General features: G+C 44.4%; 1 protein-coding gene across 1 annotated transcript; it reads right to left on the reverse strand.

The window, feature by feature from the left end:
- Positions 1 to 14693: 14693 nt before the first annotated feature.
- Positions 14694 to 48305, reverse strand: LOC144754404 (CCN family member 1-like). Its single transcript, XM_078642132.1, has 5 exons — positions 47993 to 48305; positions 29566 to 29779; positions 25212 to 25580; positions 23285 to 23478; positions 14694 to 20058 (listed from the first exon to the last, which is right to left on the reverse strand). Exons 1-5 carry the CDS (start codon positions 48050 to 48052, stop codon positions 19756 to 19758), a joined length of 1140 nt encoding a protein of 379 aa, XP_078498258.1. The 5' UTR covers positions 48053 to 48305; the 3' UTR covers positions 14694 to 19755.
- Positions 48306 to 72089: the final 23784 nt, after the last annotated feature.

A 72089-nucleotide genomic window follows, 5' to 3' on the forward strand; every position in this document is an offset into this window, starting at 1 on the left:
GTTGTGGTCTTGGCTCCTTGCTTGCTGTTGTTGTTTGACCATGTTGTCGGTGGCCATTTTGTGTAGCCAGCAGGTGTGCTTTTGCCATATGCCTGCATGTGTTCTTTGTTGTGGCAATGCCTTCTTTCTTGCTGTTGTTGGTTCACCATGTGGATGTGGCCATTGTGTGCCGCCACCCTTATTTTCCAATTTTCAAAGGGAGATTTATAGGAGAGGGCTACGCTTTTTGTATTTATTAATGTTTTTCCTTTTCCCTGATATCAGTTTAAAATTATGCTTGAGGATCATTGTAGTATTTGTTTATTAACAGTTTTATAATTATATGCTTTAATTGCATTTTTTCTACCTGCAACCCCTTGTCTGCCAATGAAGTTCTCATAATTTCCTAGCATCCCCTTTTTATTTTTTCCATTTTAATTTTCTTTCTTTTTTAAAATTTTGTTTACTTTTTAATTTTATTTTTCAATAACTTTTTTTAATCTTAATGTTTTTTTTATCTGCCTGCCATAAGCGCACAAAATTATTTGTTGTTTAGGTTGAGCATAGGCAGCGCTTGTGCTGTCCCTCCAAATGCTGTAATCTGCTCTAGCGGCTTTGACCAAGCCCATCACTTTTGATCGGTTCATTTGTGTGCGGTGCAAAAATCAGGGCTTGTAATAGATGCATCTGTTTTATTTGTCCCTCCTTGGGGTGTTCTGCTCCCTCCCTTAGCGACTGCACAGATTGGATGTGGTCCTCCCCTTATCAGCCTTTATGGGGTTTGGTGCACTATTTTTCTCTATTCACCTTCCTCTCCCTTGCTGCCTCTCGGACTCTGTGGGCACAGATAATTTTTCTGCCATTACCACTATGGAAAAGTGTCCTTTTCGTAGCCACAGTAGGGATAGGCGTGACAGAGAAAAGCATACCGGCTCCCGGGACGAAGACATCACAGGTATGAGAGCCACTGCTTTATGTTTCTTTTAAAAACGTTTTTTAGAAACATCACACATCTTCACAGTGATGTGCTTTAACAGCCACACACTTACTGCACCCTCCAATGCTCATGACTGCAGCGATTCATCTGTTAAACACTGCACAGTGAAACATTAGCCCCCAGAAGATACATAATTGTTTATGTTTCCGGTTGGCCATCGCATCCTGTTCACGTTCCCCCTGGTCGGCCATAGTTTCACAGATGTGTGGTTCAAGTTTTTTGAGCCCACAAAACAACTGCAGTGATATGACCATCCATGTCGTTATTTCAAAGAGGGGGAATATTCAGGCCCTTTTCTACAGGCCAATCACCACGGCCTAACCAGTTAAAAAAAATGCATTCCTGTGCATGTTTCAAGTCACCTTATGCTCATACTTCCTCCTGTCGTTCTGGGACAAAGTGTCATGCCATCCCTTGAGAATATCAGCGTTTCCACCGGTAACTCTAAACTGGGCGGTGAGCTCCGCTCTGCTCCAGAGTTTGTTGGACTTTTCCGCAATCTGCAATACGCGGAGCTCGTGTAGTTCTGAAAAACTCTGCTTCGTGGAGCGGAGTTTTTTCCTCACTTGCGTTCGTCAATGTCAAGTTGGCGAGCGCGAGCCTGAGCGAGGAAAATCCACCTCCAGGCGAGATTTTTCCTTGTTCACGATCGTCAACATCAAGTTGGTGATCACGAGCATGGAAAATCAACCTGCCGGCGAGATTTCTCAATGCAAGCAGTCAGATTTCTCATTGCCAGTGGTCGTGTATGCTCGCGACTGCTCTCGTTGGGAAACAGTTTGTTCACGTTGAGAAAGCTGCCGCTCGAGTAAAAATATACTCGAGCATTGGAAAGGAAGCAGCGCCCGCTTTTGCTGTGTATGGTGCCGTTCATGATGATTGCACAGTGGGGACAAGCATCTGGCACTGAAAATTATCGTGAACAGCATTTATCCAATTCATTCCGCTGCTTGCGGAGCTTCCCGTAGTGCAGCAGAGGTTTTTTTTGGACTTCGCAGAGATCCGAGTAGCAGAACTCCGTGAACTCGGCCCAGGCTTACTCTCAACCTCTAACTTCTAGTGACCTCTTCTCCTTGTGGATTTTTCGTTGTAGTAAAATACATCTGTGGTTATAAATGCACAAGATACCTCTTCTCTGCAAAAGGTGAACGCAGGGCTTTAAGTGGGATAAAAAAACTGGGGGGGGGGGCGGTTCTCACATGGACGTGGCCGATGCAATTAAGGGCGTGGCATAAACAGTTCCGGTTAAATCTGTGCTTAGCATAGTGTGCTGCCGACTGGTATTTTGCTGCTTCTGCCATTGTATCCAGATATACAATATAGCAACTAACATTACATGTACAACAAGCCAGGACTATTGGCTTTGTCAGTAGCATAAGATAAATAGGCAACACTGTAACCCAACTATCCATAGCACCTGATCATACCATCCAGTTCGAACATTAGATTTGATTTAAGACCTGCAAAATGCTTCTCTTGCTGTATGGTGATTCTGTTCTTCCATGAGGGGATTCTGTCCTTCTATGAGCTGTGACCATACATTCTCTGGGCAATGTATATACCGTTATACCGATATGTATACCGTTGTCTCTGCAGAGAGACCTATCATATCGGTGCAATTTGGTGGCATATAGCTATGTAGATAAATGGTTAAGCAGTTTCTTCTCTAGAGTGGAACCTGCCACTTCGCATGGCCCTCTGGGAAATGTATGTCGGGCATTGATCCTCACCTCTAATATGAAGGTGAACCTTTTTTAATGCAAAATATGATTTTGTGTGGCCCTTTATGGTCTGTGGGTAAAAGTGTTTGTAGACACCTTCATCGGCGAGAGTTAAAGTACCCTCTGTGTGGAAAAAAACCCAGTACAGAACATTGTTTTCTCTTCCCTGAAGGTTACTTACAATCACCAAGAAAATGTAGTCTACTGTATTATTGCAGTCCAATTGAGAGATGCTTACCAGACCTATAAGAGCACCTTTCTTTAAAGTGAATCAGTCTCACTGGCCAGAATAAGGCAGCTCATTTTCTGTAGTTATGACAACGCCTCGGCTGCTCAGGGCTGGTCTGTGCTCCTTGTTCTAGACTAGACTGGCCACATGTGGACAAGCAGCAGAAACTTGTCACTGAGCTTCGGCGATTTGCAGCTTGTCCAGTGACCGACACACGCCTTGTACAGCATGTATTCACGACAAGGAGTATACTTCAGCGGTATGTGTGTACAACACATCTACTACTGAGTCTTTATGATGTCCGAGCCTTATAGTAGTAGAGCATGCAAAGTACACAGGTGTGCAACGTATAGAAACTAATTATGTGTGCAAAATAAATAAAAGAAAACAAAAACAACACCAAAATCTTCATTAATCATTGTAAAACTACTAAGCACCACTGCAACGTACACCACTGTACTCTAATCTATACCATTGCACACTACCCCACCATACTGTACACCATTTCACTCTAAAAACACTTCACTCAGCCCCACTGTATTCCACTACATTCTTCACTAATGCACTAGATGGCACTTTACTCCACAACACTGCACACAACAACACATGAAACTAAAATGCTATATACAGCAGCATTGTACACCACTACACAATAAAGCCATATTCATCACCACCCCACGCCACACTATACGCCTCTACACTATATACCACTGTACTCTACATCTCTCCATCATTTACCACTGCACTCTACGCTACACCACTCTACTGACAAAACACTATGCTCTACAACACTTCACTCTACACCCCTTTACTCAAAACAAATGTACTCTACCCCACTATACATATGCCAACTACTTTGCACCGCTACACTTTACACCAACATACACTTCAACATACTTCTATACACCACATCAACCTACATCACTATAAACCGTTGCACTCAACATCACTACACTTTACACCACTTCACTATACTGTAAAACAATCTTCTATACATTACTGCACTCTATACCACTACAAAACATGCAACTCCATGCTACTACACAATACTCTATGTCACTCAAGGCCTCTACAGACTATGCTATGCCGCTGCTGTCTAATACTTCTCTCTATACCATTACACTGAACACCACCTTACTATAAACTAATATGCTCTACATTACACCTACTTTATTCCACTGCACTTTGCACTACTATAAACAACTGCATTATACTCTATACCACAGCACTCTATAGTACTACACACTACATTACTCTACGATATTGCACCATGTCACTACACTTTAACAAACTCCACTACATGCTACTCTATTCTACTGTGCACCACAGTACTCTACCTCACTCCTCTCTGCATCATTATACGTTACACCATTATGCAACACAGCACCATACAACCATACACTATAATGCTCAAATGTGAATAACTACACTGTCTACCACTACATTCTATATTACTGCACTCTGCTCCTCTCAGCTCTATTGCTATCTATGCCACTACACTCTACAGCACTTCAATGTAACCAACACTACTCCACTCTACCCTGCACCACTGCAATATAATAACACCGTAATTCACTACACCACACTTCACAATACACCATTGCACTATATACAACGACAATATAATCTACACCACTACTATACTCTATACCACAGCACTCTACTCTACCTCACTACACAAAAACACCAATACACTATGCACTGCTTTACTCAAACCAAATGCTCTCTACACCAATACACTGTATAGCAATATATTCTGCACCATTGTACTTTTAAGCCACTTAATTCTAAGCCACACTACTACAATCTACTGCACTACACTATGCAACCTACACTCTACAAACCAAACTCTATAATATTGTACTATATTACACTATACTTCAGTAACATGCTAATCCACTATATACCATTACACTTTATTGCACTTTTATCCACTATCTGCCATTCAACAACATTACTTCACTATTATACAATATACAAGACTCTATACAACCGATCTTTACACTACATATCATTTTACTCCACCATATTATAAAGCAATATACACCTACACTATATAACAATATACTCTGCTCTGCGCCACTGTACCCAACACCACTAAACAATACTATAAAAACACTCCACTCTACAACATTATACTAAATAATAATACTATAGTCCACAATACTGTACTCCCCCCCCCAACATTTCACAACATGTTAAACTACTTCATAAAACTAATCTTCACCAGCCACGGCCGGTGGTAGGTGTAACTGCAGGGCGGTGACGTAGGGAGGGGGAGGGGCAGGGTGGGGGGTTGTAATGTATGGATTACGGACTTTAACAGGTAAGTAAATATATAAATAAATAAAACGAATTTTGTTGTGTGCACTGCATCACCAAATGCGATGCAGTGCACGCAACGATATTCGTTTTATTTATTTATATGTTTACTTACCTGTTAATGTCCGTTATCCATACATTACAACCCTCCACCCTGCCCCTCCCCCTCCCTACGTCACTGCCCTGCAGTAACACCTACCACCGGCCGTGGCTGCTCTTCACTCCTATCCACACCACTAAACTCCATTATATGGTGAGACCTATTGGCATTGGTTTTTCTCACTCATTCCTTGTGCCTCAGGCTGCACTTCTACTCACTCTCCTTCCTTGTGCCTCACACTGCTCTTCTCCTCACTCACCTTCATTATGCCTCACACTGCTCTTCTCCTCCTCACTCTCCATCCTTGTGCCTCATGCTGCTCTTCTCCTCCTCACGCTCTGTCCTTGTGTCTCAGGCTGCTCTTCTCCTAACTCTCTGTCCGTGTGCCTCACGTTGCTCTTCTCCTGACTCAACTTCCTTGTGCCTCACACTGCTCTCCTCTTCAATCTCCTTCTGTGTGCCTCATGCTGCTCTTCTCTTCAATCTCTGTCCTTGTGCCTCACACTGCTCTTCTCCTCACTCTGTCTTTGTACCTCCTGCTGCCCTTCTCCTCACTCTCCATCCTTGTACCTCCTGCTGCTCTTCTCCTTACTCGCTTTCCTTGTGCCAAATACTGCTCGTCTCACTCTCCTTCCCTGTGCCTCCTGCTGCTCTTCTCCTCACTCTTCCTCCTTGTGCCTCACGTTGCTCTTCTCCTCACTTTCTGTCCTTGTGCCTTACACTGCTCTTCTCCTCACTCTCGGTACTTGTGCCTTACACTGCTCTTCTCCTCACTCTCCTTCCTTGTGGCTCTCGCTGCTCGTCTCCTAACTCTCTGTCCTTGTGCCTAACGCTGCTCTTCTCCTCACTCTCCTTCCTTGTGCTTCACCCTGCTCTTATCCTTACTTTCCTTTGTTGTGCCTCACACTGATCTTCTCCTCACTCTCCTTCCTGTGGCTCTCGCTGCTCTTCTCCTCAGTCTCCTTCCTTGTACCTCACGCTGCTCTTCTCCTCACTCTCTGTCCTAGTGCCTCACACTGCTCTTCTCACTCTCCTTCCTTGTGCCTAATGCACGCTTTATCTTTAAGTATAGAGGCTGCGCTTTTCTTTTGTTCAGTGCTGCACCAGCGCATCACCTCAACATCATTACAGCTCGACCTCAGCACCAGAGCAGACCCACCTCAGCGACTGTGCAGCCCACCTCAGCAACAATGCAGCACCACCGCGACATCAGTGCAACATCAACTCAGCACTGCACTAGCTCAGGATCACTCAGCACCACATTCAGCACCAGTGCAGCACCACCACCTCAGCATCACTCAGCATCACCTCCCCATCATCACACCACCACCTGAGCATCGCTTAGTATCACCTTTGCACCAGCACACCACCACCTCAGCAACACTCAGCACCACCTCATTATACCCTCGGAATCTGGCATCTATTGATTCTCCTCTAGTGTCCGTCCACTGCTTGTAATTCAGGTACAATTTCCCAACCTCCAATCTCCTGTTGTTTTCTTGGTTATATTTTAGGCAACAAAAATGCTTATAACACCTTTTTATTATAACTTTTCAACACGATGCACAGCAGCCACAATGCTCTACAACATAGCTTAAAAACATTGGTAAAGCCAATACCTCTGGCTAAACACTTATAAGGTCCCAAATGTGAGACCGATTGGCTATGACAATGCTTCTTAAGTATTATTCAATTTTTTCCTGGACCCTCTGCCTGCCATAGGGGCACAATACACATCAGCATGATTTATTTAAGGATTAATCCATTTCCCCTGGACGCCCTGCACGCAATAGGTGCACAATAGCCACCAACATTATTTTTTAATGTTTATTCCATTTCCCCCTGGAACACTTTGCCAAAAATAGGTGCAAACCAGCATCCATTTTTTCAAGCATTATTCAATTTTCCCCTGCACATCCCTGACAGCCACAGGTGTCTCACTTAGATGCACACAAAGCAAACAGTTTCATCTGTTTGTTGTTATCCTGATTGTAAACTAAATAGTATGTTCTGGTGGTGTGGTTTGACTTTGAAATGCACTGTTGTTGGTAATTATTTAAGATACAAATAGTAACCATATTAAATTATATTGTCTGTAATAATTCAAACTGCAAAAATGCCACATTTCACTAAATATTGTTCTTGCTTGTTTGCTTTTAGGTGCTCAAGAGACATCACCCACAGTACTGCCTGCCAGTCGCGTGAGTTCTCCAATCTCTTCCACTTGTGCAGTTGATGGCCCCAAAGAAAGGTGGTGCCAAGAAAGTGGAGAATGGGGAGATATAAGAAGATTCAGATTTCCATCACGGGCTTGCCAGCCAAGAGCATTTTTCAGCATACTTGTGGGCACAGGGGGCTCCCAGGGGGCACACCAGCCCCCTGGGAGCAACGGCACCACCCCACCCTAAGCCCAAGGCCATGTCTCTCAGCGAGGCATCCACTGCAATCATGTCTATGCCGACGAGCAGTGACATTGAATTGGATTTGTCTCTTTTGCAAAGTAGTACCCAATTGTTGCAGGAAAATGAATAACAGCTGCAGCAAGCAATAGATCTTACAGTAGAAGCAGAACAGGAGATTAAACTTCCTGCTGAGCAAAACCTTCTCTTTTACAACCTTTGGCTTCCAGATCTCAAGCAAGAAAAAGATAAGTACTTCACCATCTTCTCCAAGCCCCCCATCTGATGATGTGGACAGAGATTGGCCCCCGGCTGAGTCGAAGACACGCTAGAAGAGGCTCAGGAATCTGAAAGTTCCTGAAAGCCTTACAATTATGGAAGGGGAAGCCAGTCATTGTGGAAGCTGTCCACACAAGATCAACATTACTCCTGCTAGTATTCAACCTACTTAGAGAGATGTGGCACCACCACCAGCGCCTGCGTCCATATTTGTTATCTCAAAGAGACCTTCATCCACCACAAGCTCAGAAGAGGTACGTACTGCAGAGATCCAATCATCAGCACACCTGCCTACCTCCAGTTTTTCAGGCATTGGCACCAGTGGCCCACTGAAAAGGTACACCTCTCCAGTTTGGGACTTCTTTTTGGTTAGCAAGCAGAAGGACAACACTGCAATATGCTCCAGTTGGAACGGTAGTGTTTGCCGAGGTAAGCTTAGTATTTATTGATTTTTATTTATTTAAAGTTTTGAATAGCACAAACATGACCCAAGTGGGTATCAGAGCGCTTTACATGAGGGTTGAGGATGACACAGGTTGATAGCTGCGAAAGAAAAATTAGGCAATTAAGGCAATATACATTAGAAGAAACAATTACATGATGACGGGCGAAAATGGTCCGGGACAGAGGCCAGGTAGCAGTTACGACAGGATACATTAGGAGCAGCAATAACACAGTAGCGGGTGATACAGGGCGGTAGCAGAGGCGAGTTGGTAACACATCAAGCTAAAACAGGCAGGGCGACAAGGGAGAGAAGCTAATGATTCAACTTATTGTTCATCAGTAGAGCTTTCACTTCCCCTTTGAAGGCAAAAGTTGATGGAATCAGTCTTGTTTCAACAGGTAGGGATTTCCAGATTCCCTGGGCAATGCCGGAGAAAGTACGTTTGTAGGTTTTCAGTTTTTTAAATTTCTTTGGCTTAAGGAGCAGAGTGCTGATGCTCCTTGAGATCCGGACGCTACCCAATAGTTACCGCTTATTTTCCAGGTAGAGAGGGGTATTGAACTCTATGGGTCATACAGGCAATTTTTAACTGGATCCTTGCCTCAAATGGGAGCCAGTTGAGCAATTTCAGGTCCGGCGAGATGTGGTTGGATTTCTTGGAACCAGTGGCAAGTCTAGTCGCAGCATTCAGAGATGGAGACACTACAGCAATGGCATACAGTGACTGACCCAAGACGCACATTGAGTATACCACTTTCTAATTCTCTCTGGAAGTCGCCTGCGTCACCATAAAATGAAAAGAATCCAGGCAACAATTATGAGCATTTTTAGTCGGGAGGGGCTGTACGGACGTAACCAACCAATGGCATGTTTGTACAACAGGAAGCTGGCTAAATTGATAGTGCTGGATCTCCTCCCTTTTTCTATTTTAGAAGGAGTATTTTTTGGGGGAGTTTATGGCATTAATTTTCCCGAAATGGAAGGTTCTCAGCAAGACCTACTTTGCCAGAGTGTCTGTTCCTGTGCTCCACCACGATGTGCTGAAATTGGTTGTAAATGTTTTGCAGCACAATGGTATTCAAACTATCCCCCTGACTACAAACATGTACACCAGTTGTCAAGCCACTGATTATATGTGTATCACTGCACACTGGATTGCTTTTGTGGGAATTAAGCAACGGATATCCTTTGGTCTCAGCACTGAAAATACTTTGAAGTGTGTTAGGTGGCGTGCAACATCCTGGAAGACTTTAACAGCAAGGTGTTTGAATGGCTTAAACCCATAGGTCTCAGAATTGGGTTTGTTGTCATAGACAATAGCAATATTATAGTTAAGGTCATGGCACATGGTGGCTATTACAGGGCCTCGTGTTTACACATTGCATCAACTTCATTGTCAAAACGAAGACCTAGTCAGAAGAATCTGCACTCATTTCAGCCATTCTTTTAAAGCCTGGCAGCAGATGAGGATCATTCAGCGTGCTAATAGAGTACCAGTTAAAGTCCTCATACAGGAGGCGCCAACAAGTTGGAACTCAACTGTCTGTTTGAGCTGTACAAACTGATCAATTAATCATGTCATGCAAAGAGGAAGTGCTGTAACTAAAAGCATGACCATTGGGATGGATAAATGGAAAGTAGTCAAATGCCTAAAAGAGATGCTAATTCCTTTTGAGGTTTTTACATGGGAAGTCAGAAAGGAGGACAGAACGTGGGCCAAACTATTCCATTGTTGTATCTGCTAAAGGATCAGTTAAAAAGCATGTCTGACAATTTCTGAGCTGTGGGCGATGAAAATGAAGATGCGTATACCTTGGTTCAGAGCTTAATTCTTCGCTTGGATGAGAATACAACATTACAAAAAAGTACTGCCCACTTTTATTCCTTTTACAGAAGGAGATGTTTCAGAATAAAAGACGTGGATTGTTGAGTGAGCCAGAGTCCTGGAAGAAAAATGGCTGGAACATAGAGTCCCACTCATGGAAAGAAGTTCTGGGATATCACCTTCAATTTCTAAGAGGGCAGTCCTGTTGTCCCACAACAGCCAACACCAGCAACAAGAACACTGGCATCAAATACAACAGGAACACAAGAATGGTCCACAGCCTCTGAATTGACTTCATGTCAAAGGGCAGGGCCTACGTCCAGTGCAGAGTTGAAGGCAAAAGAGGTTGAGCAAGTGGCAGCACCAATGACTATTGAGAGGGTGTTCCTTGAGTATCTGGATGACCCAAGAGAGATCTATGTCGATCAAAACCCATTGGTGTTTTGGTATGCGAAGATGCACCAATGGCCACAGCTTAGCAGACTGGCAACAAAGTATGTGGCCTGCCGTGTGAGTGCTGAGCAAACATTCAGTGCAGCTGGGCAGTCATCACAGTGAGAAGGACCAGTCTCTTGCCTCAAAGTGTGGAAAATGAACCAACTTTTTATACCACTGAATTACACCGTTCCTGAAATACTACAGGAGGAGGAAGAGATTGACTGGTCAGACTCAGATCAGAGATGTTAGCTGACCAACTTCTGGCCGAGTTTGATGATGAACTCATTAACATTTTGTACTTACCCAAACCTTACCTTGCGAAGACTTTCAGTCCTCTCATTGTTAACACACCGACAGCTCTTATAATCATTTATGTTATCCAGTATTGTAAACCATACCTCATTCCTTCTCAGAAACCATGTACAAGCACATTATGTTTTTCTACTTTTCTTTATTTCTTTGTTAATATAAATGAATAAACCTTATTTGAAATCAAAATATTCTGTTAGCATGGACTTTGTCTCTCAATTACTATAAATATTGGAAACATCTTACCACCTAGAAGGAAACTATTAGCTTTTCTTTCCAGCTTAATACTGCAAATTCCATTGAGTGTGACTGATACCAAACAGCATATGCGGACCACATGGCTTCAGAACTCCATGAAATGTCATATACAGATTTTTAAATGGCCTCCTATGATCTGAGCCTTTACATGGGACAGATTACAAGAATAACCATTTGTTTATGGAGAATGGTTATTTAATACATTTGAGATGTACCCCGCATCCCTATATGGTGACTTTGGGATATTAATTCTGCAGTAGTGCCTGATAGAAAATTTGCTGTTTTAATGATTAAACTCTAACCAGACATGAGTAGTAGCTCTTAGTTAATATTCCCAAACCATGAATGGCTTAATTTTGAAGAACTTCATGAATCGCGGGTGAGACATTCTGCTAAACCTGGGATTTTAGGTGCACCAGAGACTTGGCACCTATGCTAGGCAAAATAAATTTCCAGACCTTCATCGTGGAAAGTTGTGATACATTGTGCATGAAAATATTATCGATCAGAAAATATATGGGATACAGGATCTTCCCTCACCGATTATAATTGTATTGCAAAAGATTTTGGAGTTCAAAGACCAGAGGCAAAAGGATGACAGATGATTTCAAGTACAATGTCACAGCTTTGAGAACTTAGTAATATCCTTATATATGACCGGATATTTTATTCCTCATAATAAATGTGAGCACCATTACTAACACTCTTAAATTACTATTTTCTTGCTCCTTTTATGAAAAAGATACAGTTACATATCAAATAAATGTGCAATGTATATTCAGAAAGTTAGAACCTGCTGCAAACCATATGTTAAGCAACTGAAGGTAAGCAATTAACAAAACTGCTGTTCTGAAATTAATATTCAAATAGAATCCTCCCTTTGTGTCATGAACTATGGCAGTGCAATGGACTGCATACCTTTGCTACAGTGACTGAATTTTCAGGCAAAAAATTATTAAAGCAAACTAAAACTTAACTGTCCCATTGTTGAAGCAGGGAATTATTTCCAGGCAAAATATACACTGGCTTCCTGGAGTGCTGTTCACACATATAAAAGCAAGCATTGGCAAAGCCAACATGCTGCACCTTTTAAAGGTTAAAACTGACCTATTGGCTTTGCCAATGCTTGTTCACATTGGCACTCCCATGTTATGACACATGTGTGCCTCAGAGATGCCAGTACAAACATTATAGGACACCATGTGCACACAGCCTGACTTTGTGTGTTTATTGGTCGGGATGGGTGGTGACAAGGCTTCCGGAGTGTGAAAATTACAAGAGACATTACTTTTTTCCATGTTCATATAGGAAAATGTTGTGGGCTGATAACAATGAGCAGCCCTCTGAGCCAATTCCAAAAGTTAGCTCTAACCACAGTGGCTAGTGTCTGAAAAATGATGTTCAAACGCCCTTTTCTGTATGTAATTTTCTTATTTTAGGTTAGCAGTATGTTACAGCTAGATTGTGATAAGGACATTTGGTATATTATCATCCAGATATTGCAATCTTTCTTGTAATGGGTAGGAGATAAAGTACCCTCCTGCCATATATTACAAGGATATTGAAAGTAACTGAGGAGTTCCTTAACAATATAGATGAATGAGGTGGAAATCTGAGTTCCTTTATAAGGTTATGGAACTCTTATATGATACAATGGGCATGTTATTCTGTATTATACATGTTCACACCGTTTCAGATCCCAGAAACCAGTTAATTCCTTTGTGACTTGCTCTTTCATGTTAAAAGCAGACAAGAAGAATAAAAGCAGAATCTGTACTGTAAAGTTAAACAAGGCAAAAAGCAATTAGAAATCTTTACAAAAACGATAATAATTTGGGTAATAAAAGTCAGGTTACAAATCCTGTTGCTCTGATTGTTTAAAAAACTAGTAGAAATGTTATCTTTCCCCAGTGATCCATTGCATGAAAACTAATAGACATGCTGCCATAAATATCACATTTTTTCTGATAACTTTTTTCTTTCAGATACATTTATCAGAAGAAAAAGTCCGTTCTCATTTCCCTTGTTTAAACTGCAACTTGAATTATCTTCCGGGACAGACCTTTCTCCCTGGCTACTGGCTCTGTCAGCAGGCATTGTGACATGAGAACTCAACTGTCATAACTTTACAGTTGAGCATCTATGCAATTTCATTATTACAGGTGATTAGACCCAGCACCAAAGTTTCCTGTATGTTTTTTAAAATACATGGAAGCCTGCAATTCTGAACAAAAGATCATCTCTAACCACCTCATTACAATTGAGTTGTCGTGTTTGTAGTCACCTGTAATATCAAAATTATGTAAATGCTCAACTGTAAAAAGTCATTAGAGTTTACTTGTTACAGCATGATGCCTGCGGTCATGGTGAAAAGCATGTCATCAAGCATAATTATAGCTGCAGCTTAAACAACGAAAAGGGGCCCTCTTTTTTCCTACTTCTGATCTTTTCTAAAATAACCAGTGATCAGAAGAAAGGAGAAATATTTGGCAATTTCCTGATTGTTTGCTTGTTAAGAGTCATTACTGGAAACACACAATCTCTCTGCATGTTTCTACACATTCAGAGTTGTAAGTCCAACTTACATTAAACTGATTCTAGTATCTTTTTGTAGCAAACTAACTGCTGTTTTTTGTGTTTTTAATTTCCACACTGCAGATTTTATTTCATAGTTCTTGTTTGCAAACATACTATGTCTTTCATATGAAAGAGGAAGACACTAAGAACCTGATTTGAAAATTGGGGGACCAAGTTACTCCTTCACAAATGTGGTTGATATCCCATCTGCTATATTACAAGTCCATTATTGCCTGTGGCACGTGTGATACAACGGACAGGATATTCGTCACTTTTGTGATGGAGTAACCCATACACCAAACCCTAAATCAGACCCCAAGTTTTAAGTGGTTTGTGGGTCAAGTGATGATATGACCATGAAGGAAGTAATAAGGTAATCTCTGGCCTATGTTAAATGGATATTGCAAATCACCTCAAAGTTCCATGACCTTTTAAAGGAACTGTGTCTTTGGCCTCGTTCCTATATACTCAACGAGCTCCTCCATGACTTGCAATATCCTTATAATGTATGGCAGGGGAAACTTTATCCGTCTGTAGTCTAAGGAAAATGCCAGTGCCTGTGGCAGTGCTAGGTTGGACTGCAGGTGTCGTGAAGCCACAATTAGCTTTTCATGGGTTATACAGTCCATATATAGATGGAGGACCACCTGCTCCATGGTCAGCGGTAGGAGTGTTGTAGTAGTCAAGATCAAAAGGTCCTTAACAGGACAGTGCACGAGCTACTGAGGCAAGTGATTACAACTTGAGAAGGAGCAGAAGGATCATTTGCATTAAAGAAACTTACATTTAAAAGCAAATTAAAGAAAAATAGTCACTTTATTTTATATAAAATACTTTTCCTTTAATACTGATAGACACGATACAAATATATAATAAATGGAAACAACATATGTCTTAAATAGACACTTTTTACACTCTACTGCATAGATACAATTTAAAAAATCGTGCCTCAATAATGAAGCAGGGTCTGAAAGAAACACTCCACTGCAGTGAAGTCTATATACAAAAAGATACATTAACTCCCCACCCCAATAAAATAAACAATAACAACTTTTTGATGAACCTAAAAATAAAAAACAAGAAATCAATAACGTTTTGCCTTCAAAAGGCCAGTCAGAGGGGGTGCTCAAAAATATATCTCTTTATGTAATATACACATTGCAAAGTACACAGTGCTTCCCCACAGTTGAACACACACAGTTAAGACTTATATACAGAATCTAGAATATATATCAATTTAAATGAGCCACATTTTCAACTTCAGGCTCCGAATAGTCCTTTTTATGTTTTTTAAAGACACGTGACTGTCTGTAATCTCATAGTTGAAAACTACAGATGGGATTTTTCCTGCTCTATTGGGGTGCTGTATTATTTCTGGCATTACTTGGTCAGACGTGGTGTGCAGCATTGGTATACACAAGTGTAGATTTGCAGAGTTCCACATTTTTGGCCTTCACGCATTTTGTGGGGTTTCATGTATTTCCCACTGCTGCACATAAGTATGCATACATCCCACAGTAAATAACACTGTATAATAGAACTTGCTACAACTAACAAAATACCTTTTCTTTTTACCCTCTGTTGCAATTCCATACTGCATGATAAGCTGCTTTGAGCTCAAAGGTGGAGTGCCCAATTATACATGTGTACAAAATGGTGAAACTGGAGTCTACTGACATTTAAAAGCCTCATAGAAAGTGTTTTTCACTCCAAAATCCCATCTTGTAGAACTTTAAGATACACACATTTTCTTAGAGTTTACAAAGCATAGCCATCTTCGCAAGAAAGAAAAAGCATTGTAATCATTCACACCTCTAGATATGTATTTCCCATCCTATTAATAATCTGGTAGGACATGCCTGGCTGTGCTTAATTTGAGCTGCTGGTTGTCAGTGGACCCCACTGGCACTCATTTTTGAGTACCAGCATTTATTTTTCCTCATCTGACTTTGACACAGATCAAGAAAAAATAAAGTACAAAAAGGGGAAGCAAGAGGAAGAGAAAGATGGTAAACAATTATAAAAAAGAAAGCAGGGATGAAAAAGACCCCACAACAGTGAGATAAAATAATTGTGAGTATTGGGTGGTGATGATAGAGGCATGAGGTAGAATTAAGTCTACATAGCCTCGGCATTATGCACCATAACCTTGGGCAGATCAGGCCACAAGCTTCTGAACAAAACTGGGAATCAGCACTTATTCTTTTTCAAATTAAGCACTGTTGCCAGGACTGCTCCATGTAAATAACAAGCAAACTAGATTTTTCAACAAAATTATGGAAAATTGAATTGGTTGTGGCAACCGAAGTGTGCATTGGTGTGGGTTGATAAAGTTTGACTAATGAAGGAGCTCAAGAATCTTCTGGTATTACTGTTCCACAATAATCAATATACTAATGAGATGGACAGGGATTGCACTGTTTTCGGTCCAACACAATCAATTAGAGTCAATATGGCCCTCTTGTGCGTTCAACATTCACAAAGCCTCATTAATTCTAAGGCTATTTCTTTATTGTGGTCATGGCTTGCAGAACCAGTCAGTTATTTCAGACTGAACATAGATGAAAAAAATTAGAAGCTACAACAATGTTGATCGCTGAACAATGGATGTAGATTGTAGGAGAGTGAGTTAGGACAACCATGGCGACCCTTACTAGGTCAAAGTCCTAGTATCACTAATGGATCTAACTTAGTCAAAGTCCAGTAGATCCGTAATGATTTTACTAGATCAAAGTTCCATTGGTTCACTAGTGAATCACAATAGGTCGTAATGAAGATTTCGGAATTCTATTCATCAAATGTGTTCATTTCATCATTAAATAGTTCATTATCTTGGTCTGTTTAATAATTGCGCCGTATATATTGTATTAATTGAGTAAACGGCTGCAGCTGCAAAGGTTACCCCTAAAAGTAAAAGAAGTCCCTAACACATAGTTCCATTACTTGACTAATTGATCTTCCTAGGTCAAAGTCTAATGCACCACCACTAATTACACAAAACTAATTACACAAAATGTACGTGTAGAATGCAGAGTTCATGGTCTTCTCTCTGCAGGAGTTTAAAATGTAAACGCTTCTGCAACCCGCACAATAAGTGCATTCCAGCTAAAACGTATACCAATCATTCATTTCTCTACTGGGTTGTGGAGACCACAAAACAGTGTTTCTCTAGCCTGTGGGGTCACAGGAAGGAGTTTAGATTACGGTCATGTATAACTCAACCACAAAGAACTATTTATTATCCTCAAGTGAAGCATTACTTAAAAAAGAGACTGTCTAGATGGCTGACAGCAATATAACTCACTCATGATTCACACATTTGCTGGTTAGACCTTCTCCATCACGGAGTCCTGGATCATACTCCACTTGTTTAGTCGACTGTTGTTTGGTGACATTAGTCTGTTTTTAAGTCTACATAATTCCCAGTCCCATTTGTTATGTAGAAAATTGCACAAAACCTTCTGTGTCCCAAAATTATATGGGAAAACCCAATAGGAATAACAGTGAGTGGTATGGAACAAAAACAAGCCCCCCTTCAAATATTCCTCCAATGGTGATCTCAGTAATCCAAACCTGGGGACTCATAGCCACATGTCACTGACAAAGGTAATCTGCTGATGGTGTAATTGTAAGAAGAAATAAGCCCCCTTGATGAGGTGCATACAGAGATAGACCCCAAAGGGTGCTTCCAATTCTCACAAATGAAGTGTCTAGCCATGCTTTAGCATTAACTGCCACAAATGTGAAGCTGTCACAGCTTTTTTTCCACAAGTCAATAGTGTCTGACATAGTGATGCATTACCATGTTTGTGAAGGGGTAGGTGAACATTAAGCTATAGGATCGGGCATAGGACCAAACACACAGATTGCTTCATATAAGGGAACTGAAAATGCATTTTACAATGCCATGTGTCATCCAAGTATTTCTATTTTTTGACTCACGAACAATAATAATTACTTATTGCTAATGAGATATTGAGGGATACAGAAGCTTTCCAGGTGTGACACAACAACAGCAAACAGGGCGCGGGGTTAATCGGTACTGATGAAGGGCAGCGGTTGCATTTTGTTCAAAGATAAATATGTCATTTAGTTCTAACAAAGACTCCTAATAAAACTTTTTGTCTTATTTAGGAGGTCTCAAAACCAAGTCAATATATTTATAATATTGATTACTGAGCCTACACTCCCGTAATATTCCTCATATTTCTAGTGGCCAGTAAACAAAAACAAGCAGAAGCAGTTTGTGGGGGATACTACATATTCTCAACATTGCTTGAAGCATTCCAACTAACAGTAGAAATTGTAGGTTTACAGGTTAGCATCCATTTATTCCTTCATTAGGTGCACCTAAAATTGAGCATAAAGTAATTCATTCAAAGAGTATCTCAACAGTCTTGGAACTGCCCCCATCACTTAGAAAACACATAGTTCTAGCTTGAATGTCACATCCTAATTTTTCCTGATGTTTTAAAAATAGCACAAGTTTGGCAACACTTTTATGTTTGAAGTTGTCAAATACTGTCTTTGCAGCTAGTTTTCTTTTTCAGGCTGTGCACCCTCATAAAAAGGTAACTGCCACCAATGACCCCAAAGTTTGACATGAACTTCAATGATGGGGCTCTTAGTGCATCATGATCCACAAGCCTTAAGGATCTGAATAAGTACAAGATCCGAATCTAGTTCATAAAGTGATATCCACACAAAAACAAGCACAGGTGACTAGCAAACCGCAGGAATTCCTGGAGTATATGGTTGTTACATGGGGCAATGTGGTGACACCTCTAGTTGTTCATTAGGTACAAGCCCTCTTATTCTATGCATCTAGTATCCTTCATACCATTCCCTCGTGGGCTCCATTTCTCCTGAACGACATGATAGGCCACTCATCAAGAAACACCCGGTATCACACCATGTAGAAGCATATGGAGCCTAAAAGTCAGAGAAGCACAAGCGAATCCTACTCCACTTTTGCTGTTGACTACTTGGTATTGTTTTCATTTAAATGGGCCAGTTTTTCATTTTCCCCTAGAGAGGTTCGCGACTTTTAAGTACCAATCTGTACAAGCCTGTATACTTAATTACAGGTTTTCTAATACTATCCCAGCTCTAATTATTACACTTAATAATGGCTGTTAACATTAGGACCAGATCTAGAACAGAAGCAATTAATGAACAATCTGTAGCCAAACAGCAGAAAGCATTTTACAATACAGTCATATGTACATGTTTGGTGGCTGGGTAGAGATTTGCGAAGGCTCGCACAAACATGAGGCTCATGGTGGCACTGGTGAGCCTGGAGGGCCACAAGTCCTGGGTGGAGAACTCACAAGTAAATCATGACTTGTGTCTGCCACATTTGTTGTGCATGGTTCTACAATGCTGCACATTATTGGAAGAATGTATCTCCTAGTGCACAAGTGCAGCAGAGTAAGGTTAAATTGGGTTTTTTCAGAGCACACCCCACCAGGTGCAGGTATACACATACCTATGTCTAGATTCACTGTGACTTGTGTTCATCAAGATAGACATCCCAGCCTCACAAGGCACAGGCACTCTTCGGCCAAAGAGACATTCTGCTGTTTTTATATGTGCACCATCGGGTCATAAGAACATATCAATGTATACCTGGATGCCCCTTCAGTATTATTCATGAAGAACACAGGCCCGCATGCCAGGCAATGGCACTCTCTGGAAGACAGAGCACTTGTATCACACGGTAAGGTGCGATTCCCACATAAGCCTTGGATTCTAATTTAAGACCACACCGATTGGCGGGAGAGGACGAAGAAGGCCTCTTCCAGGGCGCTACAGTTTAATCATTCGGGACCCCAGACTTCACAGGGGAGTTGGTACTGCCAATGCTACTAGAGTGCCTCAGTCTGTGAACCTGTGAATGTCATTGTGAAGCCGGTAGTGTGGATAGGACAACTCGCTGTGGTAAGGACAGCTGTGGTGGCATCGGCACTTCTCAACCCACATCATGGCTTTGCGGAAGGTCTCACCATCCTCACAACGGAAGCGGACATGAACAGTGCGGGTCTTGGCAGGGGTACAACAGCGGCCATCAGCGCATGAGCCGCAGAAGTGTGGCTTGTAGGTCCGCGTGCTCTGGCAGCCTGAAAAGGTGAACTTGACGGAGTGTTTCGATTTTCGGGTCCGGGTGCACTTCTTACCATGCTAAAAAAACACAAAAACAAATGTTCAGCATCTTACTTGCTTTGTACAAACGATATATTGAAATTTTATGTCTTAATATTAAAATGAGGGACTGTAGAAAAAACAACAAATGAAAAGCAAATATTTTATTGTGCATTACAAAACCACTTTAATAGGCAATGCCAGACCTTCCTCCAAAGTCTCCATATGCACCATTGTCAGCAAGAAAAGTTCTCCTCTCCAATCAGCCCCACTGGTGGGACAAATGGCTACCAGAAAGAAAGTGTGCTTTGTTAAGCATCTTTGAGGAGTAGGTGCTACATAACCAGATTGCAACGAGATTGGCAGCTGATCTCTGGGAAATGGTCATTTACTTTCCTGACTACACAGCAGCTTATAGATGTTTTGTTGAAAAATGTAAGGGTGGAGCTGGCTTAAAAGGGCCCTGATCCACAAGATGCATAACTTGGATCACGTTTAAAAAGGCACAAGCTAAAGCAATGCCCACAGCAAAGAATTACACATCAAGAAAAAAGAGCTACTGTCTGATGTGACAGACATGCCTGGTCAAGGTGACTTTGAAGTTTCTGAAGGTATGATTAAATATGTTGGGCTTCGTTGACAATGGTAAATTTGTTTGTAAACATAAGTTTAAGAAGCAATTTATCTCTTTTACTCCCACCAAGATTTCACAAAGGAATTCCAGGTACATGTAAATGGTTTTACACGCAGAGCTACCTCTGCCACGAGTATGGAAAAGCCCCACTCAAGGAGGAGTAAACAGGTGCTAAAAGGCGAGGTATGCCTGGCATGTTTCGGAATTCCAACAAACATGTACATTTGTGGGCATTCCCAAACTGGTCCCTTTCAACCCTGGAAGTGATAGAAGATACTCGAGGTAACGGATGGAGAATTTCCGCTTCAGGGACACGAAGAGGAACGGATCACCCACAGATTTGCTGGGGTGCACCAGAAACGTAAACATGTTTCCCCCGCCAAGATATTTAAAAAAATGCTGCATTGACACAGGAGGATTCATTGCCTCTGCCTGGAGTCATTCACTATGAAGAACTCCACACAGAAGGAATAGGAGCTTGATGTTCCCACAATTAGGCCAGGAACCAGTGTGTGGAGCATCTTTACACTTTTACTTCTTGGAATGTGTGCAGATTTTATGTCAAGACTAGAGGCTTGAAAGTGCACGAAAGCGAGGCAGAATAAGGCTTTATCCATAATAATATTATGAATTCCCCTCATTAACACCGGGAAAAAACCTGCATTTAAAAGAGGTATTGTACACTCAGGCAGACAGAAATCTTTGCCCATACTTCTCATTTTTGTGAGCACTACCAGTCATTTTTCTAGTATTTTATGAACCGAAGTAGGCTTGTTGTGCTTTTGATGTAGGATAGAGGACATTGGAGGACTTCCAAATACAGCAGGTCGTTAAGGGTCCAATTTGTAAAACTATTTTTATCAGTAGGTGGGAGAGTCATGACTAACATGTCTGGTTACTCAGAAAGTAGAGACCGGTATAATGGAGGGATACATTATGCAAACATTCATACCACAATGAAATGATGAACTTTGACTCGGATTTTAGGACAATCAATTATCTATTTCTTTAATCACTTAGTTGCATAAGCCTGTCTGTGCATCTGTTAACTTTCCATCATCCGGTTTGTTGCTTATACAAAAACAAACCCTCGACACTCCTACATTAATGCATGCCATGCCATGTCCTGCAGGTACCAGGGGTACAGACAATGGGTGGAAGGCATGGCCAGATGCCTTACCCAGAGCCAATTCCACATTGAGCAAGCACACTGGTCTGTGTGCACGTGAGCGAGCTGCCTCTCCCCTGCACCCTGTGTCTGCTGTACATCAGCAAAGGCTGTGACTTGCTGATTCCAGGAGTATAGAGGCTGGGTGCAGGGCATGGACAGGGACCTAGTTATTGATCAGATGACAAATATATTTGTGTATTGAAAACAGAGACTTGCCTCAAAATGTCAGTGAAGGGGCATTTGGTTTATGATGCATAACTATTGAAGTTTATTATTTAGGTGTTGTACTATTGACATTTTTAACCACTAGCAACTCCATTTCTTTTTTTTTTTAAAGTGTGCCCTTTCTTCGAATCTTTATAGAGAAGTTAAACGTTCAGATTTTCATATCCTAAGTAAAGGTATCCAGGTTCTGAGTCGTATTTGGGGTAGTCCAGGTTCTGGGTCGCATTTTTCTGTTGTTACCATCATTATTATTTTACATCTATCCAAAACAGAGATTATTGATGACAACAGACATCAATTAGTGGTAGCGAAGGGTGGGAAGTGGTACCACAGGCTTTCTCTTGATAGATATACCACTGCCCTCTGTACTAGATCTCATAGGTTATTAAGGTAATGAAAGGCGTCATGCTTTAAAAGCTGTCTTTAATTTCTGAGTTGCTGTTTGCCCTTACTCTATCTTCTAGCAGCCATCGGTTTGCTATTGATGGATGAAGATGGGAGAAACAGGTCAACCCTATAATATCAGAGATTAAAAAGGACATGATCATTGTCATCTAAGGAATTTTGAGGCCTCAGGTAAGACATATTTTAAGGCCTGTTCATAATAATTTGGCATTTTATTACCGATTTTCTGCTAATTGAAGCCTATACATGGTGTCAAACAAACTTTCAGAAACGGTTCAGAAAAACATGTTTTAGACCATTCTTTCCATCCCCCCTCCCCCTCTACATCCCCCCTCCCCCCTCCCCCCAAAAAAACAAAAAAAGAAAAATCCTTGGTATACCACTGGGCAAAGAGACAAATTCAGAAGGAGAGGGAGGGGAGAGAGAGGTTGCGATACGGAAACATAGAGGTGAGCTAGATAGAAAGAATGTTTATTTTCCCAGGGGGACTTTTGCAAGCTGCGGTCTCTAGGCAATTGACCACATTGCTCATGCCTTAAAGCGTCTCTGCACATGATGTCATTTCTGATATCCGTGACTTTTTGGGGATTGTTTGCCAAGTCTGGTTCCAAAGAGTGCTGCTGATTCACTTCCTTCCTTTTCATTTTTGGGAGATTCTCAAATACAGACTAACAGTGGTGAGTGGGGGAGGGATGACTTCTGTAACAACTACCTAAAGAGGAGTGTAAATTGACCTATAAGGAATAAACAAGTTTCGGTAACAAGCAGAGAATCTTCTTTTGCAAGCAGAAGAATGGTAATCAAATGGTGCACTTATAACTGTCCTTTACCTTTGGTTTAGCGGGCAGAGGGGTGTCGCAAGGTCGTATCTGGCAGAGCCGCATCTCCTTCATCAGCTTGCACAGAGGGTTGTCGTTGGTGATGCGGGTTGAGAAGCCCATGTCACACGTCTTGGAGCATGGTGACCACTCCGTGGTCTGGACTGCACACCTAGATTTGCTAGATCTGGAATGTGGCATCAAACCTGTCCAGGGCGAGAAACAAAATCGTATTATGGCACAAGAATTAAAACTAGTATTAACTCCTACTTAGCATGTCAATAACACTGCACAGCCGTGCAATATGGTGGTGTAGACTAGATGTTTTTGAAAACACAACTTGCCTATCCACGAAAAACAAGTCAAACTCTTCTGCTTGTCCTTCAGGGTGTGCTGTGCTACCAGGAATCAGTCACTATTAGTGTGCGATTGGATGTATGAGGGTGTTTGAACCTGGTCTAAAGTTTGAGATGAAGCTGCCAATTCTAACAAACTCAATCATCTCTTTCTGCTTAATAGGGATCACTGTTATTACTAAAACTCTAACATATGGCACGGTTTAGCAACTTCAGAAGAATGAAGTGTTGAGTCTCCTGTCCTGTAGTTCAAACCTCTGAATCTGCTGGTTACTTCCTCACAGTCAGTGGCGTAGCTAGGTCAGGTGGTACCCGTTGCGGAAAATTTCTTGTTAACCCCAGCTGGACAAAATGGCAAAAATATGTGGTTAAAACCATATTTTTCCCATTATATCAACCCCCTCAGTGATGATACCTGGGCGGCCAACACCCACGCACCCCCCTTCCTACACCGCTGCTCACGGTTCTTTGTAGCAGACGTTAAAGGCTCTGAGCTATATTATCTTCAGTCCTCGGAAAATAACACTCGTTATTTTACTTTGACTGAAAGATTATATAAACACCTAAACACTTTTTATGGAGAGTTCCAACAATCCATCAAAACTATCATTTGCTAAAATTGCCAATCCTCAGACGTCTAATATCTGTGGCTTCCTTTATTATTTCTCCAAGGTCTCCCTCCTCAAATCAATAACAATACATTTAAAAAATCCTTCCCTGCAGCTTATTTTTGAACTAATGTTTCGGCATCCTCCTTTGATTGGGTCTTCATGTTAATATTTCCATAGTATGGAAGAGTTTCCTATCAAGAAAAGGCACTAAGGGACTCCAAAGCGTGATGTCAGGGCTAAAACTGAGACATACAGTATTTGCATAGTCATAGATCTATAGGGAGATTCTGAGCTGAGCACCAATAGCTGCAAAGACATTAAATGAGGATCTACTGCTGAGCGAACTACAGGTACATGATGCAATAGAAGCCAATCACAAATAAGCCAATCAGAAATAAGATGGCAACTTACTAGTACAACCACTAAATCTTCAAGCATGATTTCTAGACCCTTCCTAAACACCCATTCTTGTCGCATGACATCCTCATTAACACATAGAGCCCTCAAAGTTTTTTAAAAAATTTTTATTTTAATAAAAACAAAGCTTTGTAAACTTTTTGATTTCATCTTTCGAGGAGTAACCAAAGTTCTCCTTCACCAGCCAGAGGGTTTTCTATGATTTCGTAGCAACATTCACCACATTGTGAGATAATATCCACTCTAATCAAATCCAGCCCAAAGATTGAAAATGTATGTAGACTCTTTGTCTGCAAATGTACCTTTTGCAGAGTTTTTCTGTGCACAAGTTTAAGAATTTCTCCCTGCAAATTTGCAGCTTGCAGCATAAATTCTGGCAAATGCTCAAATTTACACACAAATGTAAGTAAGCATACATAACTGAAAGTTAGCAAGAAGAAAAGCTAAACCACTTCGCACCTCCCAATAAAAGCAGAGCTGTATCCCTTACTATAGTGCAAATTAAGGGATGCAAGAGCGTGCCACTTGAGCACACATGAGAGCTTTGCGACTCACCTGGTTCTTGTTTGGCACCGCCGCGCACTGGGCTGATGATCTCGTTGCTGGAGACCAGGTCAATGTCACTCTCCTCCCTTGCCTCTTCAGAGGACCTCCACGGGTCGTTTGGGTCGCCGGTAGTGTCACCAGAGTCTTCTGGGATGTGGTTACTGTCGCACATCCACTCCTCGCAGCACTGGCCAGGTACCTTCACCAGCCGGGGGTTAATGCAGTCACTGCTGGGCACCGCCATCTCCTTGGGACAGAGGGGCATGCAGCCCACCACCCCATCAATGCAGGTACACTGGTGTTTGCAATGGGGCTGGAAGTTCTCCCCATTCTGGTAAAGCTGCCCAAAGAACTCGCATGGTCTTCCTTCAGACTTTGCTGTGAACGACAGAAAAGCGAACAATCAACCAGACTGGAACAGATGAAAGTGAACGAGCAATTCACTGACATTTCCACTTTAGGGCAAACATGTCCATGTACTAAAATAGCCAGAATACATTGTTCTAGTAATAAAATGCTTTAGCAAAGCCAATAGACCTGTTTTGCATTCAGAGCCCTGCCTAAAACATTTATTTTAAAACCTGCTTCGGTGAATAAACACAACAAAAACGATTGCTTTGGGAACATAGTGCATCTATGAGATAAAGAATTTCATGCGTGATTAAACAAAGTACTTTTGAGATGTAAAATAGTCCCTAATGCATTGCAACAAAAGCATTCCACAGTGGTGGGAATGATACATCAAATGGCCAGTAGCATGAAGTGAGAGGGAAACCCTTCTCTGGGAAGAGCAAAAGGCCACTATATATGCTTTAGAGAATTTTTACCAAAAGGTCACACTACATTTGCTATCGGGTCAGACCTTAAAATAACAGTGTTTATTTCCAATCATTCCCATTACAGGCTGCTAACACTATTGAATATAATAATTTCCGCTACAAGTAAAAGCCAGCCAACCATTTTCCTGAAATAATAACAGGAGCAGACAGAATTACATCTTCAAAGTAATTCTGGGAGGCTATTCATGAGGGTAAGTTGGTGAACAACATACAGAATCAGAGATGGGTAAATATGAAAAATATATGTTTTTCACTGAGGGGACTGAGAGCCAAGCTAGAGTTTCCTATGATCTATTTGAGAACTTGGGGTGTGTAAAATTTGCATACTTTTTGCATAAAATTCATTCTTGTGTCACTTTTTGAGGCAAATAGACGTTTCGTGCTAAAAAAAAGGTGCAAAAAAGCTGTGCATGTTCTGTTGTTTTCACGCCTTATTTACTGCAAACAGCACGTAATTGCACCACAGGGTATAATTTTGGAAATTTCACAGTGCGAAATTCCAGAAATGATGCAAATTACATCTGCATATTTTACATTTCACTCACGCCTGCTGAGAACCCTGAGGTGAAAAAAATCCCATTGATTCACTTTTTACCCATACTTTAGTTTTATGTTAGGCATGCCTCCCCACAAATTATCTGCCCCTGCTTTCACCGTTTACCCAGAGGCAAAAGAGTATGGGCATGCCGTACATAACACTACCTCACGAACTCCTCCCAAAGATCAAACATATAATACCTACCTCCTGCCACCCACCTTCATTATATTTACACTCATTATACCCAAACTGAATAAAGAAATCACTGCTTTTCTGCCACTCAACCCCGCCATTCACACAGGGCCAGATGTACAACCCGTATTTGCATGCGCAAACAGGTTTGCAAACCCGTTTGCGCTTGCAAAAACCTATTGGGCCATGTACATTGCCTATTTACTGAGTCACAATTTTTTTGCAACTCGCTAAATAAGTTTTGCGTCTCGCTATTTGGAAGGGGCGTTCCCTTCCAAATAGCGAGTCCCATGTACAAATGTTTTGTGACTGCAATTACGGTTGCAAAACACTCACAAATACCACCTACTTCAAGTAGGTGGTAATTCATTCGCAAATGCATGCAAAATAATTTTTTTAGGGTGGGCAGTGGTCCCAGGGACCACTACCTGCCCTTAAAAAATGAAACAAAATGTTTCTTTTTTTTTTTAAATGCAGCCTGTTTTCCTTTAAGGAAAACTGGCTGCATTTAAAAAAAAACTGCTTTATTTAAAAGCAGTCCCAGACATGGTGGTCTGCTGAGCCCAGCAGGCTACCATCTCTGGGAAGGCTGGCATTCCCAATGGGCTAGTAAATTGCGAGAGGCTCATTAATATTAATGAGTCTCGCAATTTGCGACCCCATTGGGAATCGCAAATAGTGTTAAACACACTGTTGTACATGTCAATTAGCGCCTCTCAATTTGAAACTCGCAATGTGTCGCAAATTGCGCCAATACAGCACTATGGCAGTTGGTGCAATCAATGCATTAATCACGTTCACCCTCAGGTCTGTAGAGACCGGCAGAGGCAGGAGAAGGTGGGTGACTGCCAAACACCATTCTGCTGCCTCACTCATGTTACTATAGACCTCGGCAAGCCAGGTGAACCAGTGGAAGTAAGTGCTTCTTCTGTTGGTCACAGCACTGGAAAATCTCTTGATACATCATAGCAGTAAAAAAAAAATAGATTACGATCAAGTTATTTATGCAAATAGCTTCAATGAAGGCTATGAATAGCATACTGAATTTCCGATGAATAACAAGGATTTTTTTCACTGAGGGGCTCTGAGTGACATAAAATAGCCAATCAGAGCGAATATTGTGTTGTTACAATGCCAATCATAACATCGTGGTGAAAAACATCTGCTTTATTCACAGTTACCAAGCTACAATATTATGTTGTGTATGAGCTCTAATCACATCCACTATTGTAAATAGGCTTTTGGAATTGAATTTCAAACAAAGAAATAAGCATGGATTGACAGAGACAGGTCACTGATCATTGCTCCATCACAGCAGTGGGAAATAAACTGTGTTTCCAACTACTGTAATGAAATTGCAGCAGTTGGAAACAAATCTTCTTCCTTATTACATTGTAATGAAATTGCAATTAATAACATAAGATTGTAGAGACCCTGCAGGATAGTTAACATGATTGGGGCCCGTTTGGGATATATATAGAATTAAAGACAGGTAGCTGAATAACAGGGGTGTTTATCACAGAGGGGTTTGGAGTGACCGCTAATAAACAACAAGTTCAAGTGCACAGCACTCAGAACTGAGATTAAACACGTCCCCTTTATTCACTTTTTACCCAGGTATAGTTTTATGTTATGCGTGCTCCCCAAAATCATTTGCCCCTTTAACTGCAATTAGGGGGCACAGGAGTAATGGGCCATCCATGCATAAGGTGGTTTCTCCTCCCTGTCCCCAATGTAAAAAATAAAAAAATAAAAATCAAAGATATACCTAGTCTTCTGCTTCCAACCATCGCTGTGCAGTCTCTCCATTTTGCCACCCAAAGCTGTGCCCTCTCATTGCCGGACTGGGAACCAAAACCGGCCCTGGCAAAGAGCTTGCCACCCTCCCAGGGGGTTGTGGGTATGGCTGAGTTCTTTGCCAAGGCTGGTTTCGACCGATTTTGTTACAAGGACCGAAAATGGCCCTGTAACAAAAACGGCCCCCTGGTGCCTAAAACCGGCCCCTACCCTCGCGCCCCACCGGGGAAATGCCCGATGCCCGCTACGGCCAGTCCGGCCCTGTGCCCTCTGCTCTCCATTGAAGCAGAGAACCTGCATAGCACCGACAGTCTCTCTGAGTGCCTGGAATTCCATTATGACATAGCAACAGTGGGAAACAACATTTGTTTCAGATTGTTATTATGTCATAGAAGTAAATTACCAGATATGGAATTTGTATTCACAAGAGTGGCTGTCAGTGAGAGCCATAGATAGCATATAGAATTATAGATGGGCAACAGTGAATAAAGGGAATGTATTTCACCAAACCAAAGGGTTCTAAGCATAATCAAATATCGACAAGAGCAAAGTGCAAATTGACTTTGATGACAATCAAAATCCAGAGATAAATAACATCCCTGTTATTCACTGATACCCATCTATATTTTTTTAATCTACGGTTGACCAAAATCTTCTGCCACTGTTTTCAAGTACTGTGCAGAGATAGAAGAGTAATGGGGGAGATATACTTAAGATGGTGTCTCTTACCAGTGCAAAGAAATAAAAAAGCAAAAAAAACTGCCCTTCTTCCAACCACCCTTATCACCCTTTGCTAGACCTGGTGCTGCACTTAGACTCTGAGAGCCCTACCACAGCAGCCTGGAATCCCCTTATGAAGCAGCAACAGTGGGTACAGTTTAGGTTAATCATTGTATACCAGATTTAGAACCTGCCATTCATGCTGGCGGGGCGCAGTGAGAGCTACACAAAACATAAGGTTTTAAAATCAATCCATAATTCAGATATGGGTACTGACCTCGACAGATCCCTTTGGTGGACGTAAGATCTGCCCCAAAATCACAGTGCAGCCCTTTGATGTGATCACAGGGATGGTCCAGAGAGCAGTCTTCGTTGTACTGTCTAGCACACACTCTGCAACAGCTGCAATAGTCCAAGATCAAACTGATGCCAGGTGAGCAAGCCGAAGGAACTTCAGGGCAACTGCACTCGGCAGGGCAGGCACAATCCACCTGGGATGGAGAAATGAAACACAAGTATAAGAAAGATCTGCAACAAACCATGCTAAGCATGGTGCTATATCATCAAGTTTACTTTCTAGTAGTGGGTGATCGGCCAGAGTGTGGGTCATGACCTGAGTGTGCAAGAAGCATGAGAGTTGTGAAAATCATCGATACATGGCTCACGTCTTCTTTCAAGTAGAATTATCTGGTGGGAGAAGTGACTTCTAGGAAACAGGGTAGAAGGCACTCAACAAGAACCACATCACAACTATCCTCTGCTGGACATCTTAGCAGAGAGATCAGGAATGAGCTCATATGGACTCAGACCAAAGTGGAAGGTTATTGAGTATGAACAAGCACCAAAAGTAGGGTAATGCTCCTTCTGTGTGAGAGCTCAGTCAGTGGTCCCACTGTGGCACTGTATCCCACAATTAGAACATTCCTTAAAACAATGGTCTAAGTGGCATACCTGCAGAGTCATGGATGGACAAGCACCGAAAGTAGGGCCATGCTGCTGCGTGAGACCTCAGTCAGTAGATTATCAACAAAGGGGGTAACCGTAACAGGGCAATTTTTAACGGGGTCCAGTGTACAAGCCCAGAACAGCTAAAACACAAAGGAGGGTACAAAGTTCCCCGGGAAGGATAAAAAGTGTTGTGGTGCTAGCGTGGAAGCAATGGGAGAAAAAAGGGGGAATTCCCTTTTTGGAACTAAAACCCTCACACACCTAGCAAGCTAGGTGTCATGCTTAATCATATGGGTTCTGCTCCTCGTCAGACTGGCGCTGCAATGTCTGACGGGCACCCGCGAAGGGGCTCTTTACCGGAGATCTTTTGTTCCTGCCATATGTTGCATGCGGGTAAGAGGGTAAAGGTTATCGTAAGTGATGGTCCTGCCCAAAGTGTTGCGACCCTAAGAGAGCCGCTTCCAGATCTGACCCGACGCTGTGGGGGTAGGTTGCGACGGCGGTGACCGCGCACAACACAGGTACCCACTAAACAAGGGGCCTGTACCACAGAAGCGGACTGCTGAGGTATCCTAGGGACTCTCTTAGGGTCGCAACACTTAGGGCAGGACCATTTGGCCTGCACATATACTGACCACAACAAAATAAGGTTGTATATTGTTTCTAACTGTGTGTAGTACTATTTCACTTAAGGTCCTGACGAATTGCTCACTATGCAAGAAACAGGTTGACCTAACCAGAGGGTCGTAGATATTCCACTGTATCTTTGCAGCAGTGCATATCTCCCCTCCCACCTTTTAACTAAGATAGCTAGCCACACCATTAAAAATTCCCAGTGGATTAACTAATCTTTTTTAACCTCACATTCACACCGCGACTACACAATCACTTACGATAACTTTTACCCTCTTACCCGCATGCAACATATGGCAGGAACAAAAGATCTCCGGTAAAGAGCCCCTTCGCGGGTGCCCGTCAGACATTGCAGCGCCAGTCTGACGAGGAGCAGAACCCATATGATGAAGCATGACACCTAGCTTGCTAGGTGTGTGAGGGTTTTAGTTCCAAAAAGGGAATTCCCCCTTTTTTCTCCCATTGCTTCCACGCTAGCACCACAACACTTTTTATCCTTCCCGGGGAACTTTGTACCCTCCTTTGTGTTTTAACCTCAGTCAGTAGACCCACTGCAGCACTTGTGTCCCACAATTAGAGCATCCCTCAGAACGATGGTCTATAAGGCGTACCTGCAGAGTCATGGATGAGCAAGCAACACAAATAGGGGCCATGGTTCTGTCTGAAATCTCAGTCATTCGTCCCACTGTGGCACCTGTATCCCACAATTAGATCCTCTCTTGGAACAATGGTCTATTAAAGTAGCTGCAGAGTCTTGGATGGACAAGATTCACAATACTCCGGAAATCCAAAGATCTATTTCACCAATCTTCAGCAGAATGCTATTACAACTGGCTTTTGAAGCTTTTTAAAGAGTGCACGCAAGACCGGTAGGGGTTTTGAGGGTCTGCATACATTTTCCAGAATTAAATTAGGTCACAAATACACAAGGAGCATAAATGGCGCAAAGCAGGTTGTGCTTAATCGTATTCGTTTTTGGGTTTTTTAGCGTTAAAGGTATCACAGTATATGGAGACAAAAAAAAACTTTGCATGGTCGAAGGCTAAAGAAATCATGGAAAAATGGCACCCTTTGGGATGGGCACAAATAAAAATCTTTGTAAACATGCACTGCTGAAAAAAACATTACATAACCCTACTTTAGAGCCAAGCTTGCTGGACTACTGTCGCCAGCTGCCCACTATCCCCACCATCTTCCCTCCTCCTCCTCTTGACTTCATCCCATCCTTGGTGTCTAACCCCATTTACCATATCTTGTTCCTGGACATCTGGTTGTGTTCTTCCATTTCCATACAGAAGATTTGAGTTGTGTTTTTAGGTTTACCACTAGATCCATTGGGGCTAAGACAGAAAGGTGCTGCGTTGCATCACAAGGACCATGCTCATGTCATTGAAATGCAAAAAAGCATCCACTGTGGGGATCACTTCAGTTGTGAAGTCTGACAACTTCGTCTGCCAAGAAAACACTTTCTTGCAGGAGAAGTATCCCACAAAAATGGTTTTGCTGGGTTTTCTCACTTATTACTTTTAAACTTTACCAAATTTGCTAATATCCTAAAGCGGGCAAATTTTTCATAAAACCTAACGGAAGTGTCACAAAGAGTACTTTGACACACGTAGTAATATTATTTGAAAACATGTTAAACGTATATGGCTATGGATTGTAAAGCTCCAGCAGATCTCTTAACCACGGTCTTGGTAGCACATACTATTGGCTCTGAACTCAAATGCAGTTAGGATAAACCAAGCCAAAGACCACAATACTGAAAGGATGGCAGTACAGTGTATGCAGATACATTGCACTTAAGGCCACATGCCAAGTATTGCCAGTATGGTACTGGCACACCATGCACAGGCTCAGAGAGGCAATGGCACAAAATACTTGATTCCAACAAGCGGACTTCCTAAAGGCGTACGGCCAACAAAGCTCAAACCAGAGCCATGTACAGGATCCCTTGCCACCTGTGGAGTACAATATGAAACTGATAAAGTGTCAGGAGTATGGATCACCTGGGAGAAGAAAGACCTTCCCTCCCTTGTACAGATCACTGGACAATTCCTCACAGCTTTGTAGGGAAGTAAAGACCTGCTTACGGCTGCATTATTAGGGAGAAAGGACATGGTGAGGAAAGTAAGCGACATCCTTGATTCAATCAATTCTCTGTAGACCTCATGATAAATAAATGGACGTTAAATCACTCCGGTGCCAATCATGTCTGCTCTGGACATTCCCAGTGGTTGTACTCTTGATTTACCACTCATAAGTAATAATAGGGAACATATTGTATGTGACGTGCTTGTGCCCATTTTGCATCCATTATAACAGAATTTATGTGCTTTTCACTCAGTTACCACCTGCGAAACACTGGTAACCAGTGAGCTCAACACTTTGTGAGTGCAATCTGCAGGTACCGCAAAAATATGTGCATTTACTTCTGTACCATTACTCAAGCACTAACTTTGATCATAACCACTGCAAAACTTGGCTCTTTGGAAAAAACCCACAAAACAGCCACATTTTGCCATCTTGTAAGAGTGATCTGGTGACCAGGGAATAAGGGCCGATCACACACCGCCAAACTAGAACTTTTACGAGGAATTCAGAAACATGAATTAGTCCTCATAGAGGAAGGTGTGTACACTTGACCCCTCATGGAGTCTCCAACCTATTAGTAGGGTAGTGAGAAAAAAAATTCCTCATGTGGAATTTTGTGAAATTCCAGATTTTTGCAACTTGCCATGTGTGCGAAGTGTTATATTTTAGATGTTTCTGTTTTTCAGTCCATCGAAAGATGATCTCACTAATTGATGCAGATAATTTAACTCTGAAGAAAGCCAGGCAAGCTCTACTGTCTTAGTGACTACGAACAAGGAGAAGGGCCCCCTGACACATTTAGAGATGCCTGCCACCCTGGCAGTGTTCTTGAGGCTTTCATTGTGTCTGCAGGTACAGAGGAGCCATTCACTGCCCTGATGCACCATGTTTCCCATTGCAAACAATGAATGGATCAATTCAGAGGAAGGGCCCTACCTCTTTGACCCCGTGGACCGTAGGTGGATGGACGAAATGGGGAAGGGTTTTTGATAGTCTACCCAGCTGAGGCTACACTGTCGGAAACTCTGCGGTTCCCACAACTCTAAATGAGGTGATGGTCTCCTCCCACCAAACTCTGAATGAATCTCTGTTTTCTCCAACATGTCTTATGCACATCCATTTCAAATAAGGAAATATGATATAAATTGTTACAAAAGTGTCAATAGTTAAGCGAGCGTGGCAAAGGGTAAACACGTTGCAACCTTGATGAAGTTAGTTACCAATAGTACTTTGGAAGGTTTTTTTGAAGGTTGAAAAAGGAGTACTTATTTCAACATGATGTATGCACCCACAGAGAGGAGAGAGTCAGAATACCTGAGTTCCTATAAAAGTGTCTAGCCAGGTTGGTTTTTGATTAAGGGACAGCGTATGTAACATTATAGGGAGACCCCCAGCTGCACAGGTCTCAAGCAGGAACCCCCAGGTACATATTATGCACCGTATGCCTAAAAATCCGTTACCATGAGGTGTCAGTGACAGTGGAGACTGCTTAGGAATGGTTGTTCGTGGGTCCACAGCTGCAGGAGCTCATTAACTGGGAGCATCTTGTGAAATATCACACAAACACGTCACTGCACATAAGAGTCCACAACGATTCCACACACTCAGGAGGTCTTAAAAGCCACACAGGCCCCCTCACACACACCCTAGTTCTTACTAACAGGGACATTTTGGAAAGTGCACAGATGCAATAGATCTTCAATTTTTTTTTGTTTCTGAAAGGTTTAAAAAATGGGGAGAATCAGTTTCAACTAATCTGTAACAAAGGTTGCCTTGAAACAGTGTATGTTTACTTGTTTCATGTTGTGTGTGCGCACTGTTCTTATTAGACTTACGCAAACACACACACACTACTTTACACTCCCCCATCTGTCTTTCCCAAGAGCACTGAAGTGGAATGAACTACACATATTCCTTCCAGTGCCCTTCAGAGACAATGCCCCACCACCAACCTTAGGCCCATGTACAGAACTTCTGAAATAAACAACTTACAACTGGGCCTGAGCTTCAGACGAGGGAGGAACCCAGTGCTTATAACCGGTGAAGTCAGGTCACCATGCACAACCCTTTTACCGCCACATAAAACAAAGTCGTTTATGGAGTAGTCTGGATGCAATTTATTAGGTACAATGGTTAGTCACCACACGCAACCAGGGATTAGTTGGATGTCGTAATAACAAACTGAATGTTCAGCATTCACTCATACATATTTTGGCAGTCATTGATGTTGTGTCTGGATATGAGGGAAGGGGCGTTGGGGAGAAGGGTTAAGCCCTACTGCAGATTCCTGGGTTCTACCTAATACCAACAGCTTGTGTCTGTTGCCAGCACATAGGCCATTTGGGCCACATCTGCCCTGTTGGGTACCTCCATGGTTGGATTGGGATCGTAAATAGGCCTAGGCCCCTCAAGAAAATTGGCCCATATTTTGCGGATTGTGGCATTTTTCAAGACACTGCTTCAGTGTTTTAAGTATTATGAAAAGAAGGGGGTGGAGTGGGTTTCTCTAAAAGAGGCACGTTTTCTCAACTTCACAGAGATTCAAAAAAAATGCAACTGTTGCAGGGACTCTCTGTGCACCAGTTCACACTGGTGAACCACACCTGAATAGAAGTGAGGTCACTTCTGCTCAGGCACCCTACTCCGGCTCAATCTGCATACTTTAATGGGACGGGCCAGCGAGAGACTGATAATGACACCTCCACCCCGTTGGTACAACGGAGATAGCAGAGACCCTTCTGCCTCCTGAAGGACTGCTCAGGCACCCACTGAACAGCACAGACATAGCCCAAAGCAGCCACCACACTGCCCCAAAAGTGGCCCACAGCTGCAACTCAGATACCGGCCCATCGCCCTAGTGCCTACCTTCCCAACCAGACCCTGGGTACCTCCTCCAATCTTTCCCATTGGCCCTCCCCTTTGGCTTCTGAGCGACAAGGTAGTCCATTACCCTCCCTCTTTAGGTCCACTTGAGACCCAGGTATCCTTACGTTTTTCTGCGCGACCGCACCACTGCAACAGTTCCTTGATGTTGAGTCTTCTTACCAGCATGGGTGGGTGGGCAAAGCATCCACAGCGCACTCCTATAGGTAAGTCAAGGTTTGCCTGTGCCTGCTGAATGCCCACCTTTATTCGCCCTCCTAGCTTGTCGTTGGTCGGTTCAAATGTTGCCCTTGATATTGCCCATTCGGATTGAGGTGATGGCATAGTCTCTGGTTCCTAGGACTTCATGCCCTTTGCCTCCCCCTGAGGTTCACCTTTTTCCACTATCCCTCCTTGACCTTGATTCGGGGCTAGAGGAGTCGACCATGGTTTCTGGTCCACCATTTGCCTGAGGGGCCCTCTACCTCAGTCATGGCTGCGGTGACGCTGATTGCACGCTTCACATGCCGGGCCTCGGCACATTTGTGGGGGTGGTTGCAGGTACTGGGGATAGGAACTCATCTTTGGGAATAAGGAGTGAGAATAGAGGCTGCAGAATTTAGAACAGCATAAGGCAGCCATACAGGCACAGGAGAAAAAGGGGGCTCATTGCAGAACTGCAGTACAGGCCGCACTGGAGACTAGACTGATCTCCCTATAATACAACATAATACTACATAGAGGCAGTGTACACAGGAAGTTTGCAGGCCATTCGAAGTTTGCAGTACCATAAGATATACAGGCATGTAGGGAGTGCGGGATCTCACTGTAGAGCAAAAGGCAGCACTGATGCAGGCATAGAGCAGTAAAAGTCTGCTCACTCGGGGATATTACACACACACGAATACAAGCCATTCACTTGCATATAAACAAGGTCATAACATACTTCAATTCAATAACCACACTGCCCATGATAATTGATCCCGTGTGCTGTGATATCATACATGGTAAATGTCTGTATTATTTTCACCCAAGAAAGGTTTTCCTCCAAATCGCACATGCATTTGCAGTTCAGAGTGAGGTCATGTGCACAGTACTCGAACCCACCCATCCTGGAAAATATAAGCTGCTAATTTCTCTACGGGTTACATTGGGCCAAGACTTAAGTTACTTTCATTAAACGGCATTTGAAAAATGGCAAATGTTCGCGTATATTATTTTCTCTGCAAGCTTTCCTTTCTCCGAATTTTTCTATGCACAGGTGTCAAAGCTAAAGATTTCACAACCTTCACAAAGTTGTCAAGTTTTCCATTAAATTTATTTCGTGAATTTTGCAAACAAAAATGCAAAAAAACAGATTCGTTTGACTTTAAAACCAGAACTCGTATCTCCTTTATCTGGAGATTAAGACATCATATGATGTAATCGATTGCACAGGTTAGCAGATTTGCACCACCCCTCTAGGAAGGCAGGACAGGGTCCCTGACTGGAGGAGACGAGACCGCTACTGGGGGCAGCATCCGAAGGAATGAATGCTACTCTAAGCTACAAGCCACAGGAATGCGTGCTGTCCCTGGGTGGGCCAACAGATGTCAGTTTAAGAGCAGCATTCCCCACCCCTCCCGCCCCCGATGGCAACATGCACCTGCTGAACTGCTCTCAGCACATTCACACATATCCACAGAAACAAGGCACTTGTTCATAGGACAGACTGTGGCTGTTTCAATAACAAGCCTCACTTTAACTCGTGAGCTGCCACCAATCACCCCCCAAAAAAGTTTCACTGTTTAGGGCCAGACAGCTCCCGGATAGGATTGGACGCCCAATATGCACGCAGTGTTACTGAGCTGGTTGCACGTTCTGGTTTGTACTTTGGTGAGTTTGTTGGTATCAGCAGTAACTCGTTGTCATTGTTTTGTGATCCTAACCACATGCATGATTTGTTTCATAAGAGGTGCAGGTGTCCAGATACTACATGGGATGGTGGCTCTTTGCTTTACTTTCCTCTCAGTAGGGCAGGGTTTGTCTGTGCCAAGTTGTCTGTTGGACATCAGGTGTGCGATTCAACTATCTCTATGACCCTGACAGGACCGGTGAGATGGGCTCCAAAGTATTTTGTTTTTTCTTTGTGCCCTTGGGGAAGCACCTTACAAGGTACACCTTTCTTTATCCCTGACCCCAATGGTTTCCATCATGGTGGAGACGCTGGACAGTAAGATTTGCTTGAGGCCTACCCCAATACCAATCATCTGAAACCCGGTAGGAGCGGAAAGGCGCGAGTGGAAATTTTACGTTTCTGACTTCTTGTTTAGAGCAGAGAAAAAACATGGTAGAAGACTTAACCACCAAAACCTGCAATGCCTGCAGCCACCTCACAATTAAAACAATGTTTGGTGGTGCACCTGCCTCTTCAAGGGGCACTACAAGAATGGAAAATTTTTAAGTTAATACCCTAGGGAATGATGCCGCGCCTCTTGCTATGAGCAGTGAATAATAAATGGGTGGCTCCTGCTTCTCATTTATTATTCTTTTTTTATTGTCTTTTTATATGTAGGATGTCCTGGTGTCTACTCAGCACACTCAGATGCTTATATTTTGGTGGGGGCTGTAGGGGAAGCTTCAGGGCTTCCTTGGCCCCAATGTCTCCCCTGCTAGCACCCATGTTTGGTGCTGGCGGAGCCATCAATTCTTTCTATTTTGCTTAAATAACTGTGGGGAGGAGATTGTAAAGCCCCCTCCTTGAGCATTTACAGGCTTCAAGTCCCCCATCACCCTGCCCATATTTTCTTTGCAGGGAGAATGGGGTTCACTGCATCAATCACTGAGTCTTAACGTGCCCCGTGCCAAAGTCCCTTTTTAAGAGGGGGCATGGCACCCCTCCCCAAGCTAATACTGACCCTCAGTACACCATCTCTCGGGACCTACTATGGGAGCCCTGGTGCCCACCCGGGGCACCCACAAGACACAAGGTTGGGGGCGGCGGCTCCCCGCATGCATCCATACTGGGTGTAGCAGGAGTCAGCATTGCTCCCACCTGGTGGGAGCAGATATTTTTCTATGCTCCCACCGGGGGGGGGGGGCAATCTTTGTTTCCTTGCCAGCAAGAGCATGAGCATGGGCAGGGAAAAATATATGTGTGCTTCCACTCAGTAGGAGCATTTTTACAGCTCCTGCAGGGTGGGAGTGCACATTTTTTCACCGCCCACCTCAACATTTGTTTCCATGTTGTGAGCAGTCAATCAGAGTGCTAACTCAGAAATGTTTGCTTCTTAAAGTTGTGCATGTGGAACTCTTGCAAAACTCCGGCAAACCCAATCGTCCAGCTATACAAATATTTATCAACCTTATTTTCCCAAAAACAGCTGAATGGCTTTCCCCCAAATCACAAAAAGCACGCTTTCTAGACCAAGATGTAGCTTCCTGCCAAATCTGGTGTAATTCCGATCTGTCATTTTTGCTGCAGCATGTTCCAAATATATTTATGGAAGTTGCAGTGGAGTTTGTGTTTTGGGACTCCACCCCCTCTCCACTGTCTCTCCCCCCATCCACCCCTACACAGACACACTTGAAGGATCACTCCTAAATGTTCCAGGAAGTAAGTAAGCAGGAAAGAGCACTGTTTTGGAAAGTTTCCTGAAGATTTGTCAAACTGTGCCAAAGTTATTAGCAAACCAAAAAGGCCATTTCCTAAGGAAACAAGAACACAGACAGACAGACAGAATTTAGTGCTTTCTTCGCCTGGGCAGGAACAAGGACACCAGTGGTGCCAAGGAGGCGGGAGAGGGATTATTGATTCCTTGCCACTGGTTTCTATTCACAAATGTGAAATGCAAACCAACTCGTGCCATCCTCTGAAAACCGACCATGCTTGGCATCTGTTAATACACGCAGAGCGTGTCGCAACCGGCCCGGCTCCCGTCACTCACTGGAGTGAGAGCGCAGCCCCTCCGAGCCCCCACAACAGGTGCTCGGGGAGACAGCGATCCTCGAGGCCGCACTCCGTCTGCTGAAGTGGAGGCTAAGACCGGGCAGCCAGATACACTCCACTCTCACGCACCAGGCGTTAAAAGCCTGGATTGTCGAATGCGGCGCTGAGGGCCTGCACGCGGGGGCCTGGATTGGATGACAGAGGGCATGACGAGGCTGACCAGCGGCCACCGAGGAGCGGCAACATCTGAGGGCCGCGCTGCGCGTGCACGCGGGCTGAAAGATCTCCCGCGAGACTCCTGGACGCCTGCGAAGTATTTCATTTTCAATGAGTGCCTGGAAACCTGCTTCAAGCAGACAGCGGGTACAACAAGACACAGGACCGGTGCCGCTGTGGCTTATTCTGCACAGTGTTAACGCCTAAAATGTCACATATGTGGGCGCCTGCAAGACTTGTCTCTAAGCAAGGGTGTGAAAGATTAGTGTAGTACAAATGAAACCCTAGGGGTATTTCGTGACGCATCAGAAAGATAAAAAGTCAACAGAATACTAAACAGGAAACCGCTAATGCTATATTTGCAAAAGATTTCAATGGCAGATGCGCGACGCAAAGCTATTTTGTGCAGAAGGCTAAATAAACCTCATGCAGTGCCCAAATCCCTTTACACCAAACCCCTGGTATCTGTACCAAAGGGGTCTGGGTGGGACAGGCTTGTGCAAAAGCTTAAGACTTTGTTGCAGAACCCATCTACTGAAATGTGATCTGGCTCTGTCCCAAGTCCTGTCCTAATGCCTGGTGAAAGTTAGTGAAAGCAAGGGGGACACCAGTGTATCTACGTGTAACCAGTGCTTAATTTGTGCTTGCGTTTTCCGGTGCTCAGCACCGGCACGTAATTGTCAGCACCTGCTCTATTGACAGTCCACAACATGGTGGCGCTGTCTTTTTAATTTCGAGATGAGCACAACAATCATGTTTATTAAATCAATATGTACTGAAATGATGAATACTAAACTCTGAAGACATTATTATTGGTTTTTGTGGCCTGAAATAGTCTGAATTGTCAAAGTGTGACGGTTAGGTGTTATGTAGGTACTGTCGTTGGCAGTGCTAGCAGGGTATGGGTGCCACAGTGGCCTTCCAGGAAGGGCCCCGCCACTTAATTTTTTACAAATTAAGCACTGCGTGTAACGTGAACGCTTTACAAAAAGCACACATCTTACAAGTCTGCCCCCTGTGTGGTGGTATGAATAAAGGAATGTGTACTGGGTGGGGGGTGCACCTCGAGCATAAACCCCAGGCTGGACACTGCCGGCTCGCCATGACACCACAGACAGAGGCACAGTGTCAGACAGAACACCCAGATTTAGTGCCAGTACCACAGGCAAAGTCAGTTGTCTGATGGAATATCAATATTAAAAATATCGTCAGGACAGAATATTGTGTCAGAAGTATCCAGGACCAAAATATCGAGGCAGTAAGTGCACATTGGTAAGTAGAGATTTACTATTCATAACTCCACATCTATGTACCTTCAAGAAATATACATTGTCAAGGTACACATCTGTGGAGGTAAGAATAGTAAAACTTTGCTTGCCCTGGGAAACTTACTTTTACGATATGTTTGTCCTCTATTCTTGACACAATGTTTTGGACTCTATATTTTGTCCAAACACCGGCGACGTTATCAGGTGACTCTTGCTAAATCTGATGCTTCGCTATTTTCTGTTCGTCATACACCAGGATGCTGCGGTTAGCGAGCTGTGCACCATTGCAAGAAAGAGTACATTTGGGCCCAAATGGCTGCAAGTTGCCAATGCTGTTGTGGCAAACGTTAACAAGAAATCACTCCTTAACAACATAACCACATCATTAGGGCCTGCTTTACCCACAAAGCCTCCTCCCATCATCCTTGTGACTATAATTCCAGGCCACTTTAGGGGCCCACACTGCACCCATGCACCCCAAATCGCATTACCACAGGGGCATAGACCTGTATCACTCACACTGCCAGGGTCTCACCCCTTGATTCTTCCTCAAGGCTTGCACTACACCTATTATGTGCCTAAGTCTTGCTGATGCCTTAGTTGTGAGTCACAGGCAGTAAAACAAGAGGCATTCTGTCTTTCCGTTGGGCTTGGAAAGGTGACAGAGTAGCTACGATTCTAGAAAGGGGATGTTTGTTAGAGGGTGGTCAGCTTATTTTTTTGAATTACATAATGCGGCTGGTAGCGAATGTCCAGCCAGATTGTTTATTCCAGATTTGACTTCAAGAGCACAGATCAAGTCAACTTTATACAGAGGAGGCTCAGTATGGAGGCAAATGCAGCTGAGGCAGCTTCAAAATGCTGTAGTGAGTGACTACCAGCCTAGAAGATTGACCAAGGCAATCATGACGAGAAGCCCATTCATTTCAATGGCAGAAGTTACTAGCCCCCAATATATTTATGAGATCCACTGGAATGCCATTGATTTTGTTACTTTAATCCATAGATTCAAAAACAAATCTGAGAATGCATTCCTAGGGAAAATAAATGAGGATTTACCAAGAGAAATCAACCCCAGAATGATCTTGTTTCTTAGTGGATCCTGAAAGTCCAGCTTGTAATACCCATGTAACCACATCTCAGAGTTTCCTGGTATCTATAAATATAGGGGTGGGGTGGGTGGGCAGAGTGACCAACAGATCGGTGGGCTTACCATAATGAGGATGAGAGAAGGCACTTCATATGAGGGTTTCTCTTTAAGACTATACGACAACAGTAATAACGTTTTTACTGTAATTTGCTTCGCACTGCAATTCTGCCACTTCCAAGCGCTGTAAGCAGCATGTGTTACAATTAGACAAATAAGGGTAGTCAATTTACCGACCTCTGAATTATGGAAGACATAGCCATCTGGGATGGAATTCAAACACCTGACATTCCTCTCATCACATTTCCCATTGCCAAACAATCAGATCACTGAGCTATCCTGACAGCTTAACTTTGGAATGCATGGGCAATGGTGTAATCTTAGCTCTGCACAGTTTACATAGTACTGCTAGGGTGCGACAGTACTACATACTGATCTGGGAGCTGGTGCTCCCTCCACCCTAGAGTTTAGGAGCGCTTCCAGCGGGGGCGACTAGATGGAAAGGCAACAAACCTGGCACAGGGAACAACCAGCGCCACACCTTGCTGGCACCAGTCCGCATTCCTGGGCTGTTGCAATTCACACCTCACTTCGCTAGAAAAATGTGTAAGACAATGACTAGACACCAGCTACTGCTGCTGGATCACACGCTTAACCTGCCAAGACGTTTTACATAATACAAAATGTGTCACCAGTGTTTGGTGCAGCCCATGCCAAATGAGCAGATATTAATACCGCCTTAAACAGACTAAAAGGGGCACAATATACAGCAGCAAAGGCACCAGACAGCTGTTACACAATATTGTATGCCGATATGTAGCGCATGTACACCAACAAGTTAGTCTCTAGGCACTACTGACAGACTATGGATGTTGATTGCAACCCAGCTCCATCCTCACATCAGGCAACACTGTCAGCCGGCGAGCAGAGAGGCAAGGACATGTGTGCATCAGGACACATCATTCAGCGTCATCCAGTTTTTTCTGTGTCAGGAGAAAGTGGGCCTTGTACATGCATCAGTGACCATGCCCTCCGCGATGCTTTGCTCATAACATCTGGCATTAACTAAGACCTTTTGATTTGATGGCAATTACAGATATACTTACTTATAGGCATAGGGGCTTTCAGACAGCCCTTTCAACCATTCGTCTGCTGTCATTCACATTTTTCTTCAACCCACTTCAGCAATTGGCTAGCTTCACTGTGGGTGACAGCATTCTTCCCTTTCACAAGGAGTGTATCCACACACAAAGTAGTTCATTTAAGAGCCAGGTACACGTAGGGAAAGTGTGCTTTTTTGAGCCCCAAAAATATACTTGCTGATTGATGGTTGACCAGCTTCCCCAAGACTAACATTTAGCAGGAAACAAGCATTGACAAAGCCAAACGACTGGTGGCCAACATCAGAACTATTGACTTTGTCTATGCTTTTTTTCTAGGTCTGGAACAGGCATCTTTCAATATCTGCCCGAGCTCATGAGAGCACACTGAGACGGAGGTTTGGTCAACTGTCTTCAGCGATTGGCTTATTTGGGTGAAATGCTTTTTGGTTCGGTGGGGGCTTCCTACAGTTTTCTACCAGCCCTACAGTTTAACATGCACGCCTCACTTCCTCTGAAGAACCGCGGCCCTCAAGATGTCAAACTTGCTTAGGTGCATCAATAGTTGCGGTGCAAGCAGCATTACCGCATAGGATTCACAATCATTCCTTCTCGACCCCGTCCTTGCTCAGTGAGGTTGTAGATGAGAGGGTAAGGACCCAAATAACATGATTCTAACTCACCTATCCATGCAGGGCTGCCCTACTATGGAGTTCTGAAAGGTGCGCAGGGTAAAGGTGAGGGTCGGGAGAGAACTTCCTCCTGACATCAAAGTCACCTGGTCCAAACAAGTTCAGACGTCTTTCTCGAAGAGCTCTTTCCTATCCCCTCCCCTCCCCCCTTGAAGTTTGACTTTAGTTGCGGAGTTTATGACAGCCACTGATCCACAAGCATTTATAATAAAATTGAGTTAACACAGCATGCCTGGCGATAGCAACAGCGCCATTAACGTCACCAATGCGGAAACAATTTGTCAACCAGTAGCGTAGCTTGCATGCTTTAGGCGCTGGTGTAAGCAAGGACATGGCCCCTTGGATTGCCATTGTAGTAGTAAAATATAGCAAATATCAGGGTTAAATGGCCCGGTGCCACTGCAAACCATGATGATGGACGGAGTGCTGAAACTTTTCAACCACTCAACCCCAGTCACAGATGTTGGGTTAATCCATAGTTATTTTGCACACTATGCCACCCCAGTTTGGACCCAGCCATATGCAAATCCAGCTTGACCCTGTTCCTCATGAGAACAGTCCAGCCCCAACTGCCAGGCCAGGTCCTCCCTGGACCGGAAACTAGCATCCTGGGACCGGTTTCGGGGTTTCACCCCTCATCAGCCAGGCTAGCTTGAATCCAGTGGCACAGCGAGCAAGAGACCCACGCCCGGGCATACCATTGTCCACTGCAGCACTAATAGTATCCCCTTCGTCATCTTGGACTCAAAGCGAGAGAAGCCACAACTGAGTGCTGGCAGAGAGTTCATGTTAATCCACAAGACACCAATGTAGGGGACCCATAACATGCGCCGCTGCGTCACGGACGTGTTTATTATTATTTATTATTATTTAGAAGTTTTCTATAGCGCTAACAAGACCCGAAGGTAGCAGAGCGCTTTACAGTAACAGGTGTGACAGGGTGAACAACAAGACATGTAACAAGTAGAGGCAGTCCAATATTGGGGGAGGGAAAGTGCGTAACAGTGGGACTTTTGGTATAAGGATACATAGCAACACATAGTTCAGTGGGAGATCCTGGTTATCTGGGACCTAGGGAGCGGATGAGGAACAAGGATTTGAGTTGGTTCTTGAATTCCGCATAGGACGGTAGAGTTCTGATATGTGGAGGGATAGAGTTCCATATTTTGGGGGCATTTCCAGTGAAGGAGCAGTCCGCAGTTTTCTTCTTTCTGGTTTTTGGAAGGATGAGCAGCAGGGAGTTGGAGCTTCTCAAATATCTGCTTTGGCCTGCTTTTTTGAGCTTGGTTGCCAGGTACTCCGGTTTACCGGTGTGGAGGGCTTTGTGGGTTAGGCAGGCCGTTCTGAAGGAGCTACGCATTTCCACCGGAAGCCATTCAAGTTCTTTGAGTGCTGGGGAGATGTGGTCGAATTTTTTGCATCCTGTGATCATTCTTGCTGCCGCATGTAGTGTTGTTTTTAGTGGCGCCAAGTGTGATTTGGGGATACCTGTAAGGATTGAATTCCCATAGTCCAGTCTAGATAGGACTAGAGATTGTGTAGCTAGTTTAAGATCCTTGTTGGGAATGAAAGGTTTGATTTTGTTCAGCAGTCTGAGGTTGAAGAAGGCACTTTTTGCCGAGTTCTTGATGTGGTTTGTCAAGGTGAGTTTGGGGTCTAGGGTGAAACCCAGAGATTTGACGGAGTCCGTTGGCGTGAGAGAACCTTTAAGAGCATCGATCGACTTCAGCCACTCTGTGACTTGAGGGTTGTCTTCTTTGTTTGATATGAGAAGGGTTTCGGTCTTGTCGGGATTGAGTTTCAGGTGGTTTTTTGTCAGCCAATCTTGAACATCTTTTAAGACAGCATTTAGTCTATGGATGTCGTTGGGTGAAGAGGTTTCCAGGTAGATCTGCGTGTCATCCGCGTAGAGGTGGAAGAGGATGTTGGCATTCCTGAGTAGTTTGGCGAGCGGTTCCATATAGATGTTGAAGAGCTGAGGAGAAAGTACTGATCCTTGGGGGACACCCTTGTTGACTTGCTGTGTTTCGGAGGTGAAGTTCTTCAGTTTTATTATTTGCGAGCGGTTGTGGAGAAAGGAAGAAAACCAGTCAAGAACTACCTCGCCGAGGCCGGCTCTTACTTGCAGAGTTTTGATGAGGAGCTTATGGTCTACCGTGTCGAACGCTGCGGATAGATCGTTTATGCGGCATGCGGCTATCTCTGAACCACTTCCTGATGCACCCTGAAGTGCATGCCTCTCGCCGTCTTCGCCAGCAGGGCTCTGGGCAGTGGGCACCCACGGGCAGAACTCTGCGTACGCCCGGCGCTGATACGAACATCAGACATGACGACTGCACTGCATGCATCTGCCGCATGGCACGACCTGGACAGCAGCCTCAAGCAATGTGAAAACCCCCTCTCGCCGTACAGTGTGTTGAGAGAGGTCCCCGATACTCCCTGAAGGGTGCATCCTATAGCGCTGCAGGGGAACACATGGGCATAGCTCTGCAGGCACCCACCGTCTGGTGCGTCCTGGGCATCATGTGAGCACCACACTTTGCAGACATCCCCCAGTGGCTTAGCACTATCTGCACACCGCTTGATAGGACATATGCAGCGAGTATTCCATTCCCCCACTGTGTGCAACATCCTAGGACACGCGCCGGGAATTAACGCAGCCACCAATCACAGCACTCGACCTCTCGTGCATGAAAACACTCTTCACTCGCGCGCCGCCCCTCGCACACGTGGATAAGTGCACCCAGGCACACATGCACCAACCACACCTGCTGCACGTTGGTACTTGTGCGTCCTAACCCACATGCATCCTCCGCTTGTAGTTGTATCCCAACACGTAGCTGCAGCAGGGAACGTGCACCAAGCGGAGCATGCAACCCGCGCGTACTGCACTCTAGGCACGCGAGCAGTGCGGCCGCTCATTATCAACTGGAATGTCAGACAGCAATCAGCACTTCCGCGGAACCCTCTCACCTTGCGCCTTTCTCTCCAAACAATCGTTAAAGTGGCGAGTAAATGAATAGGCAGTAATTGTAATTGCATTTATATAGCGCTTACTACCCATGATGAGGTGTAGAAGAGCTTTAATTGATTAACGTGCAGTTTGCAGTACTAAGAGACCAGAGATCTATTCCTGGCTTCCCCAAATGAGCAGGAAATGTGTTAAATGACGAAAGTTACAAACATGGACAGTCTAACTACCTGCGTGAATTACAAGAAAGTCGCAGGTACAGGCTGCGTCAGTTGCCTCATTCCCATACACTTGAGCGGAGTCTCACACCCTGACATACTCCGTTGCCCCGTGCATGCTCTTAAGTAGAGTCTCACACCCCGACAGCCTCCGTTGCCCCATGCACTTAGTGAAGTCTCGCACTTAGACGTCCTCAGTTGCCTATTGCACTTAAATGGGATCTCACATCCTGGCAGACTCCGTTGCACCATGCACGTATATGGAGTCTCACACCGTGTCAGTCTCTATTGTCCTATACACTTAAGTGGAGTCTCGCACCCTGACATCTTCCGTTGGCCCATGCACTTAAGTCGAGTCTCGCACTTACATAATCTGTTGTCACTTACACTTAGGTGGGGTCTCACACCTATGCAGCCTGTTAAGTGGAACCTCACACCTGAGAATCTTTAACGGTCCCACGCACTCCAGTGGAGTCTCACACCGCGTCATGCTGGGTCCCCACATATACTTGAACTGAAGAGGTACGACAGGAAAGCAGTGCGGGCATCCCAGGGTTTGTGAATTTTCCACTACCCTCAGCCGTGCCTACCCTCTCACACATGCAAACACCTTAGATGCTCACTTACCGGCCGGGCGGGCAGTAGCAGCAGCAGGCAGGGGGCCCAGAGCAGGATCGTCACCGCCATCCTTCCAGGTGGACTCAGTGGGGGTTTTCTGGGTTCAGTGGAGTTTAGAGCAGGGGAAGGGTCGGGTCACAAGAAACAGGGCTGTGCGGGAAGGGCTCTCACAACTGCGGAGGGCGCTCGGCAGGAGCCGCAGTCACGGGTATGGTTGATGCACTCGGCGGTCGGTGCACAGGTCTGTCCGGCTCGTGCCGCTGTCAGTAGGTTAGTAGCCTCAGCTGGGGTCCGGTAGCCTCGGCTCTGTCAGGAGTATTATGAGAAAGCCGGAGCATGCAGCTGCCTTTATAGGAGTCCGCGCGCCCCACCTCCCTGCCTTGCATTGGGGGCATGCCCTCCTCTCACACCGCCCTCTGACATCACTAGCACGGCTGTCAGTTTCTGTGACATGCTGTACACATACAGAACAGCAGCGCCCACACATGCAGCAGCCACAGACTGCCGCGCACACCACACTACACCGACAAGACACATACAGACTAGACGCGCACAAACACCGCGCACGCACACCGACATGCCATACCGACACTAGAAAGACACTGTCACACACTTTACATACACATAGACATGACATGCACACAGACACGATCACAGATATCAGACGGGCAAACTGGCACACACGCTGAGCCGATCAATAATATCAAACACAACCGGTCTCTCCCATATACAGACACACTGAAAAGAGACAACACCCACATACATACTTGCTAGGTAGATAAGATACAGAGACATCAGACACACACACTCACACAAATCATATAGGCACGCATCCAGACAGCACAAGCATAGCTATGTGTACATATGCACCAGACACACACTGTTTCTCTCACATACAAATACACACAGACAAGAGAGCACAAACACCACACACACATCAACACAGACACGAGAAAGGCAGACTCACATTGTTAGATACATACCAAAGATATAGTCACAGCTAGGATAAACCACACACAGTTACATGAGATTCACAACAAGGGGCGCAGCTGCCAGAGGTGCAGCCAGTGCAATGCACCGAGGGGTGAGGGGGCCCAACTACAGCAGCCCCTTAAGCCCAGAGAGGGCACCTATATAATTAATTAATTAATTAATTATGTGCTTATATAGCGCTGGAATCACTCCCGAAGGGGTACCTCCGCGCTTCGACCGCTGCGAAACCCTTCCTGGCTTCCCTGAGAGATGGTCCCTTAATGGGTATCTCCAGGGTGAGACCAGGCATCCCCGGCGGTCTGGTGGGGCCGTTAGTGAAGATGAGGCAAGCTAGTGCCCAGAGTTGCCGAGTGTGATCGCTGATCAGAGTGGGCACCGAGGCGAGAGAATTATCGAGTCCGCTGACCCTGGTCCAGAAACCTGCCGCGTCGGGAATCGAACCCTGGTCCCGGGCCGTCCTCTGCTCTCGGGTCTGCCGCCTCTAACCAGTGAGCCACACTACTCCACCTAATCATGCTGGAGTGTTAAAAATGGGATTTCTGGTTGGCTAAGGTTTGCACCAAAGCCAAGCAGAAACCACCACTCTAGTCAGGATACGGGAGTTACACTCCTAAAATCACCCCTGCTCACCCCCTTGGTAGCTTGGCACGAGCAGTCAGGCTTATCTTAGAGGCTGTGTGTAAAGCATTTGCACATAACCAACAGTAACAGTGTAAGCACTACAAATGGACACCACACCTGTTTAGAAAAATAGCCAATATTTTTATATACAAGACCAAATACAATAAAAATCCATAGTACAGTACATTCAAAATAGATGCATTGCAAGATGTCTTTAAATTGCAAAGATACGGTGAGAACACAGTCCCTTGATGTCGATAGCTTCGTCGGGGGCTTTCACGGCGTCATGAACAAACAAATCCAAACAGTTCTGGCTGACTGCGGCATCGCGGGTCAGCTGCGGTGTTGGGGAGACCCGCAAACAGTACCTTTCAGATATGCAGGTCATCGTTGACCTCTCGTTGTCAAACCCGTTGCAGGTTGATCTCCTCTCAGATGGAATCAGGAGCGCTGGCGTCAGCAGGCATCTGGTGCTGCGGTGCAAAGTGCAGCGGTGCGGCGGGTGGAGCCCTCAGGTCGTTGTGCGAGCAGTGGCTCGGTGGCGGTGTTGTATGGCGTCATCGGTGAGACCAGGGTTGCGGTGTGAGATGAAGGCGGTGCTCGTCACAGTGCTGGCAGGTCACGGTGCAGCAGCGGCATCGGGTGGTGCGTCGTGTAACTTTACGAGCTGTGCCCTCGAACCACGGTGCAGGCAGCGGCGTCGAGTCCGGCATGGAGCCGCGTCATCGGGGATAACAAGGCGTCGTGGTGAAACAAGGCGGTGCGGAGTGCGGTGCCCACAGGTAGCGGTGCGAGCAGCGGCTTGGTGGTGGCATCAGCAGGCGTCGTCGGTGAGACCAGGGTCGCGGTGCGGCGTTGCGGCGTTGCCCTCTGCAGTGCCTTCAGTACACGGCATCGGTAGCGGCATTGTAGACGGCGTCGGGCTTGAAGTCTTTGCTGTTCCTGAGACTTCTTGAATCGTGGCAAGCTCTACCTCAAGCCCTTGGAGATACTCAGCACAAGTAGAGAAAGTTCAGTCCAGTCCTTTCACTGCCCAAGGCAGAAGCAGCAGCTGCAGGCCAACCCAACAAAGCAACAACACAACAAAAGGGCGGCAGCGCTGTCGCTGAAGCGCTGTCGTCGGCTGACAACTGGAGTCGATGGCACTGGTGTCGGTAGGCCAAGGCTGCGGTGCGGGTTGAGGGTGGTGCATCGGGTAACTTTACGAGCGGTGCCCTCGAACCACGGTGCAAGTAGCGGCATCGAATCCGGCATGGAGCTGCGTCGTCGGGGATACCAAGGCGTCATCATGCTGTGAGGTGGTGCGGAGTGCGGTGCCCACAGGTCGCGGTGCGAGCAGCGGCTTGGTTGTGGCGTCAGCAGGCGTTGTCGGATGAGACCAGGGTCGCTGTGCGGCGTTGCGGCGGTGCCCTCTGCGGTGCCTTTAGGACATGGCGTCGGCAGCGGTGTCGTAGATGGCTTCAGGCTTGAAGTCTTTGCTGTTCCTGAGACTTCTTGAACAGGCGACAAGCTCTACCTCAAGCCCTTGGAGATACTCAGCACAAGTAGAGAGAGGTCAGTCCAGACCTTTCACCGTCCAAGGCAGAACCAGCAGCTGCACGCCAACCCAACAAAGCAACAACACAGCAAAGGGGCAGTACTCCTCCTGGCAGCTCTTCCAGCTCTTCTTCTAGGCAGGTTCCTTGATTACAGCGAGTTCTGAAGTTCTGGGATTTGGGTCCCCCTTTTTATCTTCAATTTCTCTTTGTTCTTTGAAGGCAAAGATGCCTTTGCCTAGTCCAACCCAGTTCTGGTCAGTCCTGGAGCACTTTGTTGACAAGACTCTGTCTTTCCTTTCACAGTGTAGGCCAGGGACATCAGGCGCACCACGGGAGGTGGAGCCAGCATTGTGGAGGGAAGTCCCAGCCCTATTCAGGTCTCAGGTGCAACTCCTCCCACCCATCTACATGTAGCTGTTGCTTTTCAGCCCTGTGCTGACTCACCCTGACTCCTGTAGTCCTCCAGCCCCTGTCACTCAAACTCCAGACAAGGAATACACAACCTAGCAGAGGCAGGCTTGGATGGTTAGACAAGAAAATACCTACTTTCTAAAAGTGGTATTTTCAAACACAGAATGTTAAAAGCAACTTCACTAAAAAATGTATTTTATCATTCTGTGTTCAGGCATACTAAACTCGAATTTCCACCATGTTCCCTGAGTCAGTTAGGATTGTAGGATGTAATAATCAAACTGCCCATTCTGGCCTATGGGGAACAGATAGCCTTGCAATAGTGAAAAACAAAGTAGGCTGTTATTCACTATCAGGACATGCCACACACACCAGGGCATGTCCTACTTTTTACATACAATGCACCCTGCCCATGGGGTTACCTTGGGCCTACCTTAGGGGCGACTCACATGTAGAAAAAGGGAAGGTTTAAGGATTTGCAAGTGTGTGCACTTGCCAAGTTGACATGGCAGCCCCAGGCATCGCACAGGCTCTGCAATGGCAGCCAGAGTTACACTTTACGGGCTGTTTGCGTGGGTGGCACAACCCAGTGATGCAGCCCACCAACAGCATTTGATCTATAGGCCCTGGCAGTCGTAGTACACTTCACTAGGGACTGACACATAACTCAAATAGGCCAATCATGGAAACACCAATCCACAACACATTTTATACAGGGGCACTTGGATTTTACCACTGGACAGCAGAGAGGAAAGTGCACAGCAGAATCATTACACCAGCAAAAACAGAGTCAAAACCAGAAGGTAAGAAAGCAAAAAGTCAGGGGAAACACGCCAAAAGATGCCAAGTCTAACATGGAGTAAGATTAATGAGCATTAAAGCCTTTATATTTTGTTTTTATCTTGTCACATTTGCTAGGCATTCAAAGACAGAAGTTAAATGTCAGTCTAGTCTTATGACAAATTGTTGTGTACTCTTTTAAAATGGAGAATGGTATTAAACTTTCTTTCACTTACAACAAAGTTTGTGGATTTTGTAAAGTGAACTGTGTGACAACAATCTTGCTGGTGTGAAAGAAAAGTATGTATGGTGCCGTTTTCTTCTAGCACAACATTTAAATAGCTATAAATGAACAGTACACCTAGTTCAAAATAGATAAACATTTAGTAAAGAACAAATGAATAACTTTTTTCTAATTCTGAATTTCATGAAAAGAAATACTTTAATAGGATCAAAACAATTAAGACACTTTACTTAGTGATTCACAAACGGTGATACACAAATGACAAAAATCTGCTGAAACCAAATTTCAACACATTATGGTTTGTGTGCTATGTAGTTTCATCAGTAAAAGTGTATGTCTGCAAATCAAGTGGTCATTTCAATTGAATATGTGCTGTCTGTTAATGACAGTGGCTACCACACCATGCTTTATTAGTATATTTGTGACAGTATTAGTCACGGCCCGTGCAGGTAAGCGAGGTGGGGCGGGTGGGGTCAGGGGTGGAAGTAACAAACAACAGAATAGGTAAAATAAAATAAATAAATAAAACCACTTTTGCTGCGCTCGCCGCATCGACGAGTCCGAGATCTCAAGGTAAGTGGTTTGATTTATTTGTTTTATCTTACCACTTTTGTTGTTTGTCACTTCCACTCCCCCACCCCCACCTGCCGCCCCACTTACAGCACAGGGAGTTTTCTGCTAGCTTCGTTATATTACCTCAATCTACTGAATCACATATATCAGCAGTCTATGACTGCTCAGTATGCGCGCAGTGAGGAAGAGGTCTTATTGCGCATGCACTGAATGGCCGAGCAGTGAGCATGCTCACTTTTTAAATGTGAAGTTCACCATTTGCCCCTGGCTACCTGGCACCAGCGGAGGTCAAAGAAGAAGTTATACCCATGCTGGTGGGTGGAATCTGAAGACAAGACAGTCCCAGTAATTCCTGCATTCTGCCTGAAGGGCAGAGGGCATACTACGGCAGTTAGGTAAAAAAACATAGACTTACTTAGGACAGAGTGCTAGACTGGGAAAATGAATTATTTGAGAGTTGTTAGTTTCATTTTATGCAAATAAATGCACAGATACATCTAAATCAAGGTCTTGGCTTTGCTAATACATACTTCTTCCTTTCTAAAACCAGAAGTAGGAATAGTTATCCTTCTGAGATCTGTGGAAACCTGCCAAAATCTCAGCAAACAAGATGATGCTCCCCAGAGTGGGGCACCAGAGAGGGGTAACTAGAGTAACTGTTATACACAGTATTGTAGTAGAAATGGGCATGCCAACAAATCAACATGGAGAGCCAAACCAAGGCATGAGCTGAACAATAGGAACATTTAGCATGGACATCATGGAATAGATATTATATAAAAAAAATGATGAAGTATCTCCAAAATTAAAAAAAAGTATATTTCTTTGACATTTGCTACACCTTGAAACAGAATGTATCACTGCATTGAGAGGTGTTTACTAAAAGGGATAGTTTTAAGACATGAACTTAGAAACATTCATGCCCTTAAACACCCATTCCAAAGACACCATTAGTGAAACAACAGGCAAGTTAGTTGTCATGTGAACTCTTTATGTAGACTATATTATTATTTACATGGAGCAACATTATAGTAAGGTTGGGTGACAAATTCCTCTCTGCTCGCAGAGTTTTCAGAGTTTTTCCCACTCTGTGCTCCACATAGAGCGTGGAGTTCAAAAAAACTCTGCGTAACGGTGCAAAGATTTTCCTCTCTCGCGGCTCGCCAACGTTAAGATGGCAAGCAAGGAAAATCATACGCTAGACCACCTCCTGGCGAGATTTCTCGACACAGGCGGTCACGGTAGGTCGCCACCACTCACGTCGAGATACCTGCTGCTCTCATTGAGGAAGCTGCCGCTCGAGTAGAACATCTACCGAGTGACAGAAAGAAGCTGCGCTCTCTTCACTGCATGTGGTGCCGTTCATGCTGATTTTACAGCACAGGACACACTCCTGGCACTAAAAATCAGCACGAGCAGCGCAGCTAACCTCACAATGCCGCTTGTGAAACTCTGCTGATTGCGGCAGAGGTTTTTTGTCACTTTGCAAAGTTCCACATAGTGGAACTCCACAAATTCCACCCAGACCTACATTATAGCCCATTAAGTCAAACACAAGAGATTGTTGCACAATACACATCCTTATGTATTTCAAAGTTTTCTTATATGTGGCAATGAAAAAAGTTGGAGGTACAATAAAATAGTATAATTGCCTAGAATCACGCAATTTGATCAAGTGGCCAAGTTGGGACTAATCCTAGGTTTTCTGGTATACCACTATGTAATTTAGCCACTAGATTTGTATCCCTTTCTCACTCCTGTTTGACATAAAAGTTTAATGGGTTGTGTTGCATTCTTGCTGCATGAGATTGGAGCACTTTGTAGCAGCAGAAGCCAAAAGAAAGCTTAGCGTATTTTGGAACTCAAAGGCTAACAAAGAACTTGAGCTGAACCAGAGTCTATGCATCTGGCACAAGTCTTTAGTGGTTCACCCATCTCTTGCGCCTGAAATAAGCTTAGATGCTGCTGTCAGTGTGACACCTGTTTTGTATGGGAGGAAAGCTTAGCGTACACAGCTGATGACCATCTTGTACCTGTTTTGCATGTGATGGAAATTTACATTGCTTCCAAATGGTCTAAATTGTGCATTGGTGTGGCTATATAGAGACTTAGACTGCTGCTGCAGATGCTGTCCATGTTCTATGTATGCAAGGCAAGCGTCCATTGTTTCTGACCAGACAGGTTTGGATTCTATGGGTGTCAGGGATGTGTATACTCCTATCCGTCACTGTACATGTTTTGTGTGTGGAAGTATTGCAATGCATGTGAGTCAAGTTTGCACTCACACGCACTAGTGCTGTTCCTTACACTTATACCAAATCTGAAATTTTACTTGTTTGTTGAATCTAAGTGAGTCTTTAAATGGTGGTGCGCAGAGTCACAGTTGTTCCATGTCTTCAAAAGAAACTTGGAGTGGCCCTACAATACCACACTTGTTGTGTGTCTTTGAACGAAGCTTGGACTTGCTGACCCTGCAGTGCCACATTTGTTCCATGTCTTTGAATGAAGCCTGCACTAGCCCTGCATTACCACATTGGTTCCATGTCTTTGAAGGGAGCTTACACTGGCTGTGCAGTACCACATTTGTTCCATGTCTTTGAAGGGAGCTTGCGTGCCCTGCAGTATCGCATGTGTTCAATGGTTTTTAAGGAAGCTTGCACTGATCGTACAGTACCACATTTGTTCCATAACTTCCATGTCTTTGAAGGAAGCTTGCATTGGCCCTGAAGTGACACATTTGTTCCATGTCTTTGAATGAAGCCTGCACTAGCTCTGCAGTACCACATTTGGTCTGTGTCTTTGAAGGAAGCTTGCACTGGCTGGCAATGCAGCATCACAATTGTTCTGTGTATTTGAAGGCGATGTGCCCTGGTCCTGCATTACTGCACTTGTTCAGTGTCCTTCAGAGAAGATTATGGTGCTTTTGACCAGTGCTGTATGTCTTATGCATTTGAGCCAAGTACCCCTGTGCACCGTTTCCCTGTGCTTTACCTATTTCTGTGATTTTAGTTTATCTAAAAGACTATTTTATCTGTCTCACCAGCCTCATATTTTTGAACAAATAGTACATAATCGTGCTTAGAGAAAACGGGCTTTGGGTAAGCCCACTTCAGTTATTAATCAGAGTGCCATGCACTAAATAGTTCAGCTCTTCAGATCAGCCCTCTTCAGCCATTGGCTTTGTTGACAATATTTGGCTCTGCCTAGTAAACAATCATTGGTCTTTAGGATGTCAGACAGTCTGAGTAACAGTATTCTGCCTACTTACTCTGTGCTACTCTGTATCTAGAAGAGTCCAACCTCTGGAGATATTTCCTTTAAGTTCACTCCCAGCAGCTCATGCAAATGTAGTGCTAACTGAGTAATAGTGCCAACAGCTGCACTGCCATTGCAACTGGACCAAAACTTTCTTAAACAGAGCACCAGGCGTCACTGCCTCAAGCTTAAAAAAAACCATGCCATCATATTGAAATCGCACTCTGCATACCCGACATACATTTTTTACTGTTTCAAAATGGCAGAACAGTGTTAAGCTTCACATTAAAAAATTGTATTGAAGTACATGCCCTCTACATTAAGTTAGCATTTTGTTTGTTTTTCTTAATTTATTTTAGCATATGTTTGTACTACAAATAACACAGCTACATTGCTTTTTAGAAGGCCGTTGGACATTCTTTTGATGCCATGACTCTTCTCTGTAAAAATACACAAAGATTAGACTCACATTGTCTGCAGTGCTGGTCAAAGTGTGGCTAATGGGAGACTAGATAACCTCAGAGGACATTCTGGCTTCAGTGTAGCTTACCCCAACAGCTTTGAATTGTACTTGTGTCCTAATGCAGCAGATATTCAGCCTGTGCCTCCTATGCCACCATCTAACCAAACTCTACCCCTTCCTAATGAGGGGTGTACCTGTGTGTGATCAGTGTACTTGTGTGAGGGCAAGAACGCTGTAATATTTAGTGAGTGCATTGTGAGAATGTGTGCCTGTGAGAATGCAGGATTAACAGTTTGTTTTTTAAGTGCAGGGTAAGTCATTTACAGGCTGAAAGTTGTGGCTGTGTGAGTGCAGTCTGAGCTATGAGAGGGTTGCAGCATGGATTTGGGGTCCCTGGGTGCATGCACTTTACAAGGGCCAAGAATCTTGGCTTGACTAATGCATTTTAGGGATATGTCTTTGACTTTCAGACATACAGTGCAGAGAGTGTAAATACAATAGTGTGTATATGAGAATGGTATTGAGTTTTGATATGGCAGATGCAGACTCTGTTGAAGGAGGTTGAGGATTGTTGGTGGCAGCTGACAGACTGAGATGTCACCCTAGTGTGGGAGCCCAGTTATTTTCTTGTTCTAGAGCCCATGGGAACCTAGCTACACCACTGAAATTGGAGACTTTTGTTCACTGTTCACAACCTCGGACACATGAGGTATCAGACACACAGACAAATAGAGAAGAAGCAGACATACAAGACAGATACACATTTCGTACCCATATACATACACAAACACACTACCAAGCACACACACACACATCACATACCTGCATCGAACAAACACAGACTAGACACAAGCATCACACACACAAGGCAAACCCAGACAAACCCACTATTCTCACCCTCAAGACCCTTAGGCACCCTAGATATAGACAGGGCCGGTGCAAGGCATGCTGCTGCCCTTGGCACAGATCTCGTTTGCTCCCTCCATCTCACCATTACATCAGGGGAAATATCATTGAACATTCAAAAAATAAATTAAGAATCATCAAACAATAAATACACCTCATATATTGATTTTCTTAATTCATGTGAAGTGGATAAATAAAATTTAAAATCATGCTGAGTAGAAAATGTAACTTTAAGTAGTTTCAAAAGTAATATCATTACTCACATGCCTTGAAAATGAATACGGTGAAGGTACTCAAATATCAGGAAGATTTTCCCTAGATAGGAGGCCAAAATAAGGTTACCAAACACCATGCTAGGAAGATCGTCTGCACAGGGCTGTAATTCCACTGTCCAAACATACAACACAGAGACGAACTGCAGCTCAGGAGGTTATCAAACGAAAGTTGCTATATATACTGCTCTGTCACGTACCCTTGAACTGTCCCATGCCCAGCCCTGGCCAACCCACGTCCCAACTCCTCCTCCTAACTCTGCTGTTTACCCTATTTCTTGTACCCCTTTACTTCACATTGATTGCCTCTCAACCTACTCACTGTTCCTCGTCGCTCTTTACTTCACACTGATTTTGTGTCCTTTAACCCACTATGCCTTGTCTCCCCTTTACTTCATATTGAATATCTCTCCACCCACCCGCTGTTCCTTGCCCCCTTTACTTCACATCAATTCTCGCTCCACTCACCGCTGACACTTGTCCCCTTTACTTCATGTTGATTGTTTCTTATTCTTTCCACTGTCCCTTGACCCCTCTACTTCACATCAAATGTATTTCCACCCATTTACTGTCTGTTGCCCATTTACTTCATACAGTTGTCTCTCAACCAACCTACTGTCCCAATTCCCTTTACATCACATCAATTGTCTTTACACCCACCCATCCACTGTCATTTGTCTCCCTTTTACTTCACAAGGGTTGTGTCACCATTCCTCCACTTCTCCCCTTTATTTCACATCGATTGCCTCTCCACCCACCGTCCCTTGCCCCCTTTACTAAACCTCATTTGTCTCTCCAACCACCCACTCACCCACCCACTGTCACTTGTACCCATTTTAACTCACATGATTGTCTCTCAACCCACCTACTGTTGGTTTCCCCTTTACTTCACATCAATTGTCTCTAAACCCACCCGCACACTATCACTTGTCTCCTTTCACTTCACACCAGTTGCGACTCCATTCCACCACTTTCCCCTTTATTTCACATTGATTGCCTCTCCACCCACCTACTGTCCCTTGCCCCCTTTATTACACATTGATTGTCTCTTCATCCATCCACCCACTGTCCCCTGTCCCAATTTACTTCCCTTCAAATGTCTCTCCACTCACTTACTGTCCCTTGCCTATTGACTTCACATTGATTGTCTCTCCTCCCATCATCCCTTGTCCATTTTACTTCACGACAAATGTCTCACCACCCACCCACGGTTCCTAGCCCCATTTACTTCACATTGATTGGCTCTCCACCCACCATCCCTTATCTCCCTTCCCACTGATTGTGTTTCATTTTCACACACTGTCCCTTATCCCCCTTTACTTCACATTAATTGTCTCTCCACATACCCACTACCCAAACTTTACTTCACATTGATTGTCTCTCCACCCACCCACTGCCCCTTGCCCCCTTTAATGAAATACAGATTCTCTGGTCATGTTAATAGGAGAATCACAATTTACGTTGATTGTTTCTCATTCTTCCCACTGTCCCTTGCCTTCTTTACTTCACATCAAATGTCTCTCCCCGAGGGCTGGACTGGTGATGCCGGGCACCGGGCAATCACCCAGTAGACCATAGGTCTACGGGCCGGTTTTGTGACAGGGGACCGGTTTTGTTACTGGGAGACAAGTTGTTAGTAAAATTGCCCCCCAGTAACAAAATTAGAAGGCCAGGTGACAGTCTCTTCACTCTGACCTCTGTGCCTGGGAAGAAGCACCACTGGTGGTCGCAAGGTCACTGTTGGATTCAGTAGTGTGTGTGCGCTTATGTATTACACGTTCGGTGCCGCCACCCACCTTATGTAGGCAATGCACACTACACCAGAAAGCGTCCGAGAGCACCAATGACAGTGAGAGTTTAGGGCGTGAGTCAGACCAATGATCTGCGTCTCCTCCTCAAGTTCACCCGCCTGCACCGCAGCATAGTGTGCAGCGCGCCCTGTAGTCAGTCAAAGACTGACACAGGAGAAACAAGCAGCATTATCAGTCTACATAGGGCTCCATAGTATTAAGTAAGTGTAACTTACTGTTTTCAAAAGTATTTTAAAATCATGTGAAAGATGTTCGTACTTTCATCTGGCAAATTTATTTAAATGGACAATCCATTGCCCTCGAGGCACAGATCCTGTCACTGAGTGCACTTTAAACTGAATAGGCATGCACGGGCGCATGCAGGTATCTAGGGTACATGTGGATGGTAAGTCCTTTTGGTTTCATGTACAAATACATGTCTGTTTAGTATGGATATGGCCTTGTATGGCAGAGCGTTTCATGCAGCTTGCAATCAGATGCATGCAATTGTACATGAATCCCCTGTCCCGTGTTTGGTAACGAGTGGAGTGCGAACAAATGGGTGGAATACACCTTGCATGTGATTTTCCCCTGTTACGTGTTTGAGGGTGAGCTGTAAGTATTTATTTTTGCTTGGATCGTACAAGTCTCTTTACATGTTCTGGATCAGCGGGTGCCAATGGAAGTCTTGGAGTATGGGAGTGATCCAGCTGAGCTTCTTAAGTCATTTGATAATTCATCCTGAGATCTCACTTTTATTGGTGTTTAATGGGTGTGTGGGAATGCTCAGATCTGCTAAAGAAGGGTCTTCAGCACCCATGACATCCACACAGATGATAAATGTAGGCTTCTCAATCTGTCACTGTATCTGATCTGTTCTGAAGGGATATCATGTCCTGAGATGGAATTTCGACCTTTTCCTCTCTGAGCCACACCCTCACCACCTCACAACGGAATACGCAATGCCCATTTGCTACCCTTGTTCATTTTGTGATTCTTGAATTTTTCACAATCCCATGACTTCAGTGATGTAACATTAATGTCAGCATCCACACTCTCAAAAGTTTTCCAGTGTCACTGACCTGGTTCCTTTCTGTGACATTTTCATGCTTTTTGACCTAGGAACCATGTATGCCATTTTCATGCTTTCTGGCCTGGGTGCTTACATGTGGTATCACAATGCTTTCTGCCCTGTGTGCTTATGTGTGACATTTCCATGCTTTCTGGCCTAGGTACGTATGTGTGACATTTATTTTCCATGATTACTGGCCTGGGTGCTTATGTGTGACATTTCCATGCTTTCTGGCCTGGCTGCTCATGTATGTGTGCTAGCCGCTTATGCTTATGTTTGTATGTATGTATGTATGTATAAAAAATGTGTTGAAAAATGCACTGTTTCGGCCTTTCTGTCTCCAAAACTTTATTGGTTGGAGAAAACCCTGCACCCCCCCCCCTAGTATTGGTCAGGCTCGCTCCCTGCTCTTGCTCACTACACACCATATGGGGGCTGGTCTGATTTATACTTTGTGTTCTCTGATTCACTACTCTTGTGTCTATTTTTGGTGTTCTCTGTAAGAATGTCTATGGGTAAATATGACTGGGTAACCTGGTGCTCTTTAAGGTCATCAGTTACTATTTACTGTGCTTTGAAATTTAATACAATGCTTTGCTATGCACTGTACGGGGGCTGGTCTGACAACATTTTCCGGCTGCTTTCAGTTCCCGGTCCTGCTCCCCCACTCATTGTCCGTTGACCATTTTACTTCACATGATTGTCTCTCAACCCACCTACTGTCCCTTCCCCTTTACTTCACATCAATTGTTTCTTCACTCACCCACTCACTTTCACTTGTCTTCTTTCACTCCACACCGATTGTGTCTTCATTCATCCAATATCCCCTTCACTTCACATCGATTGTCTCTCCACCCAACCACTGCACCTTTCCTCCTTTATTTCACTTCAATTATCTCTTCACCCACTAGCTGTCCCCAGTCCCAATTTACTTCAAATCAAATGTCTCTCCAACCACTTATTGTCTCTTGTCCATTTGCTTCACATTGATTGTCTCTCCACCCATCCTCCTTTGACTCCTTTACTTCACATCAAATGTCTATCCATCCACCCACTGTCTTGCCCATTTTAAGCCACATTGCCTCTCCACCCACCCACTGTCCCTTGCTCATGTACTTCACATTGATTGTCTCTCTTTCCACCCACTTTCTCCTATAAGCAGGCATTAGACTGGCGCAACGAGGAGAAATACTTATTTTTCTCCTCGTTTTTTGCTCTTTCTATGTGTGCTGCATTCACATAGAAGGAGCAAATCACCTTTAATGATTGTTTATGTGCAGGAATTTGTCCCTTACTGCACATAAATATTTGTGCCTACAATCCAGGCACCCTTGCACCATGGCACAAGTGGGTCTGTGTTGGCGCTAGTCAGCTTTTTTTTAGTGGCTGGAGAAGGCATAACACAGGGGTGCGCCGTATTGTTGTGAATATGGTGCAGCCCTGCATTTTTTAAATGACACAGCACGGAGTTGCTAAATTGCTTGCAGAGCTGCGCTGCGTCATTTCTTTGTAAATATGCCCCCAAGTGTCTTGAGGCTTTTAAAACGATGTAAAGAATTTATCAAGTCAATGTCTCTGTCAAAAAGAAAGCGCACACCCTTAGATTGCCTGCTAGGATATTTTACCATGACACGTTTGAAATGAATGTACACCACTAGAATGCAATTTACTGTGAGGTAAAGATTTTTGAAGATGCCACAAATGACATGAAGCCTCTTGCCATCTACATTAAATGTAACAAGCAAAATGAGTTACTTCAAAGATGGATTCTTCTTACGGAGAACAACTCCATATGATACTCAGATAAGACGAGCAGTACAGCCCAGAACTCCACAATCTGTAAAGTAGTGGGCGCGAAACCCACATCTTGTGAATAATGTACACAGACACCTTAGTATGATACTGGCAACTAGCCCAGGGAACGTTCTCCTGGACCCTGTTATTGGTAGGGTCACCTGACCGGTGACGCCTGTAATGGTTAGGTGTACAGTGTATAACATCACACTCCTGAACACTAGAAAGTGTCCAGCAGGATACTACACAATCCAGTGCTTTCACTAAACAACAAAACTCTGCAGTCATGCTGAAATGGAAAACAATTACACCTGGAAGATGTACTTTCAGGGTTGTGGCAGAATGTCAATGGGGTCACGAGGGGCGGTACAATGACGCATAGAACGAATGGCTGTCAGCTTATGCATTATTTTTACAAACGCTATCCCCAAAGAAATAGTCAACAGAGACAATGATTGATTTGTTACGGATTAAATAACATGTCAAATAATGCACTGTTAGCTACACTACGGTTAAGGCACCCACTGCAGAGATCTATCTATATCCAGAAAAATTCAGGACATAATACAGGCAAGCTCATTCTTATGGTCTGGTCCACTCATTGGCACAGCTTTAATCATCATAAAATGCTTTAAAATGTAAATGTGACTGATGGAGAGTACAGAATGTAGGGCACTGATTTGTATTTTATAATTCACCGCTGTGCTTTAAAGCTTGCAGAAATCCTTGTGTTAAGGTGAAGTGAAGGTCCAATGTTATAAATTTGGTAAAACAGGTGAGTTACTTTTGCATCCATTTTAAAATGCTGCATGTATTCTAAAATACATATGTTGGAACTCTTGCATGATTTAAGCCAATCTCAGATTATCCTAAGGTTTATAAAACAGGTTCCAGTGATTAGTAATAATCACTTATTAACTGGGAAAATCAGTCTGTGTCAAGCATGCTTTATAACTGATGATCGCTAGTGTGAGTATAAAGAAATACTGGGGGTAAGTGGTTGAAAAGTTTCAGCACTCCATCCATCATCTTGTTATGATTGCTATGTTTACCCTAAGTGGCCAAGGGTATGCCTAGACGTAGATTCTTTGCTCGCTGTGCCACTGGATTCAAGCTAACCTGGCTGATGTGGGTGATACCCAGAAATAGGCTGCACGATGCTTGTTTCTGGGCCAGGAAGGACGTGGCTTGGCAGTTCAGGCTGCACGGTTCCCATGATGTGCATATGGCTGGGTCTAAACTGGGGTGGCATAGTGAGCAAAAGAACGATGGATTTAACCCAAATCTCTTGACTGGGGGTGAGTGGTCAAAAGGTTTCAGCACTCCATCCAACATCTTGTTGTGTTTGCTACGAGGAAATATATACATAGTATTTCTACAAAGCACGTATTATACAGTAATGTGTTGTACTTTAGCATTGTTATCCCTTCATGCCGCTGATGGGAGTAGGCATAGATCTACATATCATACGTAAAGTCAAAAACACTTCAACTCTCCTTTATCTTTAAGCAACTTGTGAAGAAACACTGAGGTGCTATTAGTTTCTATGGACTGCTGGGTGTGGAGGCCAGGTCTGATCTTTCAGAAGTGCTACCTGTGACCTTAAGCTGCTCCTGGCCAGGAACCGCTTGGACAAAAGGAATCAGCTTTACTATACAGTGAGTCAAACATAGCTGGTCAGTTAAAAATAACCTTCTTCAGTTCCGCAGGTCGAAGCACACTAAATGCCAGATGTCAATGCAAGTGTCTTGGTGTAAGCACCCTACACCATGAGGGAGGTGGAATGATTCACCAGCACAGAATCAGTTTCCAGCTCCAGAGCAGCTCCCTGAACCAGAAACTGGCTGATTCTTCCTCAATTCCAGCAGTGCTCCTCAACCTTTCATTTGCCTGGACAATCAGGATTGTGCTACACTCGGTGTATAAATAGCCCAACAGCTTTTACGCGTTATTCAGTGTAAACAAAACCAATGAATAATGTGGAAGCATTGTTAGGGGTACAGGCAGGCCAGGGACCTCACGCTTCAGGCCATCTGCATCCCCTTTACTAGTGCAGCTCTAAACTCATTCTTAGCTTGTCCTAGTCCTGGATACTCATACACAGATACCCAAAGGTACTCAAGCACTATCAGACACTCTTACATCACGAGCAAATTGATGACACACTAAATATGGTTATCAGATGATTACATGCACAGAAGGACACCGTTTTAGCAGGGTTCAAGTGAACCAAGGGGCATATCTACATGGGTATTTTGCTTTCTAGGCTTTCTTTTAGCAACCTATGACACTCTTGGAGTTGTAATCCTCATTTACATTAACTAAACCAATTGGAATAACACACTTGAAAACAATAATGTTTAATAAAATAATCCAAGGCATAAAATATGGCATCACTGATGACATGAGTCATTGGTAAAAGTAACACTCACACACCCACATATAACATACCCCACCACAAACAGACACCATAGCTCACAGGGTCTATGGCAGCTGACTACACAAAGCTCATATCATGCATAAAATTTTGTCTGACACAAATATCGTCAAAAAAATGAAGATGACTAGAATGTCATGGTACAGAATATTGTGGGTAAGAATATTGTGTTTTAAGTGTTTAAGAGATTTGTTAATATAGTTGTATGTAATATAGATTTTTCATGACTGTCATATTGTATGATTTTGTACTTTATTAGCTATTTGTTTTTGGTAATGGTCTTCAACTATTTATTTTTTAATTTTTTTCGGCAATATTTGTAAAGTGTTATGTTTTTTTTTTAAATTTTATTAAATATTGGTGAGTTGCTGGGTTTATTACGGAATAGGGGAAAAGTGTTTTTATTCTATACATGAAAAATATGTTAGACCTTTGTAAAAAATATATATATTTTAATGGGTTGATTAGATTATTAATTATGTAAACTATCTCATTTATAAATTCTTAAATTATTTGTTTGGTAAATTGATATTTTTTTCAATTGGTCAGTTAGGTTATTGGTTATCCAAATTATTTCAGTGATAACTTTTATGAGAATTTTTATTCCTTGCTATCGTTACATTTAATTGGATAACTAGAATATTAAATATGTAAATAATGCCTTTTTAAATTAGTATATATATATATATTTTAACTTAATGTTATGTAATTTTGTTGCAATGCTTTTTATTTGTTACTATTTATTTAATTTTTTGTGCTGTTTCAAATTGTGTTGTGGATTGTTGGGAAATATTTGGTTCTTCATAAAACATGGTTATTGTTTAGGTATTTTTTTTTTTCACAACAAATTTTTATTTGTAGGATCGGGCAAGTAATACGTGTGGCTCCCCACATTCAGGAGAACACCACCAAGCATTGTGGTACAGTTACAGCATAGGACCAAGCGTCCAATCAAGTAGTCAAGAGAAAGCAATTATAAAAGAATTCAGCTATACCCTCCCCTACCCCTACTAACCCCAACTACCCAACCCTCCCACCTCCACCCCTGTGCCCCACCCTACCCCCGTGCACGTGTGTACAGATAGCCTCGGTGTGTAATCGTGATATGATACTCGTGGCGTATTGCAAGGACTTGCAAATATCAGGGGACTAAAGATCTTCCTACAGTTCTGCCGGAGGGTCCAGTGTCAACCCCCTATAATCAGCCCACCTCTTCCATATCTTGAAATGTTTGCGGGGGCACCCTCGTGCTTCAAAGATCGTTCGCTCCAGGCCCATGCAAAAGTCCATTCCGGCTCTCCATGCACACGGGGGGGGCCCTCACATCTTTCCAAGCCCGAGCTAGGTCTCTTTTGGCCACCACCAGTCCCAGGAGCCACAGGTGACGTTTATATATGTTTCCACCAACCCCCTCCAAGATGCGGAGTAGGCCCAGACGATGAGTGCGAGGAAGAGTCCAACTCAGTACTTCAGACAGGCAGCCCCACACACCCCTCCAGAAGCCCACCAGCCTAGGGCACGACCATATCGTGTGGAGCAAAGTGCCCACCGCATTTCCGCAGCGCAAACATTCCGGGGATCTAATCAAGCCTGCCTTCCACAGACGCTCACGGGTGTAGTAGGCCCTATGGAGAATTTTCAATTGGATCAGTCTAAACCGTATAGCAATGGCTGCCCCCTTAGGGGACTCCAGAGCTTCCCTCCAGTCATCTTCATCGAGGGGGCCAACATCGGCTTCCCAAGTCGTCTTTAACGGAAGAAGGGTGGAGGAGCAATGAGTGACCATCGTCTGATATATACGAGAGACTTTCTTATCCCCCAGATCACCCATAAAGACTTTTGCCTCAATGGGACTAAATTCGGGAAGCGATTCTATGTTGGTAATACTGGGCATTAGTGCGTGTCGGAGTTGTAAGTACCGAAAAAATTGGGACTGGGGCATATTAAATTCGGTGCTGAGTGCCTGAAAGGACTTGAGCGTCGTCCCGGACATCACATGTCCTAGCTGTGAAATCCCGATCGCATCCCAGCCGTCAAATCCTGATAAGGCCGACAATTCGGGTAACAGGCCGTTATGCCATAGCGGCGTCTCAGCGGTCAGTCGACCCCACCAGCCCATGCGGCGCAAGGCCTGTCGCCAGACAGCAAAAACGAGTCTCGTGACCCTCGGCAGCGTCCGGCGCAAGCGGGCCGAGTAGAGGACTGTGTGGAGCGTATTGTCGCCCATCAATGTGCGTTCCAGGGCATAGGCCGGATCCCCGCCGTCGCCATACCACCATTCGTTCAGGATAAGTAGATGAGCGGCTTGGTAATAGGACAGTAGATCCGAGGTGGCCAGGCCTCCGCAGTAAGTGGTCAAGAAGCACGTACGTAGTGCTACTCTGGCCGTCCCCCCAGCCCATAGAAAGCGGCCCAAGATTGAATTGACCTGTCGGAACCACCGGGGTGCAATTGGATAGGGATGATTCTGCAATTGGTAGAGGAGACGCGGGAGTGCGACCATCTTAAAAATTGCAGATCTGCCAAATATAGATAGGGGCATCCGAGACCAAGCTTTGACATCGGTCTGAACTCGGTCCCAAACGGGCACTATGTTGCGTTCCCAGGCAATGTTTGCTGACTCCGACAGGAACACCCCCAGATATTTCAGGCCATGCGTAGCCACCTGCAGCCCCGACGTCCAGGGACCCGTTACGGTGTCTCCACTCAGCACCCAGAGGGTAGATTTACGCAGGTTCAAATATAGGCCAGATGTCCCCAAAGATTCGCATAATTTCTAGTACGCGCGGTCCCGAGCGCTGCAGATCGGTAAGAAAGAAAAGGACATCGTCCGCGTAAAGCGCAATCCTATCCGATAAGCTGTCGTTCCATACAAAGCCCCGCATTTGCGCATCTATACGCACCCAGGCAGCCAACAGCTCCATAAGTAGAGCGAATAGATAGGGGGAGAGCGGGCATCCCTGTCGGGTCCCTCGTCCAATTTTAAACGTCTCCGACACCGCCCCTGCAACCCGCACCGAGGCCGTAATGTCTGTGTATAGTAGCCTGATATAGGACAAGAAAACCGGGCCTAGATTGAGATGGGGCAAAAGTGCAAAAAGGTATGCCCAGCTGACGGAGTCAAAGGCTTTGTTAATGTCAGCTAGCAACAGAGCCGCCTGCTCTCCTGTGGCTCCCATGGCGTCAATCGCCGCCTATGCGCGTCGGATGTTATGCCGCGTCGCTCTATGAGGCATGAACCCGGCCTGGTCCGGATGCACTAGGTCTGTTATATGCGGGGATAAACGATTCGCTAGGGCCCTAGCCAGGACTCTAGCCTCAATATTGAGTAATGAAATGGGGCGATATGAGTCGTGCCTCTCTGGGGGTCTACCTGGTTTCTGAAAGACTATGATTTCGGCATGTCGCCAGTCTCGGGGCAGTGTGCCCTGTTCACGCGCTGTCTCAAGCGCACGGTGATAGTGGGACCCCAGCTGTACATGAAACTTCTTATAAAACTCACTCGGGTAGCCACTCGGGCCAGGGACTTTTCCGGTATTAAGCTGTCCCAGGGCATCGCCCAGCTCCTCAGCTGTAAGGGGTGCATCGAGGGCCTTCCTAGTTTCATCCGACAACGCCTTGGGGGGCATGTCCTCGATAAATTTAGTCACCTCGTCAGCTGATAGGCGGTCGCATGGGGCGTACTGAGTAGCGAAGTATGTGGCAAAACTCGCTGCTAGCTCGACTGGGTCAGTAAGGACCTCGCCGTCGTCGGACGTGAGTCCTGGCAGCGTAAGCGGCTGGAGGTGGCGTTGGCAGAGTCTATGAAGCATCGTACATGCCTTGTCCCCCCATTGGTATATTCTACTGCGTGTGGCTAGCCACGCCTGTTTTGCTTCATCGAGTAGGACAGATGCATAGGCTTGTTGAGCCTGGAGAAGTAGTCGTAACCCGGCTTCATCACCCCCCACCCGGTTCTGCTCTTCCAAAGTTTCCACCTGCGTGGCCGCTTCTGCGATCATTTCCCGCCGCTTCCGACGGGCCGCGGCACACCACGCGATGTCCACTCCCCTTATAGTGGGCTTCATGGCCTCCCACACCACCCCGGCGTCAATGTCTCCCACTAGGTTTTCTCGCCAATACAGGTCTAACGCTTCACGCAAGTTCGTCACATAGGCAGGCTGCTGGAGATGCCACGAGGACATCCTCCATCTAAACGGCTGGCGTTGTCGACGGAGTTCCACCCTAATCGATACCGGGGAGTGATCGGACAGGCCTCTCGGCAAGATGTCAGCACTCTTCACTCTACACAAGCAGTCGCCAGGCACAAACACATAGTCCAATCTTGAATAGGAGCCATGCACAGCAGAGACATACGTATACTCGCGTGTTGTAGGGTGCATATATCTCCAGGTATTCGTCCAGCCCAGTCCCTCAGTCATAGCATGCAGTCTGGTGTGTGGGGGGGAGGGGTAGTCTCAACCACTTCCCGGCGCCGCCGGCGATCCACACACACGTCCATCACATCATTCCAATCACCGCCAACCACCGCCAGGGATTCGGGGATGTCCTCCCACACTGTGAACAGTTTCTCAGCTAGGGCCCATTGCAGGGGGGGGGCATAGACACTCCCAAAGACCACAGATTCAGTGCCCACCATGCCCTTGACAAAGATATAGCGACCCTGTGGGTCAACCCACTGCTTCTCATGGACATAGGCCACCCTGCGATGTATCAAAATGGCCACCCCCCTGGATCCCCGGGAAAATCCGGCATGAAATACTTGGTGATAGCCGAACCTCTGTAGACCCAGCACTTTCGAGCCTATCATGTGGGTTTCCTGGAGCAAGAAAATATCAGCGCTCTCACTTTTCCCCCAGCGCAACACCGCCCCACGCTTAATCTTGTCGAGCATCCCCCTGACATTCCACGTGATCACCCGCAGAGACGCCTCGGGGAGTCTATGAGTCGTTTCAGCCATAGTCAAGTGGGTCCCACCCAACAGGACGTCCTCGCCATTGCCACTCATCGCACACAGTAATGAACACCATAGCAAAACACAAGTGCATTCCCACCCTCTCGCCCCAGAACCCCAAGATAACATGACTAGCAACTCTCGTCCTACCCCAAACCCCAAAACCAACCATCAACTTAATGTCGTCATAGTCCTGATTATGTCTCGGTCCCAACTCAGCGGCCCTGCTTGTTTAGGTATTTTTAATTAATGTTTGTTATAACTTTGTTTATGTTCTGATTTTATATAGGGGTCGGATAAATATTCTGTTTGACCCACAGAATTGGTGGGATTTTGGCGACGCCACATTATTCTTGTAATGTGGCGTTCCGGTCAAATTCTGTCAATCGTAGCAAGGCTGAATGTTACCTTGCATGTGGCTCCAGAACAGAAGGTTGGCAAGCGCGAGCACGATTTGGCATCCTCTAGCACAATTTCAAGTCACTAGGACGACATCCACATGATTTTGCAGTCGCGACCGTTCATGGTCAGAAGGCTGTCGCTCAAGTAAAATATCTACTTGAGCGGCACCAAAATCAATTCATGTAGCTATGTCCTCTACCCCACGGCGTGGTGCCATTAACGTTGATTTTTGAGAATGCAATGTGCTACCATTGCTAAATCAGAGCGCGATGTGGCTATTTCCACCCGTTGGCAGTACTCTGTGGAATCTCATGGAGTTTATATGTAACTCAATGGGATTCCAAGGAGTTTTTAATCTATCTGTGCGGAATATCGCAGAGTTAAATTCAGAAAGTTCCGCCCACCCTTAATTTTAAAATAACTTTTATATATTTCAACACTTTCCCTACTGTTGCTTAGGTTGGAGTGGAAAAATCAAATCGGACTCCCTCAAAGTCCAACACTTTCCCTACTGTTCTACTATTTGGATTGTACTGAATATCGACACCAAAATTATAGTGCCATGCAAATATCAGGACAAAATAGCAAGAGACAAAACATTGAAAGGTAAGTGCATGTAGGGTATTATAGATTTACTATTCCTAACTCCACCTCTACATACCTTAAAGGTATATGCACTGCATATGTACATGTATGTGGAGTTAGTTATAGAACATCTGGACATATTTGTTTGTCGATATTTTGTCCTCGATTTTCTGTCCCACCAATATGTTGAGTTAATATTCAGGGGGCACACACTCTGTTTGGAATTTGAATGGCAAACCTGGGCCCACCAAAGTTCAATACTTTCTTTATTTTTGCTAACGTTGGTATGAGAAAAGTAAATTTGATTTTTATTGTTTTATTTCTTTTAATCAGAAGAAAAGGGGAGGGGTTTTGACAGTCCTTTCCTCTCTTTCCTGTGTAGAAAACAGCACATGATATATTAAATGATGCATTCATTGGTTCTCTGAACAAGAATGCAAGGCATCTAGGTATAATTAAATGACAAGCTATAATGAATGCCATTCCCAACATTTTATAGGACATACAAAACACCACTGCACTTCAGGTATAAATGTCGTGCCGAATCTTATAGTCTTAAACTGCTATATATTATTTACTTAAAACTCTGCTGAAGTTCATATGCACTCTGCTAAAGTCCAACATCATCACCCCCCTCACAGGATCTCTACAACAACGCCTCTGAGTTCTTCTGCAGCAAGATAGATCCCATATACAGAAAATTCAACCCTCAACCAGACCCAGCTGACCTCACAACACAACTCCTAATCTCATCCAGGGAAACAACCATGACCACAAGGCCCGCTATCACCTCACAGGAAACTGCTGCCACCATGCGGTCCATCCACTTCCAGGGCCCCATCCGTTGCTTGCTCCTACCTTCACAAGAGGACCTCAGCCCATCTGCAAAACACTCACACGTATCCTGAACATCTCTATTTCATCAGCCACCTTCCCAAATACTTGGACACAAGTCACACTCCTCCTGCTCAAGAAGCCTACCACTGACCCATCAATGCTTTCCAACTACAGACAGA

Source organism: Lissotriton helveticus, chromosome 5_1 (assembly GCF_964261635.1).
Source record: "Lissotriton helveticus chromosome 5_1, aLisHel1.1, whole genome shotgun sequence".
Lineage (NCBI taxonomy): Eukaryota > Metazoa > Chordata > Amphibia > Caudata > Salamandridae > Lissotriton > Lissotriton helveticus.

Excerpts from the sequence above, each read along its gene's own strand:
- LOC144754404 (XM_078642132.1), bottom strand. The coding sequence starts at position 48,052 with ATGGCGGTGACGATCCTGCTCTGGGCCCCCTGCCTGCTGCTGCTACTG. Across the intron at positions 29,780-47,992 it reads TGCTACTGCCCGCCCGGCCG|GTGGATTGTGCCTGCCCTGC; the intron begins GTAAGTGAGCAT and ends TCTCCATCCCAG. Across the intron at positions 23,479-25,211 it reads CGGTGCCAAACAAGAACCAG|GTTTGATGCCACATTCCAGA; the intron begins GTGAGTCGCAAA and ends CGCCCTGGACAG.